This window comes from Mastacembelus armatus, chromosome 11 (genome assembly GCF_900324485.2).
Source record: "Mastacembelus armatus chromosome 11, fMasArm1.2, whole genome shotgun sequence".
In the NCBI taxonomy this organism is placed as follows: Eukaryota; Metazoa; Chordata; class Actinopteri; order Synbranchiformes; family Mastacembelidae; genus Mastacembelus; species Mastacembelus armatus.
In genome coordinates this window covers 6,222,622-6,293,485 of record NC_046643.1, presented here as the reverse complement: position 1 = coordinate 6,293,485, position 70,864 = coordinate 6,222,622, and the positions used below count along the sequence as shown (strand labels likewise).

At 40.5% G+C, this 70,864-nt stretch overlaps 6 protein-coding genes across 11 annotated transcripts in view; 2 read left to right on the top strand and 4 right to left on the bottom strand.

Annotated features, from left to right (window-relative positions):
* Nucleotides 1-10,993: 10,993 nt before the first annotated feature.
* On the bottom strand, nucleotides 10,994-12,423 carry LOC113126589 (uncharacterized). Its single transcript, XM_026300683.2, has one exon. The coding sequence runs from the start codon at nucleotides 11,988-11,990 to the stop codon at nucleotides 11,028-11,030; it is 963 nt and encodes a 320-aa protein (XP_026156468.1). The 5' UTR covers nucleotides 11,991-12,423; the 3' UTR covers nucleotides 10,994-11,027.
* Nucleotides 12,424-26,102: 13,679 nt separating this feature from the next.
* Nucleotides 26,103-31,307, bottom strand: e2f3 (E2F transcription factor 3). The gene is made up of 7 exons (XM_026299439.1): nucleotides 30,983-31,307; nucleotides 29,813-29,909; nucleotides 28,648-28,888; nucleotides 28,196-28,327; nucleotides 27,905-28,019; nucleotides 27,491-27,677; nucleotides 26,103-27,296 (listed from the first exon to the last, which is right to left on the bottom strand). The coding sequence occupies exons 1-7, from the start codon at nucleotides 31,160-31,162 to the stop codon at nucleotides 27,007-27,009; spliced, it is 1,242 nt and encodes a 413-aa protein (XP_026155224.1). The 5' UTR covers nucleotides 31,163-31,307; the 3' UTR covers nucleotides 26,103-27,006.
* Nucleotides 31,308-31,773: 466 nt separating this feature from the next.
* On the bottom strand, nucleotides 31,774-34,382 carry srfbp1 (serum response factor binding protein 1). Its single transcript, XM_026299547.2, has 3 exons — nucleotides 34,284-34,382; nucleotides 33,404-33,841; nucleotides 31,774-33,289 (listed from the first exon to the last, which is right to left on the bottom strand). Exons 2-3 carry the CDS (start codon nucleotides 33,818-33,820, stop codon nucleotides 32,102-32,104), a joined length of 1,605 nt encoding a protein of 534 aa, XP_026155332.1. The 5' UTR covers nucleotides 33,821-33,841; nucleotides 34,284-34,382; the 3' UTR covers nucleotides 31,774-32,101.
* A 39-nt stretch (nucleotides 34,383-34,421) lies between these two features.
* On the top strand, nucleotides 34,422-44,802 carry maco1a (macoilin 1a). Of its 2 annotated transcripts, none has more exons than XM_026300855.1 (11): nucleotides 34,422-34,665; nucleotides 35,694-35,835; nucleotides 36,173-36,299; nucleotides 36,466-36,589; nucleotides 36,680-36,858; nucleotides 38,193-38,736; nucleotides 39,029-39,187; nucleotides 39,704-39,886; nucleotides 40,075-40,195; nucleotides 41,520-41,694; nucleotides 42,687-44,802. In XM_026300855.1, exons 1-11 carry the CDS (start codon nucleotides 34,586-34,588, stop codon nucleotides 42,887-42,889), a joined length of 2,037 nt encoding a protein of 678 aa, XP_026156640.1. In that variant the 5' UTR covers nucleotides 34,422-34,585; the 3' UTR covers nucleotides 42,890-44,802. The 2 variants fall into 2 exon arrangements, with proteins under 2 accessions (XP_026156640.1, XP_026156639.1); XM_026300854.1 differs by having other exon boundaries at nucleotides 38,993-39,187.
* Nucleotides 44,803-45,997: 1,195 nt separating this feature from the next.
* On the top strand, nucleotides 45,998-59,222 carry ldlrap1a (low density lipoprotein receptor adaptor protein 1a). Of its 5 annotated transcripts, XM_026301207.1 has the most exons (10): nucleotides 45,998-46,147; nucleotides 51,721-51,863; nucleotides 52,306-52,418; nucleotides 52,592-52,706; nucleotides 54,592-54,664; nucleotides 54,857-54,952; nucleotides 55,650-55,756; nucleotides 56,085-56,119; nucleotides 56,353-56,384; nucleotides 58,308-59,222. In XM_026301207.1, the coding sequence occupies exons 1-10, from the start codon at nucleotides 46,063-46,065 to the stop codon at nucleotides 58,352-58,354; spliced, it is 846 nt and encodes a 281-aa protein (XP_026156992.1). In that variant the 5' UTR covers nucleotides 45,998-46,062; the 3' UTR covers nucleotides 58,355-59,222. The 5 variants fall into 5 exon arrangements, with proteins under 5 accessions (XP_026156992.1, XP_026156991.1, XP_026156990.1 ...); XM_026301206.1 differs by lacking the exon at nucleotides 56,353-56,384 and having other exon boundaries at nucleotides 55,653-55,756; XM_026301205.1 differs by lacking the exon at nucleotides 56,353-56,384.
* An 8,882-nt stretch (nucleotides 59,223-68,104) lies between these two features.
* Nucleotides 68,105-70,864, bottom strand: part of fndc5b (fibronectin type III domain containing 5b) — a 14,765-nt gene continuing 12,005 nt past the window's right edge. The window contains exon 6 of the mRNA XM_026300411.1: nucleotides 68,105-70,864. This exon is cut by the window's right edge and continues 71 nt beyond it. The gene's annotated coding sequence lies outside the window, so the exon portion shown is untranslated.

The following is a 70,864-nucleotide window of genomic DNA, read 5'->3' as shown; positions in this document are numbered from 1 at the left end:
GCATCAGATATAATGAGTGCGTTACAGGCAGCATTCATGTCTCTGTTGATACAAACTTCCAATGCTTTCTCTCACTTTGTCTTCTCCCTCCTTTGTCTGGGCTCACTGTGCAATGCGCCTCCACCAAAGCGGCTGAGAATGGCTATTGTTTGGCAAGGCATACAAACGAACTGCTGCTCAGCAGCCTTCTCACAAGGCTAACTCTCTTTAGCTCTTTTTTGCTCAAAGACAAGGAGAAGAGGTGAGAGATAGTGTGAGGCCTTGGGTGAGGAAATAGTGAACATGAAGTTTTAAGAAATCTGTGTTCTGAAAGGCGCATGTTCCTAAAAGTTTCTATGAACAATAATATCCCCAGTATGTTTGAAGTACGCTTCAGGCCACTTCACATTTTACCATGTTTCTATTGCTGCCCGTCACTTTACACCCACTGACTCTTAATAACTAAGTGAAAACATGTTTTTAGAAATTTTTGCAAATGTATTGAAAATTAAAAAGTATTCAGAACTTCAGACACTATGTTGGGCAGTCTGCTCATCTCCTGACTAATACCATACCTGTGGTGAAGCATTGTGGTGGCAGCATCATGCTCTGATAGTGCTTTTCTACAATAGGGACAGATATAGGCTATATCATACAGTATATCTGCATAATGACAGAATCACATATGCAGGACACATAATCTATAATCTAGGATACTAAACATGTAATGATTCTGAGTTGGAGATGAGCTATTGAAACAACATGTGGACCAACTGAAAATTAATATAATAATTATATGATTCACTTTTAAATGTATTTTATGTTATATTTGAATAATTTAAGAGATATGAAGACATTACACTATCAAGTATTTCACAAGAAAAAAACAAACACAGACAACCTCATTTATCTTACCACCCCTTTTGCTTGTGGACTATTGCCTTACAGCAGGAGACACACTGCCTACCAACACATCTAAGACTAAAGTCTACACTTGGTTTTAAAATGTGACTTGAGTGATTGGCTCACAAGTGGACAGCTGAGACACATCACTACTCAAACCTGTCTATAAGCATGTAATGTGTCCAGCATACCACTGAGGTATGGAGGAAGAATTTTAGGGTACCTACCTGTAATTTTCTGTAATGTCCTTCCTGGGGAAGCATCATGACATCCTTTACATTAAAGTACATGTGGTCAAATGTGCCCCAGCAAGTGTTTGAGTGATTGATCACAAACTGGTAGTCATTTTCACTTGGTGATCGTTTACATTTCTATTTTGAGCTGTCCACTTGTGATCAGATCTTCCGAGATACATTTTCAAACCAAATGTAAACACAGTCCAAGGCTCAGTACTTACGGTATATACATATAAATATGTTAAGGTGCATTTGTTACATGCCAAGCCAAACTATTTTTAACTTTTCTGTTTTCCTAGTTATAGCAGATAATCAAAAACACAAAAAATCTGTCAGACTTTTAGCTATTTGTATTCTGCAGCATGATAAAGAGAAGCTTATGTGTTGTGACACACAAGCAGCAACATCTTGGGTAACAGTAACAGAGGTTATCAGAAATGTGGTCTTTTAAGAAACAGTTGTGTTAACAAAGCCATTGTTGGGAACTAATGCAGTGAAATGCAGGTGTTTATAATAAAGCACAGATCTTGAAAATAATTTTTTACAGACTTTGATGTTTCTGAATTTTAGGTGGGTGATGACTTTGCCATGTGGCATCTTGGAGTGATGAATGTGTTGAAAGATCAGACTAAAATAAGGAGAAAAGTGAGGGAGTGAGAGAGATGACAGAAGTCGTCCATTAAGCGAGCAGAGCAGTCCTGGTGTGAATATTGCATTTCCATGTTTACTGCAATTACAGGCTTGTTCACTGATTCACCTCCTACAGAGGTTAAAAACGGAAGAGACACACACTCCTGTGGGATGATGAGAATATCGTCTGCCCAGTCATGGATGTGAGATAAGAACACACACATTCACACAGCTCAAGTTTAATACTGCTGCTGTCTCGTAGTGATCCCAGTCTGTGTCTGTGTATTGCAGGGAGCTAAAAAGTCAAGTGTCATCTGGAAACACTGTCTCAAAGACAAAGGAAACATTACAGCTTGAGAGCTTCTGTGAAAAATCTTCTCCCTGAATCAAGTGGCATTATCTTGATAGTAGCAATAGATTAAACAGATTCAGCCTTTTCAGCTACGAAAACAGAATTTCAGATTCCAGCTCAGTGTCATCTGTGTCTCAGCAGATCCAGCTGACAGTCTAGCAAGGCTGACTCCTACACAAACATGCCGTGCAGGACTGCAAAACATACAGAATTAACATTTGTATTGCCATTGAAAAGGGAAGAAAAAAAGTTAGACGTGGACACGCAAGATCCAACTTAAAGCACTGTGCCACAGGAGACTACAAGGGTCAAAGGTCTGTCAGATGACAGCTGGAAAAAATAACCTCTCTGTTGCTGCTAATCTCATCTAATGATGTGCCTGAAGGCTGACATCTATTATTCCAGGGTTACTGTCATTACAATGCTCTATTTCCTCTTACTGTTACTGCTGTGTGACAGAATGGATGTTTCATGCCAATAGATCTCTGTAAATGCATCTGTTTCCCCATATCTGCTCACAGTATTTCTCATTTCTACTGCTAACAAAAAGTGACTTCAGATTCCATAGAAACAGAAAGACTCTATGATATAATTAGACCTGAGTAGTTCAACACGCTTATCTTCATTTGAAAGTTGCTGCATACAGTATTTAGTCTAGATTAACATCAAGGGTGCATGGCTCTCCAACTTTAGATTGACCTATTTGAAGAGCTGGGGATGTCAAATGTGTACCATCATTTCAGATTAGCACTCCAAATCATTTTTATGCAGTAGCTTTCATGTAATTATCCTTTTAATTATCTCTGACCTTGTGTTCATGGCTGTTTCCGCAGTATTATAAGTCTTACCTTGGTGTTGCAGACCTTTCGCTGTTGCTTTCTCAGCGTACTGTTCACCCTCTTGAAAACATACTGCAGCTATTACATGTGTTATGTAATCACAGGTTAGTTTTGTTATCACTGTTATGTCTTGCGGCATTATAGCTGTGTCTTAGCAGGATTTTGGACCAACAAGCAGATTGGCTTCATTATCTTTTGGCACAGATTCTGGAGCAAGAATGTCCTCCTAAGTAAAACGACAGCATCAGCTGCTTTAGCAAATGCCCTATAACAACAAATGTTTAGGCTTAGGTGACTAAGACCTCTAGCAGCCATAAGAATTATGACTCTTATCTGTTGTGACTAAAGGATTAAGTAGTGTGATGTAGCTACACAGCCACAAAGGCCACAGAGAGAGGAGATGGCACTGGTTGTATATGTCAACAAAATGTCAGATTGTGGCTGCACTCCATTTGGTCATGGAGGTGTGCCGTTTGCTCCCCTTCAAGGGTGGGGGAAAACCGATAAAGTGAAGAGTAGCCACTGATAAACAGCAGCAGATGTTAAAGGTGATGTGATAAACTTAAATGTAATCATTTTACAGCTTGTAAACCACAGAAAACACAGGACCTTCTCACAGGAGATCATAGTACACATGACCGTTCCACAGCCTTAACCACATTTATTGTGGTAACAGTGACAATAAAGGTCAGTTAAGGTTATTCTAGCTTTAACCAAGTTGTGATTCCAGCTCTCCCATGACTGTGCATTTTCCAGGATAAGTGGTAGATCATGGATGGATGTAAGTGTGGAAGTTGTGTTTGTGTGTTTGTCCTGACAGTTCCATAACCATGTGTTTATAATTGTTAGCATCTGGTGACCGTGCAGCTGGAAGGGTGCTATGGGTTGTTTTCTTAGGCAATCCATGTTTATTGTTGATTAGGCTGGATTCTGTCTCTTTTGTGTACGAAGCTTTGGGTTGGAAACCCTGCCTGAATAGCACAATCCATCTCTCTGTCAGTTGGATTTTGGCGGACAACTCATAGGAAAAGTGCAATTTTCTTCCTCCTTATCAATAGTCAGTGTTTCTTTCTTTTAACCATGACTATGATCATTGCGTACCTGAAAACTTAAAGAGATTTTAATTTTAACAATGACAATGAAGATTCTCTAATCTTAAATTATTTTAATCCAAACCTTGAACTTTCCCCAGCCAAGTGAGGGAAGTTTTGTTTTGTTTTGTTTTGGACATTCATGAATTCATACTCATAAAGAAGCATCTGTATCCATTATGGCTGATTACCAGGACAAACACATTTGAACATGCAGTTACACTTACTCCACATGCTCAAGTGAATGATGTCTGTCATCACATGTCAAAAGAGAAATGTTTGCATTTGAAGTAATTACCCCTTGAGTCTAAAAGCAGAATGTGAAGCAACAAACCCCTAATAGTTCAGTCACAACAACACAGGCGGATGTGGAAAGCTCTGACTAGGTCTTACTGTAAGATGGTTTGAGTTTGACATGACCAAAGCTGAAAAAACACTCTGCCACTGGGGGCAACAGACAGGGCTTGTGTTGCTGTGATGTAGCCTGAGTGTAACCTAAGGGTGGAAGTAATAAATTTCAATTACCCTCCTCATCTGCAACCAACTCGGTTTTCTTCTGGACTTGGAAGTTTTGTAGATTTGCTCCAAGGTACATTTTGACCAAAATATTTTTCTTTGCTACATTTCAAATTGTTTCCAGGCTCTTCATTCAGTAATGTCATTAACTAAAGAGTTGCAATCATACTGAGTCAATTTTGTTGATTCCAGTATTGGTTGTTTGGTTAATTTTGTGGATTTTACTGTGAATCAGCTACTTGAACAGAGTACTCTTACCTTGTGTTGTACAGGGAATACTGACCTTGTATTGCCAAGAGAAAGCTTTTCAGAGACAAAATTGCCAGGTTTGGAGATTGATAAAATGCAATTTTAAGTTTTAGTATGTCCTCAAATGATGGAAAAGCATGTAATCATAGAAGTAAAAACACTAAAAAAAAAACATCTATTAAAAAAATTCAGGTTTCCATGAGCCAACCAATGTTTATTTTGTGAAAAGAGAACATTTTTAAGGGTAAGTGCATAGATTTTTCATCAGTCTGTTTATAGGTCATGGGGAGTCATACTTCGTCTGTAAAGAAATGTATAAAACCCTTTGTGGCTTCAGAGGAAGCTGCATAAAATCCGATAAACTGCCTCAGGGGAGGTCACCTGAGTCATCATCCGTTGGGACTGAAGACCACAAGTTGGAAAATGAAAACTATCATATGGAGCCAATCCCAGCTGGACACTGGGCGAGAGGAAGGACAGCCTGGACAGATCGCCAGTCTATCACATATCTGACACACTGAGACGGATGACAAGTCACACTCACATTCACACCTACAGTCAATTTGAAGTCACCAGTTAACCTAACCTGCATGTGTTTGGACTGTGGGAGAAAAACCTGGGAAAAAAACCTATGCAGGCACAATGAAAACATGCAGACTCCATACAGAAAACTATGTTCTTACAAGGAGTGTATGGCAAAAAAAGTATATCTCTTGGATCGATTAGGATCCTTTTTTCAAACTTTGAATTGACTCCAACAAAGAGTGTAATATTAAACCAGTGGAGTGTTCTTACTTATATTAGTATATAAGTATATAAATATAAATTAAGTTTAAAGTATTATGAAGCCAGTATTATGACTTCAGTTTTAATCAACCAGTCATTCCACATCACTTCACTACAAGAGTTAGACTTTTTAGGATTTGTGCTGGTGCTCTTTCCACCCCTGTACACTGAATAACACTTGGATGGCTTCACCTTCACAGTGTGCTTCCAGTAAAGGAACTGGTGGTACCAGCCACTTTCCAGTCCACACACACACACACACAAACAGTGTCAAACCACAACACACTCACGTTGCCAGGAAGGGGTCAAATTAATGGCTGACTTTGCAGCTCTCTGGCAAATGCTCAAACACACAAATACGCACTTGCAGCCACACACATACACACACAATCATTTCCATTCCACTTCTCCCCTTTCTCCGCCCTTCCGCTCATTGCCACCCTCAGCTTTTTTTTTTCACCTCGTTCTCTCTCTAATTTGCATAATATACTCTCCTTCTGAAGCTCACAGTACACACACACACACACACACACACACACACACACACACACACACACACACACACACACACACACACACAGAACTGACAGATGGCACCACTGGCTTCAGTCGCAATGCAGAGCGGGAATGTGAGGGGAATGAAGGGAAGAGGAGAATGTTCTGGTAAAATAAAACACACACACATGCAATAATACCATAATTATCTTGGGCACTGGCCTTGGCACTAACCTGGGGAAAACCCTGATGTGCAAACTCACTGCACCCGGTGACCTACTGAAACCAGCAGGGGACGAGCACACTGTCACACACTCACACACGCCCATGTGCAGGTTTACTTATGCAAAGACATGAATGTGTACACAAAGTCAGTTGAGGAGAAAGGAAATGTTGTGCACATGGGCAAAATAAATTCATCCGCCTCTTCCGTGCTTCGTAATCAATCTCTTTCCTCTTCTCTCGTCATTCTTTCAATCGGGTTTTATTTGTTTGACAGGGTGGTGATGGTGGTTAGACTGTGTCTGTGCTGTCGGGCTGAGTTACCCTCGTAAAGCTCTGGACCTGATTATCCTGCGATGACTCATCCAGGAAGAGAGAGAGGTGAACTCAGTGCACAAGAACCCAACAACCAGGCCACTAGTTACAAACAAACAGAGAGTGAGAACCGGGCCTCGAAAGGTATCAAACATTGACATAGCTAAATGAGACAAATCGCACACAAGTTCTCTTCACAGCAGACACACATTTTAACACACAGATGTCTATCATTTAACCCGCTTCTTTTCAGCTTGTTTATCGGAGCTGCTCAAGATGGGCTCTCTGGCTATGAAGTGCCGCTGTTCCCAACGCGATTCTCACCAAACGGTACATGTCAGGTCATATAATTAACTTGCTAATCAGAAAGAGAGAGGAAAATAACAAAAACAACAGGCTGTCGCGGACAGATCTGCAGCCGGCAGGCTTTGTTGACACTGTGAAAGCTGCGGTCGTTGGGATAAAGTTGCATAACATCTCCTGCACTGCACGAAGGGGGGGATGACATTTAGGATCAGCCAGACAGGGGGTCCGAAGTGGTGACAACGACATGTTGACATCCACACACATACCTCTGCACAATCAAGCTGTCACACTTTTAAAACTTAGAAAATTAGTGGTTTAATATTATTACAGAATTCCCACTTTTACGTACATACTATATCCCATTCAATCTCCAAAACTTACATATCTTCTCAAACTTGCACTTCATCGAGGAAGCTATAACTTGAGTGGGCTTTGTGTACACTTCCTACACACGCAAGACACATTCACAGCATTCATAGCATATATGCTCACAAACATATGCAAACACCCACAAGAATATGAAAATGTTTTTAATAGTTCAAATTTCTCCTATTTAACTTTTAAGACCTGGAGCATTTACAAACTTCTGTACCATACCACAACTTTTTAACTATTGATACTTAATGAACTTTATGTTTCACTCAAAAACAATTTATTATAGGAGCACTCACACTTCTGGACAACTTATGTTCTACCATAATAATATGTGCTCTATTTGAGCTGGAGAGTTCAGAAGGCCTACAACTTATGCACACGAACAGACGCATACACACATGCATCTGTTGAGCCTGATTGAATGGGACCGGCCAGCGTTCTCGCAGCACTAACTGTCACCACAGTGAGAGGTCAAACAGAAACAGTAACACAGCTTATATAAGTCACAATAACAGGAGCAGCGGGAGAGAGGGCAAAAGCGTTTTGGGTGTGTGAGTGTGTGTGTGCATGTCTGAGAAGATAATTTTCTGTTGTTTTTCAAAACAATTTTCTCAACAATCACTGACATATGTAAATGACTGCACTAAGACAGTTGTGGCATTTCTTCCACAGGTGACAAGTTAGATTATCTTTTATCCTCAAAAGACTGAATTACTTGCTTTAAACATATGCAGCCTCCTTCCTGTAAATGTAACTAACACTGAGGTTTGAAAAACAGATGGGTAAGTGCTTCTGACTTGGCACAAGGGTTATCTGTGGAAATGGGTGTTTCAGTGACTGATCAGACAGTGTGAAGGACACTGCAGGAAATTGAGACTATGGATGGCATCCAAGAAGAAAACCAGTACTCTCAAAACAGCACAGGACTGCAAAATTAAAGTTTGCCAAAGACCATGAAAAGAGAAGAAAACTGGCAGCACATGCTTTGGTCAGGTGAAACCAAAATAAATTTGCTTGGATGAGATGTGTTCGGCATGATCTGGACAGGACTACCAAAGTGACTGCATAGTGCTGACCGTGAAGGTGGGAGTGTGCTGACATGGGGCTACATGATGAAGAAAAATGCAGGGGAGATCATATCTGCAGATGGATGGAGGTTGGTACCCAAATACTGAATGAAAAGCTGAGTCCCAGTTTCGAGAAGCTCAGCAGGAATGTTCAAACATGACAATGGTCCAAGTAGAATACCTCTAAAATATTCAAAAGTTAAAGTTAGAGCAACAAAACCCTCTCCAGCAAAGAGCAGCTGAAAAGAAACATTTGAGAAAAATGGTAAAACATCAGTACAGATCTGTATCACACTGGCTTCATCCATGCCCAGGAGGAATTAGTTGTGCAAAAATCAGCCTTTTTTGATGTGCTAAAGGTCCACAGGGACTTACACAGGTTGGATCCCAATAAATGTAAAGGTCATGAAAAGCTTGAGCCTTGATTTAAGAATCTTCATAAATCAACTGCAATCAAGTATTAATGTGTAAGAGAAAGAACAGGAGAAAGGACCCTTATCAGTAGCCATAAAATTACTGGTAATGTTTAAATTCTCATCTAAAAAAAAAAAAAAGACTGGGGGCTGCAGGCAAGGCCAAAGTAAAAACAAAATTCTGTTCTAGAAATTACAAGACTGATTCAGAGAAACTTCACAAGGAGTTCACAGGGAAGGAGAAGAGGGTGTCATGTCACATCACAAGGGGACAGAAGGCCAGCAAAAGGAGGCAGAGGAAGAGAGAAGGAGATCTTCTATAAGCAGAAGCTAAAGAGGTCAGACTTCTTGTTTCTGGGTCAGTGTGCATTAAACAAGCAGCCGCGCTGAGCCGTTATCCTCATCCCCATAGCGACACAGCAATGTGGGCAGGCTTCTACCAAGCCATGCAGACACTGCTCAGGGCATCAACACATGAAGTTGCCCTTTCTTCTAATCCACAGCATATAGGGACACATACATCTCCACCTCTAAGTATCTGGCGGCCAGGGGGTGGGCTGTGTGTACTGACTGGTATGAATGTTAACCTTAACCCTCATCACTAATGGCCCCAGGAACACCGCTGGAGGCATAAACACAGAGTTAACACATACAGAACATGGTATGGAACTTGAGACAAGTGTGATTTGCAAATCACTGAGCTGTCAGCCAGGCATACCATATGAATTAGTTTATGTTCATGTCACATTCCTAAGGTTATATACTCTGAGACATGTCTGGGAACTTAGCCATTCAGTCTGTGGTGCTAAAATTTAGCCCTACAGCTGGTGATGCTAGGCGCGTGACAACCATTCAAGGACAAATGACATGGCTCTGGCTCTTGCCAAAACATAATGACTTGACATAAAACAAACTGCTGTCAAAGGTTTAAAGGAGCTACCAAGAGAGGTTGAATTTTCATTACTTTTAGCCTCATTCAGTACTGATTCCTACAGGTTCCATGATGCATTTTTTGTTAGATCACCTCTGACTTGGTCTACTGCCATCTGTGTTTGGTCCACCTCAGCCTGGTAGTGTTGCAGTGAACAAAACATTCAAATAGCAGTTTGTCATTTTCAGTGACACTGCTTAAAAACAGTAACAGCATTTTACTGTCACTAATTAACATTAAACGTATTACAGACTTCATGAACGCCCAAAATCAAACCTGTCTGGTTCACGTGCTTTCAGCATGCTGAAGTCAGCCAAAGATCTTTTGTGTGTTTACTAACTTCACTGTACAACTTCAAGTTTTTTTGGAACTCAAACTAATCGAATAGGGCTGATGACGACAACTTTTAAGAGTTACGCTCATCTCATCTATTTAATATTGCATCAATAACTGAAGATCATAATTTTAATATTTTCTTAACACGGAATGAATACTTTTCAGATTTAGTGAGTGCTATTGTTGGAGTGCGTCAGATACATATAGTATTTAATCACACTGTCTTTCAGTGCAATGAATTTGTCTGTCAATAAAGGCTAGTGGGCAGGGCCAGCTATGTGATTGGCCGCTCGTTCGGTATCAATTACTATTCCTTGTTAACCGCTCATCTTGGACCTAACAGCTAATGCTAAATGTTAGCTGGGTAACAAATGAGTGAGTAAGATCAGACAGCATCAACAATGAAATGATACATGAAACGATACATACAGTGTGTTCTCTCCCAGAATGGGGGTATTCTGTCCTCGCTAGTGTGGTGCGTCGCTCCTAGCTTCTAACTTGACAGATAGCTAACAGTTTCTCCAATGAACACCAATGAAGCGTCTCTTGCGTTTTATGACGTTTACTGGAAACACACTGTGAAACTGCAACACAAACAAACATACGTGTTACAAACAACGTTTGCATTAAAAACACGAATTGCTCAGCAGCTAACAATAGCTAGCGCTTAGCACGCTACTAACGTAACATCGAAGATAACACACACATGCTAGCGCGATTAGCGTCCGAATATTTGCCCTGATAGTAAACAGAAACAAAACAATTAAGGCGCTCCCTAAAGCACATCTAACATATAACAAACATCATACTTACAGACTTTTGCACTTTAGGGACCAAAGAAACAAACTGAAAATGATGGCCTGCCACATAACCAAACTCCGTACTCTCTACTGCCCTTTCAAACTACAGGAAGAAAGAAGGGACAAACCAAACTCAAACTCTTCATGCGGAGCAGCACACTCCCCGCCTGGTATAATATTATACCACTATGTCCCTTTAACCAATAACACAACCTCTGTGATGGGCCTTGAGTACACTTTAGGAGAGTCTCCCTTGACCACTCGCACTTCCACCTTTCGTACTCTGTTGTCTCGTCCTGGAAATGTATTCACAATCACTCCAGTAGGCCATTCATTTCGTTTTGTCTGACTGTCCTTTAAAAGCACGACATCTCCAACTTCCAAGTTTGGTTGAACTTCTCTCCACTTTCTTCTTGATTGTAGCGTAGCAAGATACTCCTGTCGCCACTTTTTCCAAAATGAATTGGCAAGGCATTGCACCTGCTTCCACTGTTTTCTGTGAAGATCTTTGGGATCGAATTCTCCCGGAGGTGCAGGCACTAGGTCCATTTTCTGCGTGAGAAGTGTGCTAGGAGAGAGCACATCTGGCTCATCTGGGTCCGAAGACACAGGAACCAATGGTCGGCCGTTCATTATGGCAACAACTTCTGCCATAAGTGTAATGAGGACTTCATGGGTCAGACTAGGTGTATGTAGCTTGAGCAACATGGCATCTAGAATACGACGAGCTACACCTATCATTCTCTCCCACGCACCCCCCATGTGGGAAGAGTGGGGAGGATTGAACTTCCACGTGCAGCCTTCATTTCGGAGATAAGACTGCAACTCAGGCGCCTCAGTGTTCATCTGTAGCTCCTTGCAAGCTCCAACGAAGTTTGTTCCGCGGTCTGACCGAAACAATTTGGCTGGTCCCCTGATGGCAGTAAATCTCCGAAGAGCATTAATAAAGCTTGATGCTGAGAGAGAGTCCAGCACTTCAATATGTACTGCTCTCGTGCCTAAACAGGTGAACATGATAGCCCAGCGTTTACTTTCCACGGCCCCACTTCTTGTACGACGGATGCAGATGTTCCATGGTCCGAACACATCCAATCCGACATGTGTGAAAGGAGGAGCTTGGGTAAGACGATCGACAGGCAGGTCTGCCATTTTCTGCTGCTGTGTTTTCCCTCTTAGTCTACGACAAGTTATGCACTTATGTATGATACTCGAGACTAATCTCTTTCCTCCAAGGATCCACAGTCCAGCAGATCGTACAGCACCTTCTGTGATGTGTCTGCCTTGATGTGCCACCTGCTCATGGTAGAACCGGACCAATAAAGTAGCTATGTGATGATTCTTTGGTATGACTATAGGATGTCTCTCTTCCCTGGGGACTTCTGCATAAGACACGCGTCCCCCTACCCTCACTAAACCTTCTGTGTCTATGAAGACATTTAGATTTCTTAGGGAACTTTGTTTAGACACTTCCTCTCCTTGAGAGAGATTTCTGATCTCTTCCTTGAATGCTTCCTCTTGCACAGTCTGAATGATCACTATCTTTGCCTGTATCAGATTATTTATTTTTTTTGCATTCCTTTCAGGAATTTTCCGTGACGATCTAAGTGTTTGGATGAGTCTGGCTATAGCATGGGTAAGGATCTTCCAACTGGAAAAGCGTTCAAACCTGTGTGAGCCAAGCAGCGTTGTAACAGCTGTGGTAAGCGTTCAAACCTGTGTGAGCCAAGCAGCGTTGTAACAGCTGTGGTAGTGAATGTTGCAACCACTGGACACAGATCAACATCGGATGATGGCTGAACAAGTTCAAAGGACTCAGGTTGACCTGGAGCCTCTCCATCACCCTTCAGCAAGAAGTCTGGACCTTTCAACCAGGTAGTGTTGCTCAGCAGTGAAGCTGGAACTGGCCGTGTACCATGATCAGCGGGGTTTAGTTCTGTGTTAACAAAATACCACTGTTTTGGGTGCGTTGACTTTCTGATGCGTTCCACTCTATTGGCAACGTATACATAGAATCTCCGACTAGTATTGTTGATGTAACCCAAAACAACTTTACTGTCCGTGTAGAATTTCACCTCATGGATCTCAACATCGAGCTCTTCCATCAACGTGTCGGCCAACTCAACCGCTAGTACCGCCGCACACAGTTCGAGGCGAGGAACGGTATGAGGTTGACGTGGAGCTAATTTGGATTTCCCCATGCAAAATCCTACGTGAATGTGCCCACTATTATCGAAGACTCTGAGGTAGGCTACAGCAGAGATTGCTGAGGTAGAGGCATCCGCAAAGATACACAGCTCCCTTAGCTTGGAGGAATGCAAGGAAGTGTTCACATACTGTCTAGGGATCTGAAGCTTCTCTAGATCCACTAACGAGTCCTTCCATGATCTCCACTGAGCTTCTCTTTCTGAAGGCAATGGAGTGTCCCAGTCTAGGTTGTCTGAACACAGCTCTCTGAGCAATGCTTTGCCTTGCATTGTAATGGGCGCTACAAATCCCAATGGATCGTACAAACTGTTAACAGTTGAAAGAACTCCTCTCCTTGTGAATGGTTTTACTTCTTTAGAAACAATGAAGGTGAAATTGTCATTTTCCAAGTTCCAATTGAGTCCCAAACTCCGTTGCAGTGGCAAGGGTTCTGCACCAAGGTCCAGATCTTTGAGCTCCTTAGCACGTTCCTCAGAAGGAAACGCTTCCATTACTGTGGGACTGTTGGAAGCTATTTTGTGGAGACGGATGTTTGAGTCTGCTAACATTTGTTTTGTTTCTTTCAGGATGCTGATGGCTTTGGTGTCGGTGGGAAAACTGGAAAGACCATCATCGACATAAAAGTTCTTAAATACAAATTGTTTTGCTTCTTTACTATATTCGTCTTGACCTGCGAAGACAGCTCTTCTCAAGCCGTATATGGCGATAGCGGGAGAGGGGCTATTGCCAAACACATGTACAGTCATACGGTATTCTCTGATGGGTTTGTTAGGATCACTGTCTTCAAACCACAGGAAACGCAGAAAGTCTCGGTGGTCTTCTCGAACAACAAAGCAATAGAACATCTGTTCTATGTCTGCTGAAACAGCGACTTGTTCCCTGCGGAAACGAAGGAGAACTCCCAGAAGGGAATTGTTCAAATCAGGGCCAGTCAGCAGGACGTTGTTGAGGGAGATGCCATCATGCCTAGCACTGGAATCAAATACAACACGTATCTGACCTGGTTTATGTGGATGGTAAACGCCAAAGCTTGGTAAGTACCAACATTCTTGGCCTATGTCGAGTGGTGGTGCTGGTTCAGCATGACCTGATTCAAACATCTTCCTCATGAAGGCAAAAAAGTGTTCCTTCATGTCCGGCCTTTTATCGAACATTCGACACAATGCTGTTAAGACTCTTGACTGCTTGACCACGGTTGTTGGGGAGTCTACTCCTTGTTGTTTTGAAAGGCAAGGGGGCTACCCAACTGTTTGTCTCATCTATGAAGACTTCTTTATCCATTATTTCCAAGAAGGCCTTGTCGTCTATTGACATGGCGGGCCTTTCGTCATATGCTGTTCTGCAGAACAGGTCTTTCGTGATACAGTCAGTTTCATCTAAATCGATCATATCAGTAAGGTTTGGAGGACCATTGTTGCATGCCACTGTGTTGGTCCTGTCTTTTACATAGAAACTGTTGTTGCAGGGATTGAAAAGAGAAGTGCGGCCATTATTCAGCACACAGGTCCGATAAACACTGATGTTGGATGGCAAATGGGCTCCTCCTAAGCAGGCGTCTCCTATTATGACCCAACCAAGATCGAGACGCTGCGCGTAAGGAGTGTTGTGTGGGCCATTTCTGTGTTCTCTGACTTTATGAACCCGTGCTATGTCTCGACCGAGAAGAATAAGGATGGCTGCATTTGGGTTTAGAGCTGGTATTTTGTCAGCTATCTTCCTGAGGTGAGGATAGTGCTTTGCCACCTCTGGTGTAGGTATTTCCGACCTGTCGTCTGGGAGCATATCACACTCTATCAGTGTGGGAAGAGGAATAGTGACCTGACCATCTAACGACTCCACAACGAAACCATCAGCTCGTCGTCCTGCTGTTTGCTTAATGCCTGAGCATGTTTTTAGGGTATAAGCTGCAGCATGTGTCTTGACGTTGAAGAGTTCAAAGAAGACTTATTGCTTTGCTCATCAAAAACAACGTAGATCATGATGGCTTTGTCTCTCTGTTTAGATGGATAAACTTTGACTAAACAGATTTTGGAACAGGATCTTGATTTGTTCATAGTCCCACATACCTCTATGCATTTTGATATGACAGCTGGAGGGGCATCATTTATTTGCTCCCCGCCCTGAACTTCTGGGGTTGCCAAGTCCTCCGATTTCCACGGAGGTGGCCCTGGGTGTAATGCAGCAATGTGCTTATTGCTGTTACATTCTCTGCATAGTACATTCACATCACAGTCTTTAGCTTTGTGGTTAGTTGAAGAGCAGCATTTATAGCAAATGTTCTTTTCTTTTAGAAAGGCTTTCCTCCCATCCAGTGATTTATTTCTAAAAGCACGACATTTCTTCAGTGGATGTGGCTTGTCGTGCAGTGGACACTGTTTCTCCGGATCGATGATCCCTTTGTCTGAGGAGCTATAGCTGCCGAATGAATCCGCAGAAATTTCAGTTTTTCTGACGGATACTGGCGCTCTGAGATTAGGCTTGATAAGTTTCTCCATCTTGGATTCACTTGGACCACCAGTAAGAAGTGATGCGAAACTTGGATCGTTCAGAGTTTTGGCGTGGCTGCACACAAACTTTACAAAGAAGGAGAAGGGTGGGTAACCTGTGTGATGCTCCTCTTTGTATCGTGATGCCACTGAGATCCACTTGTCATGTAGATGGTATGGGAGTTTATGAACGATCGGAGTGATGCCTCGAGATGTGTCTAGATACTTAAGACCAGGTAAGAATCCATCTGTGCAGGCTGAGTCCAGCTCCAATAAGAGGTCTCCTAGCTCTCTCAGCTTATGATTTTCTCTGTTTCTAATTTTTGGAAAATCGTCTAATTTCTTTAAGAGTGCATTTTCGATTGCTTCAGTAGACCCGTAGCAGTCTTGTAGCCTTTGCCACACCATACTAACACCTGTTGTTGCATCGTGAATGTGAACCGCTCTTATTCTTTTTGCTTGTTCAGAGGATTTCGGCCCTAGCCATTTGCACAAAAGATCGAGTTCCTCTCTTGGTGTTAAATTCAGGCCTTCAGTGGTATTAAGAAAGGATGCCTTCCAAGCCCAATAATTCTCTGGTTTATCATCAAACGTCAGCAGCCCAGAGCTTACCAGTTCTCTGCGTATTAGATATTTAGCCAGGTCTGTTGTAGCAGATGAACTAGAATCATTTACTCTGAGACTTGGTTGTGGAGGTGACTGGCTGGTGTCGTAAGGCTGAGCTCTGTAGCTAAAGGTGGGTCGACTTGAGTGATGCTGATGTCCATGTAGCTGGCGCGGCCTGGATAAACTTTGGGTGCAACCATGCTCGGGAGAGCTAGTAGAGTAGTGATTTGGAGAATGCCAGACTGGTAGCTCACTGAACTCGTATTCACTGATCTCTCTCGACTCTATGCCTTTCTTTCCCATATGAGATACAGCTGTCTCACCATTGTCAATTCGTGGCTGGTGCGCTGGTGCTATTATGGGTTCTACTGACGTAGAGTCAACTGTTGTTTGTTTGTTGTTGATTGCTATTGGTTCACAGTGTGCGTTCTCCTTTTCCTCGTTTTGAGGACACACGTTCTCTATTTCAGTCTCAGCAGCTGCCTCCAGTACCTCCGCTTCAGCGATGGCTGCTGCAGCTGCTCCTTCCAGCCTTAATGCATGTAAGTTGGCAGCAAGTTCAGTTTTCTTCCTAGCAGCTTCAGCTGCAACCTTTTGTTGCTCCTCTTCAATATAGGCCTGTGCTTTTATCATGTCTGCTTCTCTCTGAGCAAACGATGCTTGTGTCCGTGCGGCCTCTGCCTTTGCCCGTGCTTTCGTTGCTATAACACTAGCTGAAGAACGCTGACTGGAACGTGAGATGCTGGAGCATTGCGACTGTGTTTCCAGCATTTCATCCATATCATCCATCCTGAATGTCATATGCTATTTCCTGTTCAGTTAGCTCTTCTTGGGCTGCCCGTGGGCGTGTAAGTCTTTTCACTATTCTGTCCTCGCTAGTGTGGTGCGTCGCTCCTAGCTTCTAACTTGACAGATAGCTAACAGTTTCTCCAATGAACACCAATGAAGCGTCTCTTGCGTTTTATGACGTTTACTGGAAACACACTGTGAAACTGCAACACAAACAAACATACGTGTTACAAACAACGTTTGCATTAAAAACACGAATTGCTCAGCAGCTAACAATAGCTAGCGCTTAGCACGCTACTAACGTAACATCGAAGATAACACACACATGTTAGCGCGATTAGCGTCCGAATATTTGCCCTGATAGTAAACAGAAACAAAACAATTAAGGCGCTCCCTAAAGCACATCTAACATATAACAAACATCATACTTACAGACTTTTGCACTTTAGGGACCAAAGAAACAAACTGAAAATGATGGCCTGCCACATAACCAAACTCCGTACTCTCTACTGCCCTTTCAAACTACAGGAAGAAAGAAGGGACAAACCAAACTCAAACTCTTCATGCGGAGCAGCACAGGGGGGATATATACGGTACATACATGTATATACGACTGCATATACTTGTATGACTTATAGTCCAGAAAATACAATAATACAGGGGATATTTTATATTCATTACTGCTCAATTAATAATCCAAAATTTTAATGGCAAAACAAACTTAACATTCATTTGCCATCAGTGATAAAGTGTGACCAGTTCCTTCAACTGCAACTACTTCAAAATTAAAGCATACCTTTTTCACCTCATCCATAAAGTTAACGCTGGGTGAAAAGCCAAAATACAGTAGGTTTTGAAGAAAGGAGAAATAATATTTCAAGGGCAAATAATAGACCCAACTGAAGTGAAAGCAGCCATTAGACAAAAGAGACAAGAGAGAGCAAGAGAAAAGGCAAATATCTTTCCAATTATCAGCTCTGGAGCATGTTCTTAAGAGCAAGCTGAAAGGACAGGTTATTAAGCTTTAATGCATCACAGCATAGGAACCATTCAAGGCCTTCTGCCTCATTAGACCTACCACCAGCCTCACAGTGTGCGTATATGCGTGTGCGCTCATGCAAGTACATGTTCACGGTTAAGCACCTCACACACTTCTAAACACTTAAACACTGGTAATGAGAGTGTGAGCGCTGGCTAGTTCGCTTACAGAGGGAATAATTGCAGATTTAGCCAACATGGGTATTTTCATTCCCCTCTATATGTGGGATTAGAGAAAATACAGAAAACAGGAGTCACATTTTCCTAATAAAACCACTCAACAGGAGAGAAAATGCTTTTGGAACCATGCCCAAAGAGTTTATACAATATGTATGAAAGCATTTGATAAATCCTTGAGGAAAAACAGAAAAAAGATTTAATCACATTTTTTGTGGATATAACATTCTTTTCATTAAACACAGAGTGGAGGTCACACTTATAGAAAAACACTATAGTGCAACAATTCATCATTCATTATGGGCCTGATTTCTGACTTCCACTCCTCACCTTATTATTATTATTATTTTCAGAGCAAACAAACAACATGATGAAATTTCTGTAGATAATATATTGCCCTGGTTGTTGTCTGTGAATTACTGTGAAGTGTAGGATGATTCCACAAACAAAACCTGAACTGATTCTCCTTATTGAAATCCACCAGATAATAATGGAGGGTATCCATAAATCTGCCATGACCTTTATAAATAAAATGATCATAAAAATGAAAGGATGGAAGTGGAGAGCACAGAAAGGATGAGGACAGAGGAGTTTCTCTGGAAAGGGAGACAGTGATCAACCTGGGAGGATGCAGAACTTAAATGATTTGGCCCACAAGTGAAGCTACTTGGTGTGCAGGGACTTTTACTCAGCCAGGCACCACCATATGAACACATTAGCAGGACAAAACACTGTGTACCATCCAATCTGAGTCCCTAGGATCAATAAAGAAGTATTGGCTATGCTGCTTCTGCTCAGTCAGCCACTAACTCTCCTTCTGTCCATTCCTGCATCTAGTGATCATTGGCATGTGTGCACACAGTGGCCCTGAGTCTGATGAGGGTGATTTTCTGTAGATGGGATGATTAATGTGCCTGCTCTAAGATGCTGAGTGAGATTGATGCTGCCCACTATCCCCTCCATGCCTAATCTTTCATCCTTACAGTAAATATGACACAATGTCCATATGCACACGAAAACAGGCTGATTAGAAACAGCTTGCAAGCTCTCGTCCCTTTTAATGATTACATCCAAAGGCACTTTCTGTCAAACGGCTGTTTCCCTTAATGAAATTAGCTGATCGCACTATCTGCCTCCTTGGAGCGCAAGGTAAGGCGTTTCCATGGGGGTCACTCAGCTAAGTAACCCTCGTTAAGCAGCTACAATGCAAATAAGATGCAAATGTGGCTAAAATGGAACACTGGTTAATTTGGCCTCCTGACATTGCAAACAGTCACAGGGGGATCCAATGCAAATCACATGCAAATGACAACTGACGGCCTTTGTCTCTATTGGCAAAAGGGTAGGTGCCTGCGGGTTCAGGTTCACGTCTGCTTTTGTCTATGCAAATATTTGATGTATCCAAGTGGAACTAAAGAAAGCAAATACCCACTGGAGAGAGGGTTGGAGTGGTAGAGAAAGTTCACACATTATACACCCACACCGCACAGTCCGGCAGGCGACAGGAAAAACACAACCTCTAACCAAAGAACAAGAGGAAAGCAGACATTATATTCCAACCGCTCCACATTTACCAAAGCCAGGACCCAGCTGTGTGTTATCCAGCAAACCGTGCATTATATATACACTTCTGAGATCCACCCTTACAGTGTAAAGCCCACATATAAATGCAGCAATCTGGCCATAGCTGTATTAACACCTGACAGAAAGGGCATGTAAAGTAAAAGACTTTTGTACAGAGGTCAAACCTTCGTACAGACAATCCCAGAAGACAACGTGACAGAGGAAAATCATTCTCGGTAATGCTCAGTCCATACACCAACCTATAGTATAGATTCCTGCAGACAGGAGCAGTTAATTTATCCTCCTTCTCCAGCCTCTATCAACCATCCACCCAAATGGAAAGTAGCTTGTGGCAGCCTCTATAAAACACATTTTTAAAGATGAACTACCACTTTTCTCCTTTTTGTGTACATTCTCCTGCACTTGTAGTTAGAACACTAGAGGAAAAAAAAAAAAAACTTAATTTGAAGGTCTGTTTCCAATTCCAAGAGCTTCCTTCTTCACGTCCTCATTCTAACAGCAATACATACAACAAATCAACAGGCCGTCCCGATCCAAAGGTACACATTCTGATGCACCTATCTGAACATGGAGGACATAGTGTATCTGTTGCAGTTTTCTGTATACCAGAGCTCAATGGACATTGGTCAGTTGTGTCTTTGGGCCACAGTATAACCTGCAGTAAAGCTATAGTAAACTGTTCATCCCAATAGCCCATGGGCTCTGAAAGCCACCTACCTGAGGTGCTACAGCTAAAGAGTCATCTAAAGGTGAAATTAGATCGTTTGTACTGTACTGAACTTTGCCATTATTAAAACCTCCAATTGCTGACCTTAACTATTGCTACAAAGTGAGAGTAATGAGATAGGTTTTGAGAAAATAATGAATAAAAAATGAAACATTATTTTGTGGTTCTTCCAGAAACAGAGTTGTTGGAGAGTTGTTGAGTCCAAAATACAGGATGCTATTTTACCCTTTTAGCTGTGTTGCACCATCAACCTTCATTCAGCCTCCTGTCAGAGGATAACCTGCTTCACAAAAGAGGAATGGGTTATAAATAAGCATCCAAAGCAATATGATTCTTTATTATTTTATTCTCATTATTAATATGGTTTAATTAAATAAATTAGAACAGGCCACAGATTTCCACTAAAATATACCTTATACAATACTCAGATACAGACATGCCTGCAGGTGCTTTCTGCGTGTACTGCATGGTCATCTGTTGGTCTCTATGTATCTGGAAGGGCGCTTAATGAGACTGCATGGCAAATAAGTACACCTGTGTCTTTGGTATACTCCGCGCTCCATGAGTTATGGGTGATGAATCAAACTACTCCTGTCCTGCCCTCTGACTATTCTTTTCATTCATAAACCCAAAATATTGTAAAGGCAGCCGATTGGCTGGGACGGTGCTACGCAAAAAGACGGCTTGCCCTGGGTAGCCAATGAGAGATGAGTAGTATGCTCTCTCTCCTGCTTTCATGTTCCCTCTTTAACCCTCTCTCATTTTTGTTCTTTCTCTCCCTCTCCCTGCCTCAATGCATTACAGCAACCACAACAACAGCCTGGCTGAAGAGACTACAATGCAGAAACAAGTGTTGTATTTCGGGGAGATGGGAGAGCTGGACAAGAATATCAACTTACCCTTGGAGAATATATCGCTCTTGCCCCGAGTACCTTCTAAACCCCCTGAGGGTCCAAGTATTAAGTGGCGACTTAGGCCTACCTTTCCTTTTATGCCCAGATGGCTGGGCATTTTGTTCAGTACCTCAAAACCTCCAACCGATATGTCACTTACTAGTATGTGACAGGAAAAAGCACTCTAAAAATAAAACTTCATTGACTGATCAGTAGATTGACAGCCATATTGACTGGTCTTTAAGTGAGCCCGCTTTAGACGGGAGTGGGCTGACGTCAGGCTCAACTCAATGTGACTAAAAATTCTTTTTTTTTTTCCATGTGTGAAACTTGGCACAGAGAGGACAAAAACAACAGAAACACACACAAATCAATAAAAGCAGTGATCCAGTGACTCTATGAACTCAGTGTGTGCCACTGTTTGTGGGGAACTGGGTTGACAGGGTTCATGTGGGCTTGTAAGGTACAACACTGCCATCTATAGACACGTCTGGATGCTGCACGTTGTCGATGGATTACATCATCATGTTGAGGGCACTGATGTGTTTTTCTAAGATGCTGAGACTCAGACAAAGAGAAGCAGGGGCAGAGATAGTTGGATGGCATACTGGACCATTAGAGAAGGAAGTGTCAATGAAGTGTATGTTTGTATACATGAAAAGGCATATCAGTGAGTTCACATCAACAGATATTGTCACATTTACATGACTTCAAATGGATAATTCTAACTGCCATATTTTGTGTCTCTATGGTTGTGTACATGTACTGAATTTTTATTACAAATAATACAAATATTTGTATTATTATTTGTAAGATCAAGGATATTATCCTTTTGACAAGCAGCCCGACACCCTAGCTGATTTTGTTTAGATCTATGTACATGACCTCTAGGAATGGTTAACAGGTCAATGCAGTCACTATGTATCAAACCTTTTCCCCGTTAAACTTTTGTTCTTGCTCTGTTTTCAGTTGCGGATAAAATGAAGACAGACTAACTTTTTTGTTTAACTTGTTTTGTCTTTAGAAAAGCATTTTTTTACCTAATAGGTTGACCTCAATTTCTAATTAACAAACTATAATACCTGAAAACTTCGCCAGAATCCATATCTGAAAATCAGTATGGGCATTTGTAGCAACTTTACTTCAATAAGAGCACCACAAGTCAGCATATATCTGTCTTGTGAGATTATGGTGAAAAACTGTAGACATACACAAGGTGATGTTTTGTAGCTTGACGTTCCCTGAGTGAGGTGGGACAGCTTTCAAAAACCTTCCCCACTAATTTATTTTTATAACTTCACAAGTATGTTTGACTTGACAGCCAAACAGGTTAGGTGCTATAACAATAACCAATTCACAGAATGAGATGGGTAACACTTTGTCACATAGTTTCAAAACATCACAACCTTATTGAATGAAAGATTCTGTGTGATCATACTGCCTCCTAGTGTTTCCACATACATACTGTAAGGAAGAGGGTAAAACTAATTTAGAGTGTTATCAGAAAATGGGATTTTTACTGATATAGTACAGCATAGTGAACTGGTTGGCCACCAAATACAGAACAGAACATGATGTTCTTTTCATGTAGCAGGCCAGTTACAGAGGAAACCTCAAGCTGCTACATCTTGGCATGTAGTGTAGGATCTAAAGAGAAAGCAGCACATATTGGCACTGCAACACTGCAAGCTGTAATATCCGGTCAACGACTTACATCATCTTTGCAATTGCAACTGGTAGACTGCCAATGAATATGACTACCACAGTAAAATACATTAATCAAGTAGTGCAATCAAAAGAACAATGATACCATAAATGCCATGAACCAAAAAAATTAGATATTATTATAGTTAATTCACTTGCATATGTACTATTCAAAAACAGCTAGGTAGAGAAGCACTTTCTTTACTGCTTGCCAGATTAAGAAAAAGATTTCAGATTTCCTAATTTTATGGGCACTTGTCAAGATTTAACTTGAATGTTTCACAAGAAAAAGGAATTTCACAAACTTGTATGATAACCACAGCTACTTAAATCAGTGCTAGATCTTTGTTACAAAAACACATTTTCTTCAAACATTTTTACACGATTCAGCACTTTAAATGTTAAATAATACAGTTTAATGCAGAAGGTATCTGTATCTTAGAGAGATGAGGTGACCAGTGAAACACTATTTCGATCTTGTAGCATGATCAAATGCAACATTAATACTGCAGTGTGAGAGTACTAGAAAATCTGTGAGGAATAATGCAGAAAGAAGCTAACCCTGCAACTCTGAACATAAATATACCAATATTTTGAGGAATGGGACTGACTTTATGGTTGCCATTAAAGTTTGTCATGTAGCCATTAAAATTGCTATTATATGTAATTATGACAAATGACAGGTTCCAGCAGATCCCCAAGACTCTAAAAAGGAATAAGTGGGTAGAGATAATGGATGGATGGTAAATGATCAATTAGCTTTAAAATATGGTGCAGAGTAAGTGAAATAACCACTAGGAATGAAGAAAAAATATAGGTGAATATGTATCAGCCCATAAGGGCATCTAGGTTTTCAGCTTTATACACCAGAATTGAGAATTTGAGTTACATAATTGCCAGTTACTCCTCAAGGTCTTCTAACTACAAAAAGGTGCATAATGAACCAATTTGCTGTGCAGTACTATTGACCAGTCAAAAGTTTGAGAACATCCCAATTTTTGAAATTCAAGCAGTTTATGTCCAGTGAATAACCTGAAATGGCAATGGAGGTAAGTATTAAAATGTCATAGGTGAAAAAGGTTTAGGTTAATGTACATTTCAGAATTATAATTTTTTGTTTTTTTTTTCAGGGACAAAGTAATAGGTCAACAACATACAGCTGTTCTACAGCAATGACGGTATATTATAACAGTTCCTTCCTATGGGTGTTCCAACTTTTGACTACCTTGTGTCTGTATAAAAGTGGTGCTGGAACAGACAGGTGTGTTACCACACCACTTAAGAAATATTTGGACAGTACTGTTTTCTTGCAAGTAGTATATTACTTTCATAATGGTGAGAAAAAAGGCCATTTACAAGGGAAGACAGACAGACCATTAAAACCTTTGAGAGTGTAGGTCTGCAAAGAAAGCCAATGTGTCAGTGAGTACAGTTTCCTACACCATCAGAAAACACGTGTAAACTGGAGGAAAATGACAGGAAGAGGTCTGGCAGACCCAAAGCCACATCATCTAAGTTTTCAGACTTAAACCCATGAAGCTGGTTTGGGATGAACTGGACGGAAGGGTGAAAGCAAAGCAACTTACAAGTGCAATACATTTGTGGGAACATCTGCAACAGTGGGAAGAACTTTCTGAATAATACTTAATATCCATTGTAGAGAGAATACCACAAGTCTGTCTAGCAGTTACACAGCTGTGTTCACAAATTTAAATACCCCCTGCTTGGTACAATATGAAAAATATTGACCATTTTTGCAAAATGTAACTGAACCTGTGTCTGCCTTTGTAAAATTAACTGCAATTACTAAAGATACTATCTGACCGCTTTCCCTAAAAAGAGAAGTTTTCTGCATGATTATTTAGCTTTTACAAATGGCCAGTATTTCAGGGTCCAATTGCTTATTTGTTCTATGCTTAATTTTCACAATAGACCTACACTTGGATATTAAACTCTAAATTTGAATGAAAACTGGAAAAATTGAGGTGTTCTCAACTTTTGACGGGTAGTGTAAGTAGTTGTGAGGAAAAATCCTACTAGAACTTGGAAAATCCATAATAGGATGGTCTGAAGAGCAGATTTAAAAACACCACTGCTATCAGTTTCAAGAATGCTCAACATTGCTGTGTGTTTCCACAGTAGCCTTATTTCTCAACTCCTCACACATTCCCATTCTTCAGACATACTGTCTTATTTGGGAGTAAAAGCATGCAATAATTTGATTGGCTTAGAGGATGAAGCCAGGAAATGTTTGGCATTTTTGACTTAAAGGGTAAAGTATGTCTAACAACCTTGTTATTTCAGACAGTTTGATCATTTCAACAGTCTCTCTACTATACTATTAAAGAGTGTGGTATTACTTAAGAGAGCATTTGATTTTATTCACTGGTAAGAGTTGAGCAGGAGGCACACAGTGGTACAGTTCGTCACTCCATTCATTCATTCTGTCTTTGTATAGAAAGATTTTTTAGCTAAGTAGTGCCTGAAGTGGTTCAGTGTGACAGACCTTAAAACAGCTACCGTACAAGGGTGAAGACAGGCTGCATCAGTACCTGAGGAAGTTACTTGCTGAGATGTTTGGCAAATTCAGAGCTCTAAGAGTTTTCATTGATTATCCAGATGTTTTCCAACAATCTGCTGGACAAAACCCTGATATCAACTCAGAAAGTCAGAGGTAGCAGGTCACACTTTGGAAACACCATAAATATTGTGAGTTAATCAATCTTTAATACATAAAAATGCAAGTCTAACAGAGGTTACTCAAGCCCTGAGAAAACTATTAAAAGAAAAAATAAACAGACAGGTATAATTTGACTTGTGTAGTTGATAGGAATGCAATAGTCCAATACCTCAATATATGAATTAGGTATAAGTTATGACTTGACCCATTAAACAGTTTTCCTTGTCATTGTAATCACATTAAAGATCAATATATCCAGGGCCAGTTACAGTATTTTGACGTGCATAGTTGCTGAAGTAGCAATAAAGGCATTGCTAAAGCTTGTCTGGGCCTCATGTCACCTTATAAAATGATTCCACTGAGTTCCATGTAGTAATTTATACAGCTTTAATATGGGAAAACCTTGAGGATCACTGGTATCAGATTAGTACTCTGCATCTGTTGGTACCCTGAACTTTGTTATGCTAAATGACGAGTGGATCAGTTTATCTCAAACAGCAGTGGAAATAAAATACATAGGTTATCTCTAGATCATCAGCACAAGATGATGAGGGACCAACCCTCCAACAAAAAAACACAGAATGTGAGGCTGTATAAGAATGTCTGAATGACTTAAAAGCCAGGACACAGAACTAGCAAAAAACCAAACATCATACTGCTGCAGTTTGCACAAACATAATCTGCAGGTGTACATTTTGCCAGAAGTCCAACAGGAACAGTAAAATCTTAGTGGTGACTTTAACGGAGAAACATCAGTACTTTGTAATGCTAAACAGGTGTCTATAACGTCAGATAGTGGTGTGAAGGCTCCTTTGTGCTCACACTACAGACTACAGTGGATCCATGACAGCTTTTGAGACCATCACTGCAGGATTAACATTGTTGGGTCAAATGTAAGTTCTTTGTTGGGACAGGGTTGAAGTTTGAGATAGGATATCCAGATATGTAAACAGATTAAAGCTCTGAAATAAAATGTTTTGTCTGACAACATTCATATCAGCAAACATCCAAAAGACTGAAGAAACCCTTAGAAGATCACACTTCCTCCATAGAAAATATGCTCATTAACAATACCCCTCCAATGTAACACTTTTGGGTTACAGCCTCCTTCACATATCCAAGTCTCCATAAATCCCAGTCACATCATACAGGATAGCAAATGCAAATATAAAAACTTTCAAATAAGCTAACTGTTCCTTTGTTGTATCTCCTCAATATCCGGTTTGTGTGAAAATATCCATATAATTCAGACTTACTGATTTTCCAAAACAGTTGTTTAGAGGAGGGGCATATCCAGTGGCAAATGGTCCATATCAAGAGAGCCGAAAAGGTCAGTGATGCCCTCATTGTCAGTTAAGTTCAGAAGATACTCCTCCCCATCGAGAGAGAAGGCCAGAGTGGGAGATAGAGTGACAAACCTCTGTTGATCTTCAGAGGGGGGTTGGAGGGAGGTGAGGGTTGTGGGCATGGGGGAGACAGGGCTTACAGTGACTGCTGGTGAGTGATGTGTCAGCTCTGAGAGCGTGTTGGAAATATTATTGATTCCATAAATATGGTTAGCATCATCTGGAAAATAACAGTAATGTAAATAAGGAGACATGGGGGAAGGAAAAGTTCGAGCAATGAAGGTTAAAAAACCCAAAGTAAAATTGGGCAAAAGCTTATGGGCAGATACCACCTCCGATGTAGCAACAAAGTAACCCTTTCGCAAGAACAACTTGTTTGAGACCGACCATCAGATCCTTAATTACAAGCCTCACCTTTGGAAGACACCTGGATGAAGGATGTGTAAGGCAAGAGCTGGGTGGAGTTGTTCCCATTGGCGGAAGAGGTTAAGTGGCTAGCATTGGCTACAGAGGCATCTGTGGCTTCCATGGGGATAGGGTCATCAGAACAGAGAAACACCTCGATGGGCCCTTGGGTGCTGCTTAGGTAGACCTGGAAGCACTAAGCAATGGGAAAGAAAACATTGGTAGTTTCTGAATATGAGCTGACAGCAGATACAGGAAACTATGTCTTGAGAGGATGTAACAGAAAGAATTTAATTTTAGTCAACATTGCAACATCAATTAACCACTATGTATGAATTGATTGAGGTTTCAAGTCATTAAGTTTCATGAGCGAAAACATTACAAAAAATTATGCTTTTAACAAAAAAAAAAACAGAAATGTACCTCCTCTGGATGTGGTACCTCCAATTTTGTCTCTGCGGGAGCTTTGATGACGATCACAGTCTGTTCTTTTAAACTAGGAATCCTTTGGACATCCTCATATGTCAAATAGGCAAATGTTATCCACCAGGTCAAGGAAAATAATTTGTGAACACAAGGGGGATACACCCAATAACCTACTGTTTAGTTGTTCTACTTCCCAAACCAATCTGGTTAAAATATTAAAAAAAAAAAAAACAGAAAAGTGACTTCCAGCAACCCAGAGTAAAATGAAGCTTTACAAACAAAGGATATCTCTGACTCTGATGGTCCTCACACATCTGGTGAACCTGCTGCGTACAGCTTTGGATCAGCTCATCCAGTTTTAACTCCTCCTGTATGAGAGCCTGCACGTCTTGATCTTTTTGTATTATCACTTCACCGCCCCTGTGCACACACATTCAAGTAGCAATAGTGGATTACCCCACAACAGATGTCAGATTTTACTGTTCATTGTGAGGAAACCTAAAACTAAAATAGTATTATATAATCAAAAAATCAAGTTTGTTACTTAGACGCTGAAACAAAGTGCAAAATAGCCACTGATAACTGTTAAAAAATATATACTGTATAGGCTGGACAAAATTTAACCATAATATTGTCCTCTAAAACACAATGATAAACATGAACAGTCATACTGTGCATAAATTCATGGTACAGTAATTTATTTTCCAGAATACACACAGACTACACCCAATCATACTTACACCCATTCAACAAAGTTTTTGGACTTCTTTTTGATGAGCTTGACCCCCTCCAGGACATTGGTAACATCATAGACACGCCTCTTGGGAGCATTGAGAATCTGAGTGACTACGTTCAGGTCCAACACCCTGTCAGCAGAGCCTAGCAGCAGCTCCGCAAACCTCTGTGTCAAAAGACCCAGTGAGGTGTCATAGCGCGACCTCTCAAACAGGGGCTTGTATGCTATGGGACTGGGAGCAGGAGCTGGAAAAACAAATGAAGACTGAGAATTTCTTAATTTGTGACCTTTAAACTCTATTATCATCTTTTTACAGTAAGGATGTACTCGCACTACCATGCCCTGCATGGGCATATTTGACCCCTGAAGTCAAGCTCGTTAGACTAGTATGAGTACTCCGTTCTCACTCAGCCATGCCCTGGCCCACTTGAAGAGGTGGTCCTGGGCATGGTTCAGACAGGAATGGTATGCACAGTGTGATCATTGACCATGCCCAGGCACAGAACATCAACACTGTGCTATGCCAAACATGCTCTGGTTCGGATCGTTTCAAGTGCAGTGTGAGTACAGGCCAGCAGGGGAGTGGGAAGAAGGAGCAATCGTGCTTGGGCATGATACAAGGCAGTCGTGGCCTAATGGATAGAGAGACTTGTAACCTAAAAATTGCCAGTGCTCTCTCCACCTTCAATACCACGACTGAGGTGAGACCCTTGAGCAAGGCACCGAACCCCCAACTGCAATGGCTGCCAACTGCTCCAGGTGTGTGTTCACAGTGTGTGTGTGTTCACAGCTGTGTGTGTGTGCGTGTCCATGTGTGTCCGTGTTCGCTGCTGTGTGTGGTGCACTTAGGCGGGTTAAATGCAGAGGGGAATTTCCCAGTTTGGAATGAATAAAGTAGTTCTTAATCTTAACTATGCCTGGTGTGAGTAGACCCTGAAGTATAAGACACCAGCAAACACTGCTTATAGCTTTGCAGGTTTTCGCCATTAACATGACTTCATTTTATTTCTTTAAACACCACTGGAACAATGAACAATGCATGCAGAAGTGATTACTTAGTTGCACATTTAAGACAGTAAAAACTGTAGACGCACTAGTAGTTTTATCTTGCCCCAGGACAGGCTCATTTGTCTGTTGAAAATCCTAAACTTTACAGTAGAAAGTCTTACCCTTCCCTGCTCCTCTTTCCTTCTTGACTTTGGCCATCCTGCTACCATCCTGAGAATCCGGTGGATCACTGGCTTCCAGCTCCAGCCTTCTCTTTGCCTGAGAGAAAGACATTTGCACAGCTTGTTAGAAAGCAGTATGCACATAAAAGTCTTATTATGAAATGCAGAACTTTAGTTTGCAATTACTTAAATGAATCCTATGGTTCACACATGGGCAGCCATTTTGGTCAATAACATAGGATAGACCTATCCTAAATCCATTGTATTCACTTGTGAATTAAGTTGCATGTAATTAGAAATAATGAGTGTATTTGCATTCAGCATTAAGTTCAGTTACTATTAAACTTGTGATTATCTGAGGGTTGGGACAGAGGCTAGCTTCCCTCAGCAGTGTGTTTAGCTAGTTAGATCAACATAGCCCCATCCCCCATAGGCCCAAACAGTAGTTGCTTCTGGCAACAGTGAACACATTACCTTACATTTTCATTCAGCTCCTTACCTGTGTATTCCCACAGAAACCAACTGTTAAAGTGTGCTGTGCAGCCCTAGACCAAAGTCTGTAAAAGTATGTTCCGGCAATACGCAATAAGATGCCCAGGGTAAAACGCGTAACGTTACCGGAGGTACACAAATATACACGAAGCGTCACAAGCCAGCCTTCAATATAAGAGCGCGCAATTAAGACACATTTCCAGTCTACCGAAACATAGACCTCAGTACTACACAGTGAGCTATACTGACCGCTGTGTAGCATTTAATGTTATGTTTCCATCAAATGTCATTTATTAACCTTCCATTGCATCAAAGTTATGATTAACTATCTACATAACCCGAGTATATCACTTTAATTCCCATTGTTTACATTACGCAGCGTGCCTTTATTTTGAAGACACATGTGTAGCTTCCGTTATGACTGTGGGTGACCTTTGGGTGCCTGACGCAGATGACTAAAGCTATGTTTGGAGTAGTTAATTTATAGCGTTAATGTCACTGAGCCCGCATGTATTCGGGTGAGGATTTGTGTGAATTAACAGAAACAGGTTAACATTAACGTTAAACTAACAAATCACGGACAGTCGTTTATTTTGGGTAGCAGCCACTTGTTATAACAAACGCTATGTTGGCAACGTTACTATTATCAAATAGCCTAAACATTTCGTATAATGTTACCTGGGCTCGGAGCTTGGGTATCTGCCTTGTCCCGGTTGTTGAGAGTGCAGGAGGTGTGTCGTTTTTGAAACCATGAGGCGGGTAGGAGAACTGGACTTTCATAGTGTTGCCCGGGCAGGACGAAGGACCGACGGTCCCCATGGTCGAGCTATTCTCGGAACACCTCGCGTTAATATCCATAGAACCCGCTGGTAACGAGGGAACCACTTTTCTCAGTTTTCCCCGTCTGGTGTCTACATTTTTCTATACATATACAAATTATGTCGACCCACATCCTTCTCTACATGCTGGAATTTATCTTCAATACCGTAAGTACGAAACTCAGATTCCCCGGGAGTTTTAAACTAAATTTGCATGTCATCGACTATTGGTCATAATTCCGCGAACGCCGCACTGCGTGCGTGTGACGCAGCGACAACCATCCAATGGCCACGCAACTCAGCGATGAAGTGGAGTATTTTTCTTATATCTCTCTCTAATAACCTCGTATGTAACTAACTTACACGCCTTTCTGGAAATAAAGATTAAATCGCAAAAGACAGTGCATACAGTACGGGTAGATATAAATCTTATATGCTGGCATAAATATAACATGGAAAATAGAAAATAGAGAATTTGGTTTGCTTCTCTTCCTGACATGTATATTTACGTGTCACAATATATAGATTTCATACAATGTTACCTGGCCATAATTACCAGAATCATAAGAACACATTAGCTATGACACAATAGTGAGACTGTGTTAGGAAAAGACCTGTGTATGGGTTAAAAAAAAAAGCAACTCAAACAGGTTTCCCAAATCCACATGTATACATTTTAACTATTCAACACAATCTTACAAAATTATACCTTAAACAGGTAAACCTAAAACACAGAAATGTTACAAGCCTATGTGATATGTTTCACATTGAATGGACCCATGTTTTGGAAAACATATTTATCTTGACATTTCATACAAAAATATTAAGTTACTGTCTTTCTCCAGCCAAAGAAATGAAACTGCAGATCAAACCTTTTAAAAACTGTCACAGTATAGCACAAGTGAGTTTTACATGAGTGTGCCAAATAACACAAATCATCCAGTAATTGGCACGCAAGTAAATAACGTGTGGTTGAGTCTCAGTCATCATCAAACTTGATCTTCTTCCCTTGGAAGGCCAAAATTTGTCCTTGCTGCTCCTTCCTTTTCCTACTGGCCTCCCAAGATGGATGCAGTGCCTGTTCTGGTGCCTGATGGGAAAACACACCTTTACCCCTGTTGTCCTGGAGTCTCATAACATCACCTCTGCCCCGTCCTCTACCTTTACCAACAGAGGTAAAGCCCTTCTCCTCTGACTCAGGGCAGGGCTTGCTGTAGCTGGACGCTGAACTTCTTTCTGTTCCTTTAGTCTGCTTTTGAAACTTAGACTGTTCATTAAAATCTCTATTGCCACTGACACCCTGCAGTTTCCATTGGCCCCTGAATTTATCCCCACTTCTCCCACTGCCTGCACCTCCACCCCCACTCCCACCCCAAGTGTGCTTAGACCCAGAAAGGGAAGAACAGAAAACAGACTGAAATGATGTCGCTTTAGACTTGTGTGTATTCTCACTTCTCTCCTTCTCTTCTATACTTTTCTGCTTATTTTTCTTCTTGAATTTGCTCACTTTTCCTACAAAGAAGTCATCATCCTCGCTCTCCTCTGACTGGGAGGACTTCTTATGAAAACGCTCCTCTGTGCTGTCATCAAAGTACTGTTTCTCTTCATCATCTGATGACTCCAACTCACTCTCTCCACTATCAGTTGTTTTCTGGAGCACTGCAGGTAAAGGCCTCAAATTGGGTTTCTTTTCTCTCTCTTTACTTTGAGGTTTATCTTTCACATTGTCCTTTACTTCCTCACTTTCTGACACTGGTTTTTCACTCTTGGACACTGGCATATCTTTTTCTTGAACAGCAGTACTAGCTGAGTGAGTTGCCTTTTTAACGTCTTTAAGGATATCATCTCCTTCCGTATTTTCTGCCACCTCCGTATGCTTCACTTTGTTTTCCTCCTTTTCTTTCTCATGCTTTCTTTCTTCCCTTTGTTCTGGTGACTGTGAAGTCACCTTTCCAGCTTGATTTTGCACTTTTTCCTTCCCTCCTTCCTTTCCACCCTTGATCCGCTCCTCTTTGAATGCCTTCACAGCAGCTTTGATGTCTTTGATCTTTTTGTTGAACTGAGGGTGGGTGGCAATACGTGCTATGGCCCGGTCAGAAATTGTGGACTTGGGATTTTTACACATTTGTTCAAAGTTGAGATTCTTCTGGAGGGCTGTCTTGGTCACCTGGAAATGGGAAAATCAATTATCCGATTAGACATTTCATTTGATTTTGTCTTGGAAATAATGCAGAATATTGTAGTCCAAAATAGCCTAAACAGAAGCTATTATGAAGCCTACCAGGTCTGGTGAGAGGGCTTTCATAGCGTGGATTTCCTCCCGCAGTCTGGCAGCTCTCCTTTGATTCTTCTCAATATCTGTCTCTTTCCCCTTCTTCTTTTTCAGTGCACCAATGTGACGTGTCAGCTTTCTGATGGTCAAAGCCCTCACTCGCTTTACCTCCTTCCTCATCTTCACCACCTCGTTGTTGAGGTTCAGGTCATTAGCCTGCTGTTTCTCCTTTGATTTAACAGGAAATGAAATATTTTTCTCAGTAGTATCTGGGGCCTGTGGTATGGTTTCTTTTTCTTCAACATCTTCATGTTCCTCTTCTTCCTCAGTTCCTTCCTCATCATCATCCTCTCCTTCTTCCTCTGCTGTTTCAATCTCTTCTTCGACCTCCTGTTTTTCCTCTGCTGGAGACACCATTTTCTCCATTTTGTCCGGGGTGTATATTACCTGTTGAAAAAAAAATACATTTTGATTGGTAAAAACAGGAAACAACTATAGCTTTAAAATAAAATAATACAAGAAAAATTGACAAATGAGTCAGACGCATCTATACTGTTTTTCAAACTTATTAGCACAGAATGCAAAAGTACATGCAATCCTTTTCCCATTAATTTCAGACTATCCAAACCTACAACACGCATTCATCGAGATGTTGTGACTTTTGAATGTTATGTCTAATCTACAAGCCTCACATAAAAAAACATTAGTGCAGGGTTAAAATGTTAAATTTCCGACCGACACTGCCAAAACAAACGTGGTTAAGCATGGCTAAGTTTGTCCACGTAACATTATGTATAAATAGGTTTATTTTACGTGCCAGTGACGTTAACATAAAACTGCAGCGCATAAAGTCCAATAATATCTCCATAAACGTCTTTATAACACTTACCACTGGGAAATTAATATTAGCAATTTATAAAAGAGAGAAGCCTAAACGTCTCGACTACTAGGCAGCAGCCATGTTTCGCACGCTTCAGGTGGCGTCGTGACGTCAGACGTCAGCTAGGGGACGCAGCGTGTCGTGAAAAGGGGAGGGCCTTCCGTGGACTGTTTTTATTTATTTCTTTGTTTCATGTGCATAAAACAACAACAATGGTGGATAATTGAAGAAGTGTGAATATTAGGATGAGCGAATGACATTTCCAGTTGCAGTTACCAGACCGATATCACAAGTGAATCAACAGGGGGAGGATGAAGCGGCGCAATGCGGACTGCAGCAAACTCCGACGGCCGTTAAAACGGAACCGAATCACCGAGGGTATATATAGCAGGTACAAAGGGGCTGGAGGGACGTTATTGTATAACAATGGCGCCTCTCTGTGTATGTCAAGGCAGGGCTGCCAGACTCTGGTACAGCCATATGTCAGCATGCTTTGGTTTTGAGCTACATGAACAGCTAAACCAACATGCCCGCATATTTTCACAATTATGGGCCTAACGTTACTTGTGTGGTATCTCATACATGATTTGTCGCTAGCTACGGAGTAAAATTCAAATTCAGGCTGAATTCAAATAAAAGGTGGCGGTGAGGCTCTGTGGACATTCAGTACAGATTATATGACAGTCACTTCAATTGGAATGTTTTTGCCTGAAAAAAAGAAAATATTGTTAACTTGTGAGGAAAATCATGTTGGAGGTTGAGATGACAGCAGCAGAGTCAGAAGCGCTCGTTTTGAAGCCCGGGGTGACGCTGATGGCGGGTCTCTCACCTGTGCTTTGTCTGGCAGAGGTCTAAATTTAACTCGTCAATGAAACAATAACCACCAGGGCAGTCGGGTCTAACTGGACCATGGAGAACGAACATATTATTGGAAGAGACGAGATATTAAAAAAGCCTATTTTTTCCTATCGATTGATTGATAAAAAGCGAGAAGAGGGAAACCAGCGGTGCTTTTAATAACATGTCCAGACATGACACTGTAAACATAGGGTCTCAGCACCGCACTACCTTTCTCTCTCACACACACTTGTCTGGCTGTTTCTCAACCAATATGATCAGTTTCAGTATCTTTGACACACATTATTAGAGTGGGGATTGTCTAGATTTGTGTTTGTTCTCTGTTGATCTGGGGTTTATCTGCCTTCAAACTGTGTGTGAACTTGAATGTGTGAAAGTCACACTGAAAATTTCCTTATAGATATTATGCTATTTATTGCATAAAAGAAATGTTCAAGTGCTTTTCATTATCTCATCTAAATCTGTGATAAGTGTTGTCTATTAACTCCTCTTTGTCTCCTTTTGTGACTCTGTTTAACAGTTTTCTCTACTATTTCTTTTCTGTCATGTGTTCTCTCATAGCACATTCCTGTACCTGAAGTTCCTGGTCGTGTGGATGTTGGTTCTGCTGGCCGACTTTGTGTTGGAGTTCAGGTTTGAGTACCTGTGGCCCTTCTGGCTTTTCATTCGAAGTGTCTACGATTCCTTCAGATATCAGGGACTGGTAAGAGCTTGTTTGTTTGAGGATGGAGGTTGTCTCGGACCCAATTTGATAAACAGTAAAGATTAAATGCCATGTCTCTCTCTAATCTACATAGAAAATACATAATGAAAACCTACAAACTGTACAACGATGCAGCAAAGAAAGGACAAATATAAGCTTTGAGACTAATGTACATGTAAACCCTGGATAATTGTGGTAGTGGTAGATGGAAAAACAACAAGACAAGGTTTTGAGTGTGTGTTATAGTGCAGGTTAATAAGTCAGTGTGAAATAGACAACGGTATTTCTCAGTTGCAATGGCATATTTAATTGTCTGTCTTCTTCCTCCTATACTTAGGCGTTCTCTGTCTTCTTCGTATGTGTGGCATTTACATCAGACATCATCTGCCTCCTCTTCATCCCCGTCCAATGGCTGTTTTTTGCTGCCAGCACCTACGTATGGGTCCAGTATGTCTGGCACACAGGTTAGTCCAAGTTTTATGGGGATTTGTTTTAATCTCTTCCAGCCAAATGGCTACTTTCACCTCAAAGACACAGTGCACAAGAAAGTCATAGCTGCCAAATTTCTTCAGTGCTAGACCAGAGGGCAGATATTTTTTTCTGTTTTCCTCATATCTTACTTTCACACAGAGAGGGGAGTGTGTCTACCCACTGTATCACTGTGGATCCTGTTTGTGTACATTGAAGCTGCCATACGGTTCAAAGATCTGAAGAACTTTCACGTAGACCTTTGTCGACCCTTTGCTGCTCACTGGTAAACATCATTTATTGTCATGCACCATATTTTTTTTGCATTGTATATGAGTGTGCCTTTATTTTGCCAGTGTCTCTCTTCACCTTCCAGTATCGGTTATCCAGTGGTGACTCTGGGCTTCGGCTTTAAGAGCTATGTCAGCTACAAGATGCGACTGAGGAAACAGAAGGAAGTACAAAAGGAGAATGAATTCTATATGCAGCTTCTACAGCAGGCTTTACCGCCAGAGCAACAGATGCTGCAGAGACAAGAGAGGGAGGCAGAGGAGGGTAAGACACATGCACTTCAACACATAAGAAATGCAAAACTCTTTACAACACTGAAGTGAACATTACAAATAGTCTGTAGTCCCTGAGGGAAATAGTTACAGCAAAAAGGAAAGAACAAAAATAATAATGACAGAAATGGTGCAGCAAAACTAATGATACTCATGGACAGGAAACAAGGACAGCAAGGGTGTCTACTGGCAGTATTACAGGATGTAAATATTACTAGAAGAAGTACATATAAATGTGCATTTAATAGGTTAATTGGACACATTTACTCACATTGTGTTTTCTGATATTGTCCAATACATGCAGCAGTTGTTGCACTACATCTTATATCATAGCTAAGTAAAAAATATGGAATCATTTTTAAGGGTGCCTTTACACCTGTCATTTGATTCAGTTGATCCAGACCAGATTGAAATATATACATATATATGTTGTGATGTTCTAGCTCTGATCCACTTTGTGTTCTCACTCGGTTTTTACAAATGAAGTACAGGCTATAAACATTATGTCATATTGACTGGCAAGTTACTTAAAGATCAGACAGTTTTGTCATCCTGCATCATCATTACAGGATGTCATGCTGCAATTTATCACCTGGGCTTGTTTATGTCTGGCAATGAGCACATAAAGATATAACTCTTTATGAAAATTATTAGTCAAGACAAGGGGTGGGCATTGTTGTGTCATAAATTGTAACAAACCAGCCGTTCACAAGTTCACAGAATCCATGCTGATGTCTTCCATTAGCTAATTTGCACGATAGTGCCAAATACATCAACATACGATTTAAAAAAAAAAAAAAAGATTTTGCGTAAAAAAATACAGAAATGATCAATTTATTTTTAGAATTGTTTCTGATTCATTTTATGTTGATGGAATAATGGCTATGGTTTAACTCCTCATTTTCTGATGTGTCAGGTGAAAAACGTGCATTCATGAGGTGACACTTGTTACCATGGTTATGGGATTGAATAAATGTATACAAAATTAAATTATATGTACATAAATATTGATGAAGGTAATTTTCTTGACAGTTTAGTTAGCAGTTAGATTTAATTATAGTTTAGCATTTGAATTTGTGCTAAAATCACATATCTACTCTTACAATGTGATTGTTTTTCTGTTTTTGTAGTTCATCAAAAGACAGAAAGTATGCCTGCTGGCATGAGGCTGTTAATGCGTCTTCGTGGAGATTTCCTGTGTTTTCTATCACAAAGACCATTATTTATTCTCTATTTATGATCAAACATGTTTACGGTTCACTTTACAGTTTACACTTCTGTGTTTTCACATGCCTTCTAATGCCTCCTGCATTCATTTCCTTTTAGCTGCTTTAGCTAAAGGGGTCTCAGAGGTAGAACCCCCAGTAATATCCCAAAACGGAGCACCTCCTGGAAAGAAAAGCACCTCAGTCCCATTACCAGAGCTGGAATACCGGGAAAAAGGGAAGGACAGTACAACAAAGGAGAGAGAGGGTAAAAAACAAAACACAATTGGAATCAATAACAACAGTATTATACACACGCTGGACTCAAAACTGCAAGAGACAGAGTATATTGAGAACTACATTGGGGCAAAGAGACTGAATAATGACCTGGCAGGTGAAAACACACACACAGATAGCAACACACACTCTGCCTCGAAAGAGGAAATCGGGGGGCCAGGGAAGAACTACAAAAATGTCAGCGGAGGTGGGGGCAACATTTCCAACTCATCTCCACGGAATCACAGTTCTACCAATGGCAGCGTCCCACCAGGTTCCTCAACCAGTAAGAATGAAAAGAAGCAGAAGGGGGCAGGGAAGGGTCAGAAAGACCCTGTGGAGAACTGCATCCCCAACAACCAACTGGGCAAACCAGATGCTTTAGTACGGTAAGAAAAACACCATTACACTGTTTCATATAAACTATTACCTGTTTATCGTGATGGAGTTGGTGCATGTGACTGTTGCATCCAACAACTGCTTTGGGTTTCTGTTTTGCATAAATGCCATTTTATTGTGGGATACTAGTACAACTTAGCAAAGTGTTCCCATCATAACGGTCTCTATTCAAAACCGTACAATTATATTTAAGCTGAGCAGGACACATTTGCCAGTGTTGTAGATTTTCTCTAAGATTTCCTCTAGGTCGTATGATGGCCCTCTCATATTCTTTTGTGAAAGACTGGAGCAGGATGTGAAGCGCCTGAAGGCAGATCTTCAGGCCAACAGGCAGTTGGAGTCAGAGCTGAGGGGGCAGCTTTCCTCTCTGAGCGGCCAGGACCGCAGCCTTCGCTCTGAATTGGGCCAGCTGCGCCAGGACAATGAGCTGCTACAGAACAAGTGGGTACATATACAGTCTACGTTGGATACTCCCATAAGCCCTGACAACATTGTCCTTTAGTCAATATGAAATTGTGATGTTGTGATTGTGATATATATCAGCCACAACATGGGAGTCAGGTGCTGGCTTTTGGATATTTTAACATAGATGTCAGAGGCCCAAATGCTGAATAATATTCCTCATGACCCTTCTGTGTGAAATCAGAGAAGTTACTGTTTAGAAAAAGACAAGTTAAATCATACTGTATATGTAATTAATGTACACATATTGTAGTTATATCCTATGTAAAGGAGACTAGTTGTTACTAGTTTGCAGGTATTTGGTCATAATCCAGTAGTAATGGAAAAGTTACCTTTTGACCTGATGAAGGTGCTAAAGTAATATGGCAAAAATGCAACAAATTAAAAAATCAGTCTTGTCTAAAAAAAAACAATCCAGATACTCGATTATTCCATTTTTATTAGTGGTCACTGTATAAATCAACCCGATTGACTGTTTTCTTCCTCATACTTTAGGCTCCACAGTGCTATCCAGGCCAAGCAGAAGGATAAGCAGACCATATCCCAGCTGGAGAAAAGGCTAAAGGCTGAGCAGGAGGCTCACGCCCTGGCTGAGAAACAGCTGGCTGAGGAGAGAAAGAGGAAGAAGATGGAGGAAGCGACTGCAGCCAGAGCTGTAGCTTTAGCTGCTGCCACCAGGTACATATTAGACAGTTATTTGGAATTGCAGCAAACAATGGAACAACTTAAATTAGAAGAAGGAAATCAATGAATGTAACCAAATGAAATAAAAGTTAATTTTGTTCTTTTTTAACTAGTCTCTTGCTTCTTTGACCTTTTTATGTTTTTCACTATCAAGTGTGCTGTTTTTCTCTTCTATCTAACAGAGTAGAGTCCACTGATTCTCTGCGTGGTCGTATTAGAGAGCTGGAGACAGAGTGCAAGAAGCTCAGCATGGACACGAAACTTAAAGAGGAGCAGATTAGGGATCTGGAGGGCAAGTGTCAGGTAAGACAATTGATGGTATATAGGGTTGGACCTATACAGTGTGACGTCACCCATACCATTACGCACCATGAGAATGAAGCCAATTCAGTAGCCATTTTCAGCCGCGATAGACATCGCCATGTTGCTTTTTGTGGAGCCAGAAGTAGATACTTGGACAATAAGGCAGTGTCTAGAGAATGTTCCCAAGGTGACCACTGAGCCAATCAGCAGCGAGTTTGTTGAATGCACACGCCCCCTGGAAAGAGCAGCAAAAGCTCTGACTGCAATCTGATCTGGCCTTAGCCATAAGGGTTAGCTTAAGGCTCAATATCAATATCTGTTATGCACAATTAATTCTTTATGTTAAATGGCGGGCGAAAGAGATTTTTCTATCCTGTTCTTAAATGTCAAAGCGGCAAATCCATTCCTACCACAGGGGAAAGGGAGAGGTAGGTAGCCTAAAGCCATAATGCACATGGGTAAAGCAACCTGTCATTCAAACCTGTCAATCAGTTCCACATGGGGATGGAACGAGGTGACATCGATTAAAGGAGGCACCTGATTGGTCAGTTATTTACCTTAATATCTTGTGTTACAGACCAAATCTTGACTTAAAAAAATAGGAATATTGAAAGGGTGTTAAAACAAAGATGACAAAGCCACAATGATTACTGTGGCAACAATAGTAACTTGGTAACTGGTGCTAATTTCCCAATGGAAGTCATTGGGAGCCAGGGCTTGTTGGAGCCAGTGGCTACTTTCCTATATGGCAGGGGTCTCAAACTCCAGTCCTCAAGGGTAACTGTCCTGCTTCTTTTCCAACTATCTCTGCCCTTGCAACTTCTGATTAGCTGAACACACCTGATCCAGGTAATCAGCAGTGGGTAGAGCAGGGATAGTTGGAAAAGAAGCAGGACAGTGGCCCTTGAGGACTGGAGTTAGAGACCCCTACTATATGGATTAAAAACCAGAGGTGGGCATACTATGTCCACCCCCTCTACAGTCATTGGGTAAGACTGAAGAGCAAATGTAAATGCCAGAAAAGACTGTAGAAAATACATTATTTCAATGCTGTGAATGTATTTGGCAATATGTTCTTCTCTGCAGTTAATTAGGTGCTACAATATTTGAATTTCTGAGTGATCTAGTAATGTGATCTAAAATGATATGCCAGTTTAAGTTATTTATGTGTGCCTTCTAGCTGCATTAACAGTAAAAGCATAGGTTCAGTTCAGTTGACTATCATAACATTTTTTAGTGTAAAATACATGTTATTTTTTGTACCATAACCATCTATATTTAATTTCAACATTTGGACGTCTCTTTCCACGCCTGTCACATATAGGAGCTGCGGAAGTATAAAGAGAATGAGAAGGACACAGAGGTGTTGATGTCAGCGCTGTCAGCCATGCAGGAGAAGACCCAGCACCTGGAGAACAGCCTGAGTGCTGAGACCAGGATCAAACTAGATCTTTTTTCTGCCCTGGGGGATGCCAAGAGGCAGCTGGAGATAGCTCAAGGTAGAGGCTGACTGTAGGGATGCACTGATGCAATCATGTTATGAAAGTGACTAAAAAAAAAAACACACTAAACCCTAAAAGCAGCCATTTCCAGCCTAATCCCTCTGGGTTACAATTTCTGACCTTGTACTGTAACTTAATGCCTAAACATAATTACTGCATTTCGTCTTCTGGAAATAGAATCGGTAAACCATAGCCATCACCACAACACCACAAAGCCCCATTTAAACAGTGTTTCTGACCACGTGACATTTTGCCAGAGACATCACGTCTTTTCTTGGCCGGCATGGACCATTCTGGCTGCTTTCCATTCCATTGCCCCATGTAATCAGATCCAAAATGAAAGCCCTCCATATATAATGTGTAGACTGTGATGACTGTCTAGCAATCAACTAATGCTACATTAGCAGGTTAGCTAAGATCAGCCTCATTAGCTTTTAAAAGAGTGGCTTACTGTGCAGTAATTCACAGACCACTACTGGGCTTTCATCACGGGCACCTTATGGGAGCATGACATATATAATACAGTGTAAATTTGTCTAGGTTTTACCACAGTGTTTATACAGTTATAGGTTTAACATTGCTAGGTGTGATTCTAGGCAATTTTGCAAATCAGTAACCAGTTCTACTTTATTACAATATTTTTATATGATTTTTGCCTTGATGTGAAGTGATTTGACAGAAAGTTCTTTAATGAAATTTGTCAATAGATTTTCCACAGAATCTATTATTTTCCTGATAAACATCCATCTTAAATTACAAAATGATATATACAACGATAGAGGACTTTATCTATATCACCCACCACTATAGCCTCAAGGTAGTAAAAGCTCAATTTGGAGTAGCCACTCTACTGGAAAGTCATAAGTCAGGGTCAACTAGAGAACAGCATTTGTAAAGCTGGCCCGGATTCAGTTTGCAAGCACATTTCAGAACAAATGTCCCTCTACTCTGCTCCTAATGATTGTCTTCGTTGGCTCCATCTCATCCAGGTCAGATCCACCAGAGGGAGCAGGAGATCGCAGAGCTGAAGCAAAAGATAGCCGAGGTGATGGCGGTTATGCCCAGCCTGTCCTACTCATCGGACGGCAGCAACCTCAGCCCTGTCACCCCGCACTACTCCTCCAAGTTTATGGACAATAGTCCCTCCTCCTTGGATCCTAATGCCTCAGTCTACCAGCCTCTAAAAAAGTGACTGGCATCCACACTCTGTCACGACAGGAGCTTTTCTCTTGCTTTATTTTAGGGAAGTTTTGTTTTGTTTTGTTTTTGAGTTTACCAAGCCCTGACAGTTTTGCAGTCTAATGTACCACACACAGACACACTGTGCACAAAACCCCTCCATACATCAGTGTTTTTTTTTTTTTTTGGTTCTGTTATGAGAACTATTATTTTGATTATTGAGAGGGTTGTGTACAATAGGATTTTTTTTTTATTTTGGGATTTAGCCATTAGACAGTGTGATCTGCTAAAAGAAGGAGGAGAAAGGAACACAAAATCTGTTGGCCAAATGTTTACCGATGAGCCATTGTGCATCGCTTCATGTCAGTCTTCTTTTGGTGTACAGTATAAACCCCCCAGAATTAATTTTGTTTATACAGGCAACTGACACCCAGACTTTTAATTTAAACAACTGGCTTTTGTGGTGGTTTATATTAGGGCAGAGGACATGTTTTCAGTTCAGATGTGAATTAGAAACTCACCTGTAAAGTAAAGCCCTGTGAGAGATAAATGAATGTAAAACTATTCATGTTTTGATATAACAGTTAAATCAGTGATTGTTTTGTAATGTTTCTGTTCCATTTTGACAATGTACATTTCTTCTAAAATTGTGATATTTAAAAGATAAACATTTGCTGTGTTCCTCAAATGTTCCAGTAGAGCATAACTCTTGTAATGCTGGAACAATGGATTCTCCAGGATTATCAGTAAGTGGATGAAGCAGATGTAGTTTTGTCCTAAAATGTGTTACTGCTGGATTCGACCTGGCACTGCCAAAATGTTACATTAACATTCACCTGTTTGCTGCAGACACCTCTCCTCTCCCACTGGACCAAATTAGACCCTGTTAGGCCATATTGTTCACTGGATTTAATGATGTCGAGGTAACTGGTCGTTACCATTCTTTGCAGATTTTACAGTGCCTTGCAGTTTCTCTTTTAAGGTGCAGAAACCACATACTTTGCAATCCTGGGATCTAAAAGCATCAAAGCCGTCTTTTTCTCTGTCTCGCTCTCGCCTGGTTTTCCTTTTCAGAAGATAAAGATTTCTCACAACCAGGTCATTACGAAGCAGTATTCAAAGGCTAAAACAATTAAGTGTCACATCAGACACATTCAGTCTTTTTGCAGCTAACTCACAATGTTACAGACGTAAAGGGAAAACATACCACGAACATGGTACGTGTCTTTTCATAGTGACGCAGTCTTGGTCAGCCAAACAACATCAACCAACCTGATTGTCTGTTCACATGCCCTAGAGTTGGCTTTTTTTTTTTACAACAATGTAAATTAACTTACTGAGGAATGTTTTCTTTATTTCATTTCAGTTTTTAAGTGCCAAGTGTTGATGTTCAGTTTCCATCTATATTTTGATCGATGTAGCTAGCATAATGTTTGCAGAAGAGTGCTGTTATTGTTTTTTTCATCATTCAAACATATTTGGATGGTGGTGTGGTCAGGTGGTCAGTTGAACTGATTCTGTTATTCACACTTACATTTATTTGTTACTGAATTTTAATTGAGTGGCACCTCCTTGATATTTCCCATCAGCTTCAGTTGATTTCCTATGTTTTTACTGGGAAGGATTCTGTATTGTGTTGGGGAAAGGTTCCCTCTGAACCATTTGACCATGTCGTGCTGTCATGTTGCCTACCTGAAAAACAGTATTTGTTGTGGACCGTCCTGGCATTGTGAATTGAGTTCTCAAGTTGCTTTTACAAGTTTGTGTAGAAGGAAAAGAAAGTTTTTAAAAAAGTGCTTTGTTTTATCTTTTCATTGTTCCACCATGTTTGTTTTCTTTACTGAAAGTGATGGTTGCTGTTTTACACTTTTCATTTGGACCATCACTATTAAAGAAAGTCTAGCTGGTGGCAATACAAGCTGTCTAGTCTGTGTGCGTGTTCTGATCTTTTTTCCTGCATTTGCAGGAGTCAAACATTTTTACCGAAAACTGACAATGGGATTGTGACAATGTGGTAAATGGAATTCAAAACAAATACTTTTGTTTGATTTATTTTACTATAGAAGTGCAGGATACTATATTGAAATGCATGCCAAACTGATAATTCCTAATGATTCATAGAAGCTACTTAGAGAGTATGTAGTGCATGCATGTTTGCAAAGAAGCTTTTCAGTTGTAATTGGTTCATATGAACATTTTTATGCATTTCAATGTAGCTAACAGGTCATACAAATTTCAACCATTGTGTTTGTCTCCTCCTGGGCCTGTAAGCCACCTACAATTATTTTGTTCACTTTGTGGCTGTGCCAGTAAAATCAAAAAGAAATGTGGTTGCCCTGTGGTTTGATGCTGCCTTCAAGTTCTCCCTGTCAATATTCTTAGTAACAAACACAAGGACCAAATCAGTTGTGTCTGGGTATACAGAACAACTAAATAACCCTTATGTGAACATACTGATGCCAAACAACTGCTTTGACATATAGACCATGTAGGTCATTGAATTGTAGAGTAGAGTTATAAATGCTAAGGGTTAGGGTTAGACAAGTAGTCCTTATGGTTAAGGGTTGGTGTGAGTCTCCAAGAAATAAATGTAAGCCAGTGTAGAGCCCCATGAAAACTGAAAACAAATGTGTTTGTCACAGTGGCCTGACACAAATGTTCGTTAAATATTTTCAGCTGTTTGGCAGCTCAGTTCCAGAGTTAACACAGTACAGACACGGTTTCCTAAGTCGTAAAAGCATTAGTCGGTGATAGCCAACACTTGGATAGACATCACCACTTAATAGACACGTCTCAGCGACTTTACCTCTAATGAAATAAAACAACAAAATGTTATGAACAAGCAGTGACACTTCTTGATATGAGGTTGATAACTACCAACCTACTGTAACGTGGGTTTGTACAGATTGACTTATTGTTTTCTGCGCGATATTTTGAAACAAAATGTCACACTTTTATTTGCGGCCTAATCTGACACCTAACACAAACGGTATCTAATATCCCATATGACTCAAATGCAGCATTACTTTCCGTCGGAGTCGTTCACGTGCTCTGAGCTGGTAAATAGCGGTATTTCTGAGTGCACTGGAAGGCAGCGCAAGTCCATCCTCCCCATCATCAGTCTGGTCAACAACGTTTCTGCTGGAGGACTCAGCAGCAGACCGCTCTCTACTTTGTAACACCGACATGGATGCCCTCAGGTCGGCGGGGAGAGCTATTATCCGGAGCCCGAGTGTGGCGAAACAGTCCTGGACTGCCGGCAGACACAGAAGTAAGAAATACTAGTAGTTTGGAGACAAACAAGTAGAAATGAAGAGTTTTTGTCACCGGTAGCTGCATATTCCAGTTTCACAGTGACGAAGTTGACTTTTGCTTACCGCTGTGTCCGTTTTACCTTAATTACCAAAATCAGGGACAGTCACTAAATCATTTGGCAGCTAGCGCTACGAAAGTGTAGTTTTATTATTACTATCGTGGAAGATACCAAAAATTACTATGTTTCCAATAGTGGCCATATAATGTCAGTGAAGTCTTTTAACTTATACGGTCTGAGTTTGTTTGGCAACGTGCAGCACATCTACCTTTCCCACATGTTTGGTTGTTGTTTTTAAGGTTAAATATGTTTGTGTTACCTGTGCAGTTTGCCAAAGTCACAATGCGGTCTACCCCTTCTTAGGAATTTTCCGGAAATAAATGTTATTTTGAAACTAAAGCAGAAAACTGCCCTAAATTAGCCAAGAAACTTTTGCTCCGACTCTCGTTTGCCTTTTTTCTTCTGCTGTTTTAAGAAGAGATTTTATCGCCTCGTTGGTTTACTCACTTCAGCGGTATTTCAGATTTGCAGATAATCCTTGTGCTGTAACCCCTGCCTTTCTGTCCCCTCTACCACCGGTAGTACAAAGGTCAGGGTCAACACCAGACCTTACAGTGAAAGGCTCTTCAGCAGGTCAGTAGCCTGTCCACTCTCCAACATTAACATGAATCTCCTTTAAGGCCTCTCTGGTGCCCATTGTTGCACTCAAGGACCACTCTGTGAGCTAAATCTCACTTGATCCTGGCTGTCGAGTTCTGGGGGTAATGCCTGTGCGTCTTAGAGAGCATAAAAGCTCTGCTGCCTGTAACCAAGAGGCCACAGCAGGAATGCTGCGTGTGAGTCAGTGCCCTGGTCCTGTTGGCTCAATTTCAGGCTGGTCTTTTTCAAATTCCATCAGAAAGGTCACTATAAAGCATATAGGGTTATTAGAAAATGCACAGAGAGCTACAAGGCCCCCCTGTTACTACATGTAACTTTAATAGCTCACTTGTGTAAAATTGCATTGCTACAGAAATTTGGACCTTGAGATCTACTGACATGATCCTTGAATCCTTCTGTTTTATCTTCCCAAGACATTTCTGTACTTATCAGTGACTGTGGTTACATAGACCAAAATGAGTGTAATTCATGACTGGTAAATAAAATTGATAACATTTAACAGGATGTTCTGTTCCACAGTAAACAATCAGAAAGTACAAACTTGGAGGTTTTCTCAGACTATACTACTGCTCTGTATGTTGGCAGTCACTATACATACTGAAGTTATGGTTTTGCAGGTGTCTTAAAACACATATTTTGGTGATGCATTTTTCCCAGCTGACGTTTGCATGAGCAGTTTTGGCTTTAATTGAGCTCTGACTCTGATTAGTTAAAAGCAGCTTGCAAAGACTGCTAGTGACCCACTTGTTGTAGAAGTGGTGCGTTGTTGTATAGTTTTCTCTAGGCTGCAGGGCACACATTCCTCACCAGAGCTGACCCATATCGCCCATGCAGGACTCCCAGGTCTGACTCTGACCTACAGGACCAAGTCAGGATCAGCAGACTTTTCAGTCTTTTCAGGAACTGGTTGGGGATATTAGGTGAACAGAGCGTGCTGTCACAACAGATCTACCAGATTTGACACAGATGTTGCCATAAGTGGGTCTCTATAGATTTAGTCACTTTTCTTTAAATATCTGTATACTGTGATTTTGCATCAAAAGGACAAACCTGTTCAGACGCATTGGGATTGCCCCATTTTAAAATAGCAGTGGCCTCCCCATGTAGCAATCACTTTTCTGCTCTTACTGCCCCAGCCTGGTCAGCCTAGACAATCTACAGCAGCCAATGTCAGGAACCAGCCACATGGTACTTGTCTGTGGAAAAGAGACTTTTTCCAGGGGCCTCCTCATAAGGAAGCACTTGACTATGCCAGCAATCGGTGATGCTCTGTAAGGCAGGTCACTGCCAGGATGGTAACATTTCAGTGTCCCTGTGATGTGGCAGTTATCACACCAAAGCACAGCATTTGCTTTTAGCTGTTTCTCTGTCTTAGTGAGGAGTCTGCTTATGAGCAAGGCTTTTCCCCTTTTTGTTTCCAGTTTTATTTTGTGCCATTGTTGTCATCTTTTTCTAACCACACTAGCTTGTAATGATAATTACAAAGGAGAACTGACTTCATTCAACTCCCTGAGAGAGAGGCATGTTTTTATGGCTCTAATTATGGAGTTGAACTCGACTTTAGGAGCGTTTGAAGGCTCACGCCTGACATTTCCTGTGTGGCTTCTGTCCAGAAAGAAATAGCATTTTGACTGTGACAACAGTGAGATCAGTATACTTTTACAACAGGAAGCATGTGATGTGATTGAAACTTAGCTGGTCAGAGCATTTTAAACTTGTTTCGTTATTGGAAGTAAGCAAAGCCCACCAGTCAAACTGAGAGACAGCCAGGCTCACACTAAGAGTACAGGTACAGGATGGTGTGTATGTATTATTGTTTGGTGCCTTAACCTATTGTATGTCAGTGCAGGATGTGTCTGCTTTATTATTTTGAAGGTTCCATCAGGTTCTTAGACAGGTCCATTTAAAGTTAATACACAGACTCTGTGTGACACTAGCCACGTTTGTGTTCAGGTTACAGCTAGTTGGCAGAAGTGACAGACCAGATGATCTTCTGCTGTGTTTGTAATTTATAAGGGAATAAATCTTCAACTTCGGTCTCATTTGTTTGTGTAAATTTAGGTAGCCCTTAGAATGTTGTTTAACCTTGTAGCTTATCAAAAAAAGTCAAACTCACCTGAGTGAAAGACACTTTTTGTTGAACAACTCAATTTCTCCAGTGTCAAGTGATTTGTGTTGCAGTACTAAGTCTTCATGTTAGTCTCCTTGTTTGAATTATGTGGATATTTGGTCCATCTGCTGTATGGGTTAATAAGTGAACTAAATACTTCTGAAATGGCATCGGCAGGATTTCCAGGCCAGCCAGTGCTATCTCTTACTGTTTGTGTTTTATCTTTTGCTGCCTCAGCAGAAACTGTGACATCAACTCAATCAATATGAATTATGTGAATGTTGATTTCGACTCTGTGTCGATGCAGCTAAGTGAAGAAATGTTAAATGGTGGCAGAGTTTGGGATGGGAAAAGAAAGGTATTTGGCAGAGAGTCCTAGAGTGGTCCTAAGTTGTAGGACCACAGTTGGTGGTTTCCACAGTAATCCAGTGTTTGGTGTAGACACACAAATTAGCCAGGACGTGATCTGCCTGTCAGTTGGGACCTTGCTTTCTTGCACTTGGATACATGAAATGGATATTTTTCTACTAGTTTTAGATTTGATAGATGAAAAACAAATTGTACAACAGGGTACTGACTTAGATTTCTTTAAATTTTTGTCTTTCCTGCTGTCATCTCCACACTTCTACTTATCCTGCCATTACAAGACATCTATTTTTTTACACCCCATAACTAATCTATTAAAACTAACAGATGATGAGGTCAGTTTATATTTCCAGCAGAGTCGCATCATGGTTTTGTTTAGTCTCAGTGCAAACATCCCACCACAGCCGCTGAGCTGTGCCTGGTACATTGTTTTGTTTGTTTTGTTTTGTTTTGCTCAGGATGGGCAAAACTAAAAAGTGTTTGCCACTTTCACTAGTAATATGATATTGTTGATTCAGTGCTGTCCTCCAGGATGATGGTTTTGTCCTGACCAGTGATCTGGAGTAACGGTGGTCAGGACAAAACATAATATGAGAGGATTAAAACTAAACATTTTGTGAAAATGACCACGAAATAAAATGAGAATGAAACCTTCTTCAACATTAAAGAGCTGTTAAAATAATGAAGTTCATTTTCAAAGGAGCTGTTTCAGAAGGTTTGACAATGAAAAGGTGTTTTGTTTTTTGTTTTTTTGTCTTGTGTTTTGGATATGGTGAAAGTAAAAATAATAGCAGTAATTATCAGATGTTATCACAAAATATTGGTTTCTCTGTTAAAAAAAACATGTATAGTTTTAATTTTTGTTTTGTTTTGTTTTGTTTATGTGGTATAAAGTGGTGGCGGGAGATTTCAGCTCAATAATGTTGGTACCCATCATTTTTCACAATATAATGTGCTCTGCCAAATCACCAATTACAGCCATAATAAAAGCTATTAGGCAATCTTTACAATCCGAGCCTCTAACATCACTACAGCATATTTTCACCCCCTGGTTTTATTCTTCATTGCATTCATTTGTAAATGTACGTCTTTCAGTGTCAGACTGAAAGACGTAAATTTGCCAGTGACTGGCATGGTAAAGTGGTGCGTTTTTGGGATGCTCAGCTGTGGAAAGCCATGGTTCTAGCTTTTAATTTGTCCAGTACATACAGTTATAAGCTATATGAGCTTTACTTAGTGCTAATTAGTACATTTTAGCATTTTTCCATGATATAGAGTTACTACTGAGTGTGAGGGGATCTTTTGGGCACCCTTGATTTGAGAAGTAAGTCTTATTCATTTTTCCCATTACTGACTAACAGCTGTGTTAAGAAATATATGGAGCTACCAGCATGGCTGCACACTCTTTTACATCGTAAAATTATTCCCAACATAGTTTTATAATGTTTTTGATGCAGTGGTGTGAATACTATTTAATTTCACAGAAATCTTGAGGTGCTTTGGCTTTAAAGTTATTGTATTTCCATATGATGACTTCCAGCTGTCAAAAGAATCTTTGAGCAGTTTCGGTCCAACAGTGTCTCCATCAACAGTTTAAAATCCTGCTTGTCGACCTTACTTGACACAGTCCTCCCTTCGTTTATAGCGTGTGTGCACATGAACATGTGGTATGTGCTACATCCAAGAGGAGGTCAATGCTTGGAGGATGAATTTCTAGGGAATAGAGATGTTCGTCTGCCCTTGCCTTTTCTTATCCTTCTCTTCTTTTATTCTCTGAGGAAATCTCTGTAAACACAACCAGAGGGTCAGAGCCAGTTGGCACTACACAAACCCTGATAAGCTGTTCTTTCAGCAGTTACACTTTTGACACTCTTCATTGTTTTTAGTAATTTAAAACACAAAAGAGACAGAAATGCAATTTTCCAAACGTTCCGTGGCCTAGTTTGGGAGAAATACTTTCGGAAACCAAACTTTCCTCTTATCACAGTATGTCAGAGTTCATGTGTATTTACTCCTAAATTTTTGCCTTTTCATTGTCAAGTTCTATAAGTTGTTTTTGAGTCAAAATATTTACTTAACACTGACAGTACCTCTGACCTACATATAATGTTTTGCCTTTGCACTTCACGGACAGCTCAGATGAAATGGTTTGACTTTTAGTTCATCGTGGGCTGTTTACATTTTCTCTGATTTGCGTATATCTGGAACTCTTTGAATGTTCTCACGGCTGTTATTTATTTTGCAACATGAAATGGGGACATAAGTGCATAAGTGAAGCTGTAAGCAGCAAGCATGGTGTTTTTATCTCAGTGAATGGGTACAACAGGAATGTGATTACTGTTGATAAATTTGACACTTTTCAGTGGAAATGTTTTTTTTTTTTTCCCCTCTGTAGAGCTTCCAGAGAACTGGACTGACACAAGAGAGACCATCTTAGAAGGCATGACCTTTAACCTTCGCCATCTCGGCATGACACTAGTGGACCAGCCCAAGGGAGAGGACCTATCAGCTGCTGCCGTAAAGAGGATTATGGCCACGGTGAGAGCTGACGGAACAATGACAATGATTTTAGAGTACTAGTGATTAGTTTTTGTAAATTCTGGTTCCAAATGCTTTAAAAAGCTGCTGTATGTGTTTCCATAGTTCAGCATTATAAAGCTGGAACTCATTGTTAGGAGTTATCATGTGTCCTCTCATAGATAGAAAAGATGGTGTAGGTTTTACACATTGTATTCATTCATATGGACTGGTGATCGTGAAGACCCAAGACTCATTCATCAATTTCCTTAATGTTATTTCCACTGTCAACAATGCCAGAAACTACATTTTAAAGGACCCACAAGTCAGCAAGTCAGTAGCCTATAGAATAACTATAGCAGCTATATAAAGGCTCTGTAGCTACACTATAAACTCTTAATGCAGAATTATAAATCACTTTATATGCTGTTGAACAAACATCTACAATTGTCCCCTCTAACAGGCTAAAGCCGGTGGAAAGAAGCCTCAGAAGGTTTCTCTGAAGGTTTCCCCTCAGGGAATAGTCCTGTACGACAGCTTGAATAATAAACTCCTGGAAAACGTCTCCATATACAGGTTTGTGCAGAGCAGCATAGCTTTTGCGCAGAAGGTGCATTTAACTGTGTTGTTGTACTTAGGAAGCTGGTACCACTGAGGATTCCAGTCAGTGAGAGAATTGCTCTGTAGCTGGTCTGGCACGTGGCTCAGCTCAACCACTGTTTGTCTAACCTGTGACCTCTGGCACGCAGAATATCCTACTGCACAGTGGACAAACTGCATGATAAAGTGTTTGCTTATATCGCTCAAAACACCCTCAATGGGACTCTGGAGTGCCACGCCTACCTCTGCTCCAAGAGGAAAGTGGTGAGTTGTCTGACTACAGTTTCAGGATGTTTAATGTTTAAAATGAACACAAATAAACAGCTATTGTGAAGATTTTCAAATTCAGCCCACACCAGCTTGTTATGAAGTTTATTTACTGCACATTTCCTTGTGGTTTCTCTGGGTTTAAACCTGTAAATATAGTTGTGGGAATAATCTAACCTTCTTTTAGTTTTAGCTGCTTAACTTACACACTGGAATATTAGTCGCTTTTAGCAAAAAAAACAGCCTTGTTGAACTATAAGTCACTTTGGTGTAATTTGCAATTCTAATTATACCAGCTATAATTTAAATTAGCCTATAAAGAACATAGACTAGACATAACAACAAGCAGAAGTGCATTATGGAATTTGTTCATCTGTGTCAATTAATGTTAAAAGACTGCGCTGAGGTCAGTGAGAAGATGAAGCAGCATGTCCTCCACCTCTCTCAGGTCTCCTGAATGCCAGCACTCTCTAAACTTTTTCAGCTGCTTTCGTTACTACGTGCAGCTTGACACATATATGCATACTCTCGTGTGTGTGTGTGTGTGTGTGTGTGTGTGTGTGTGTGTGTGTGTGTGTGTGTGTGTGTGTGTGTGTGTGTATATATATATATATATATATATATATATACACATATATACACCCATTCACAGCTATGCATGTATGTGTGTGCTTGAGTATGTATATAGCACCACAGCTGTAGCTGCTAGTCGCTGCTACATCATGGCACTGCAGTGATGACGAGCAGATCTATTCCTAAAGATGCAGATGGGCACAAATATGAAGAGTGTACATACAGTCTTCTTGATTAAATTGATTTGCCTCCAAGTCAGTGTTTTTTTTTCTTCCAAGGTTTATTAAGATGCTTTGAGATGTTACCGGAAATTTCAGATTGCTTGATGGCTTTACCCAATGCCCTGGTTCAGTCCTGTCTACTAGTATTCATGGCCTATGGAAAAGTGGACATTAGGGCAGAGATAGCCTTATAATTCTAGAGGCTCTCTATAGATATATATATATATATATATATATATATATATATATATATATATATATATTTTTTAGGTTGATTTTATGTCACCAAAGACGAGGAAACGTTTTCTCCACATAAAGCGGTTTTTGCACATATGGGCTGAGGTGTTTGGCCAGAAAATATTCCATTTATACCATAGCTGCACTCATATGCAGTGTCTCTTCTCTGTCCTTCGTCTCATTTTTTTTTTTCAAGAAGAAATCCTAGAGGTTGAACTCCACAAGCTGTCCATCAACTTCCTGTGTCTTCCTGTGTTGAAAAACAAAACAGAGGGGCACTTTTCCTCTCATGTTACCTGCTTCCACAATCGTTTTTTTCTGCAAGGATAACATAATACCCTACTTCTTTAATACTTTACCGTCTTGTCACAGATATAGTGCTAATGACCTCTTGCTGCCCTCCAATTTAACAACTCTGATTATGACTGTTGCAAAAAATGTACATTTGTTCTGCTGTATGTTAGATATATCTGCTCTCTGCTTAAAATAAATTATCCGTTTCTGCACTACAAAAGCAGAACAAAGTTGAGGAAAATGAAAATGGAACAGTTTTTCTGTTTTAACCAACTTTTTACATTAGAAGAGAACTTTTACATTACCATTAAAACAGTATGAACAGTTCTAATCCAGTGATGAACATGTATGTAAAATGTATTTAGGCATGATCTACAAGTATACTGAGAATCATGCCATCATTTTTTATCTAGTCTGCTTAACTGATGGTATTACTGGGGATGTTGAACAGTAATGCACTCCTTTTGCAGCCATGATCAGTTACAATGTGTTTTTTTTTTTTTTTGTTGTTGTTTTGGTTTTTTTGGGTTTTTTTTTTTTTTTTTTTTCCCCTCTAGGCTCAGGCAGTGGCTTTGACAGTAGCCCAGGCTTTCACAGTCGCCTTTGAACTCTGGCAAGTGGCCAGAGAAGGTAGGAACCACATACTTTTCACCCTTTATGTCATGGACATGACAAACTGTCTGTGGAGTAGCTGTTTTCAGTGTCTTGAGACTTCCTGTATTTGTACTGAATCAGCCGTAATGCTCCAAGGACGTCAATATCTGTTGTATAGTTAAACAGGTCTTGACCTGCTTATGTTATGTCTGCACATCTCTTATCTAGAAAAGGGGAAGAGAGTGAAGTCTGGTTCAGCTGGAGAAGCCAGCAGTAGTTCCCAGTCAGAAAGATCTAACAGCATGGGGAGCCTGAAAGGGACAGGTAAAAACAAAACTGAGAGTCTCCAGAAAAGCTAGTGGTGCTGTGCTTAGTAACCTTCCTCATGAAAAAACATACAGGCCATATTTACATTGTTTTATATATCTGTTTTTCCACACTGCAGGTTTGACTTGTGTTCTTTTAATAATACCAACTTGATGTTCCCTCTTTCCTGCAATTTGTTTGGCACCCAGCTAAGATCATTATTTCCACCCGCTATTAATGCCTAATGTTCACCTAATGGTTGTGGATAGAAATGCTACTTGGAGTTTCTGGGTGAGGAAAAGATATTCGCTAGAGATTCTATACTTGCGTTGGAGGACTTCAACGCTCACATGTGAAATGATAGAGAAACCTGGAGTGTGATGACTGGGAAGAACCACCTGCCTGAACTGAACCTCAGTGGTGCTTTATTATTGGACTGGGGTGCTAGTCATAGATTGGCCATAACGAACACCATGTTCGAGTATCTTGGTTAATAGTGTACATAAATGGCAACAGAATAAATCCAGGCCTAGGGTCAGAGATTAGCTCTCTGGTCATGTTTTGGAAGTTCAGTGAAGAGAGGTGCAGTCGTACTGGAGAAAAGACCGTCTGGATTACCTGTAGCTTGCTTTAGGCTTTTGCTACTCAACTTTTACCATAGATTATTTATGCATAAAAAAAATAACAGATTGTTACTCCCTGTCCTCCCAACTAGAAGTTGCCATAGACAACCTACTGGGCTTTGAGGCCAGTGGAAATGTTGTAGAGCAGGACCAGCTAGATAACCACAGGTCCTCTGAGACCAATAATAATCCAGCATGGGTAAGATCTCTCTGCTTTTATGTTGCAGCTTCAACAATATATGATAATAGTAATTCTGTCATATTTCACAAGTCTGCTTTAAAGCAAAATCCTAATATTCATTCAAGGTAGAAGAGTTTATGTATTTTTTTTTTTTTTAAAGTACTAGTATTGATATCCTTAGTCAGATTTAACATTGCGTGTTTCAGCTCATGTTTTTAGTGGTTATTTCTAGGCTACATGTAATTAAATTAGAAGTCTATATATGATTGTCAGATGCTTGAGTGCAGCCAGCATTACAACCCTTAATTTTCTTTTCCATATTAAGACAAGTTACTTTTTCTTCCAGGAACTAGAAGATGGCTTGGATGAAGCCTTTTCCAGGTGAGATAAAACTGAAGAGTTTTAGTTGGTTGGTCTCTGCAGCTTCTTTCTCACAAAATGCCTCATTGCCAAAACTGTAGTTCTTCTAGTACTGCTTAGCTGTGCAATGTCACTTTTATAGAAAACAAAGGAATTAAGGGATAATCTCAGGAGGAATACAGTTAATGACATGTAGGTTGGTTGACAGATGAGTTTTAAACTGTCCTCAATCTACTGTGTGTTTGTGTCTCCAGCTGTGCTCTGGATAGCTATGGTTCATTTCCAGGTAACGTTGAATGCCATTTTATCAACCTGTTACAAGTTTTACTTAGTGTAGTAGTCCTAATTACTAACCTAACCTTAATCCATTTTCATTCAGTCTCCACCAAACCCAACAAGAGGACTGCTTACAGGGCAGTCATGTTAGTCAGTAGTGGGGAAATAGCTTTTAGTGTCTGTCAGTTGCATTCAGAAAAAAACTAAACCAAACTATTGAATTTTATTCAAAGTGAAAAATACCAGTGTCCTCATCAGCAAAATTTGTTTAGGATTTTTTCCAAACAGGCCGCAGCAGTAGGAATAATGTGATTTCACATCACGTAGAGGGCTTTGTTGTGCAGTTATTGTGTTTGTGGACTCTGGTTTAAAAGTGGAGCAGTGGGTCACTTGAACTTGCTGGCAGGTCACAGCATTTCTCCTACAGTGCATATGAACCCAGTGTCTTGATGTAATCCTGCTGACCAGCACCTAGATTTTGTTTACATTGTTTTCCCAGAGACAAAAGGCTGTTTGCAGCCAAATGAAATGGCTGACATTAGAACAGAGTGAGGTTTAAGTTATATAAATGGGTCTGGCAGGCAGAGATGCTGTAGGGGCAGAATTCAAAATCATTACATAATCCAAAAGGGTGGAACTAAGAAGAAACGGCTATTGTAGGTGAACAGGGTTAAGAGAAAGAAAAGGCCTAGTACTGTGTACTGTTGCATTCAAATAGAAACTTTATTAGAGGTCGACCGATCTATCGGCAGAGCCGATTATTTGCACATTTTAATTAATCGGCATGGGCCGATTTCACTGCAAATTTGGCTGATTTATAGGCAGGCACATCTGCGACCAGTTAAGCGTTGTTGTGGAACACGTAAAGACGTGTTGCTACAAGCGGGTTGTCACCACCGGTGTTTAGCGAGCTGAAAAGCGTCCAAAAACAGTAAGAAAGTACTTATCTTTCGTTTTTAATTTAGCCTTATACCGACACAACATGGGCACGATGCTCCCACCAAAAAATACACTTTTAATGAGGAAAGTTAATGAGCACGTTTTACCCTGAAGTTTTGTCTGAACTGCGCGTTTCTACTTTCACATGCAAATGACTTGTTGCACATATTTGTTTACGCATATTCTTAGACTATGGCCCTTTGAGTTATAGTAGGGTCTGTCAACAAACATAAGGATCATGACAGGTACCCTGCAACTTATTATGATTGTGATGTGCATGGAATAATGTAATTATAGAAAAAGAGAGTTTAAAATGACAAATCTTGTGTGTGTGTGTGTGTGTGTGTGTGTGTGTATGTATGTATGTATGTATGTGTGTATATATATATATATATATATATATATATATATATATATATATATATATATATATATATAAAAATTATAGTCTGATGGCTGAAAAAAAAATTAACCCAGTATGGCAGTATTTCACTCAGCCAACATCAGGGAAGGCCAAGTGCAATATCTGCCAGAAGCTGCTGAGCATGGGAGCAGAAAAAGCAAGGACAAAAAATACTACAAGCATAACAATAATACACTTTTATACCTTGTGAGATGAAGGGGGAAAATTAAAATCTGCATCATATATCGGCTATCGGCTGCCCTGATTTCTAAATATCGGTATTGGTTAGAGAAAACTCATATCGGTCGACCACTACTTGAGATATTGTATATGTACGTTTTTCTTTCTTTGTTTTATTTACAATGTGTCCTAATGACAGCAGCACAAAAATGTATCAGAGTGAGAATAGAATGCACAATTTACACAGGACTTAAGGTTAAAAATAGTGGCCATGCTGAAAAAGTCCAAGTATTGAGTGATGTATTCACAAAATACAGTAACAGCAGTTTGTTTGATATTATTAAAAGTGGAGCAAGCTCTCTTTGAGTTTTCTTCTCTTCATCCATTCCTCTTTTTCTGCTGTCTCCTCAGACTGGCAGTGTCACGTACTAACCCCCAGGTCCTGGACACTGGGGTGACGCCCCAAGACTGGCACACTGAACCTGAACCACTGGACAGCAACAATGGAAACACCCCATGCGGTCTCAGCCCGTTCAGGGATGATATCTTTGGCTTCTGACCACCACAACATAGCAAACAGAGATTGGCAACTAAGAGGAGGAGGGGGCCTTTATGTCTTCCAATAAATTAACATGGCGTCACTGTATTAAAGACAAGGCTACAGCAGGTTGATAAGGGAGGAGGCCTCTTCATTTTGTCGTTGCTCTCGTGACATGGACAATTTCTTAGGTTCAGCGCTAAAGCACATGGGCTGCTGCCTTTCCACACCAAAGCAATAATATCTTCCTTTTAGGTTACCACATCTCCTGTTAAAGCACTGTAAATTTATGTCAGCATTTAATGTCATTTGTTTAACTTACATTTCTCCATAGTTATGTCATTATAATTCATGTTTTCTATATGTGTTTAGTTATAATTCAGTTTTCTAATTTTTTTTTTTTTTTTGGATGAAGAGGAGAGTAGGATTTAATCAAGACTGATGTACAGACTATATCAATAGGCCTTAACTGCAGGACAATCAGCTATGCTGCATCTTTTGTTAAGAAAAATGAATGGTTGCACAGGTGCAGTATCAGTGGATTCAGTTCATGTGAGGATTTGGCTTCCCCTCCCCCCTCGGATGTAAACTAAAGATAGTTTTATTTCTGTAATATCTTGTATTTATGTCATATCTGCCAGTGGCTCACTCAAGACATGTTGTTATAGGCACTTTATTTTCTATGCAGTTTAACAGCGTTCTCATGAATGAAGCTCAGATACGTTCATATTCACTGTGGCTATTTCAATGTGCACTATAATATACCAGCATTGTTTAGAATTAAAATATATTCATGAATATATTCAGGAAATTGGTATGTATTTCTTTAATAGTTTCAAACTTCACTCTTAACAGTTTCAACACAAGATCTGATTAGAAGCTCTTTGTCGTTATCGCAAAGGTCAAGAATAAACTTTGAAACCTATTTTATTATATTTTATTTTGTAGGAGTTCAGCATTTGTTGTTGCTGCACGGATCTTCCCAGACCCAGACCAAGGGCTGTTTGATGTATTTGTTGGGATTTGCATTGCTTTCCCAGTAGGTGTCCTTATCACTACACCCTGTCAGTACCATTGCAGTGTTACTGCATCAATTTGTGCTCATTTTCAACTCACCCTAGGTTTATGATCTCTGAATGGACATGGGCAACTTGTGGCAAAGGTTAATGTTTAAGCTGACTCCTTTTCACTTTTAGTTTTCCTCTTTGGTGGAAATATCATACTGCATGCACACTGACTATACTGTGTAGCTGTTGGGAGATTAAGCTGCAGTTTGTTTGCACCAACAGCAGGGGGCAGCCCTGTACTATCAAATGAAGTACTGATACTACAATAGAGATCTGAGCATCTTTAATGATGGTAACATTATCAGCTTTGGATGAAGACTGAGCTTTGTACTCTTTATTAGCAAACCAAGATGTTATAACATGTCTAATTATTGCTAGTAAGCTTCTTCTGAGTGGCATTGTAGATCAATCAAGGCAATTTTATCTCAGAAATAGATTAGGATAAGGATTAAAAAAAACAAAGGATGCTTTGTGTTGATTGCTCTATAAACCAACAGAGAAAGGACACAGTGGTCTTCTGCATGTCTGGCTTCCTCATCACAGCTGCCCCAGTGACACGTTCCTTGCCACGTTCTGTATTCGGCCCATGTGTGTGAACATGACGCTGGAGGACTCAAAGTCACAGTCTCCCTGCCTTTCTCTCCCTAACAGTCTCCGGCTCAGTGAAGCAGGGGCTTTTTTACAATTCGTCCCGACAAGCTAACTTAACCAACTGCATTATTTAACAGTCTTTCCTCAAAGGGTGCTCCAACTTTCTGTCTCACTCTGTGTAAGTTTGATGAAAGCACACACATGCAATTCTACTCTGTCAAAAAGGGAATGGCTATTGTAGGCACATACATACTTAAATAATAAGGGCTAAAGAGTCAAAGCTTTGGGCATCAAGGTCAAGTGATAAAAGCAGCATTATGGGATTCATTTCCAGTAGTTTGACAGTCCTGTTTTAAATTATGGGGGTTTTTTTTGTTGTTTTTTTTTTTTTTTTTGTATTTATTTTTTATCAACACAACACAGTGACGTTTTAGTGTCAGCCCAGCACCACACCAGTGAAAGGCTATGAAAAAGAAGCACTTACCTGAAAATCTGCAATTTCTGCATGTTTTCATCTGGCTTGTTGAAAGTCTGCAATAAACATCAGTGCATTTCATTTTTAAAATACACTAATAACTAATCCCAAAAGAAATTCCACCATATCACTCCTTCTCCCCTTGCAGAAGTAAAGAAACACAAAATGGAAATTTGAAATCTCAATGAAGGGATGGTTCAACATTTTAGGGAGGATGCTTTCTTGCTCACATGATTTAATGTTATATGCAGAGAATATTAGCTGAATTGCACAAATTTGCAGAGATACAAATATTTTTTTATCATGCCGTTGTATGTTCTGTGTTTATTAGGCATGAATAACCAATCATGTATTTCTGAAACGTGTCTAGTGTTCTGCCTGCACACACCTTAAAGCTCAGTTTGTTTAATTCAAAAGAAATACTGACATGTAAAAAACAAGTTGTGTTTTAACAGCCAAGAAAGTGTTCAACACATAATCCCCAGTAAAGTTACAGTACTGGCCTGAAGTGTGCAGACAAACTCTAAATGTAACCTGATCAACACACACCTGTTTTTAAAATGCTATTTTAACACTTCTGTGTACACCCTGGTAACCAGTTAGCTTTAGAGATACCATTCAGATGTGTTTTTTCACTCTAGGCAAAGCAAAGTTAGCTCTTTCTGCCTGTTTCCAGTCAGCATGCTAGGCGGAATAGCCTATTTTTTCTTTCCATTATATGTCAAATGTTAGGTGGCGGTCAACATCATTTTGGCCATTCAAAATGTATATATAGTGGTTATGTTATACATACAACAACTCAACAACTTCACTGGTGTATGCTCAGTGTTTAGCTGAGACAGCACTGCAGCAAAACTGGCTCAGCATCGAATAAACATTTAAGTAAACTAATCCATAGCTTTAGCTTCACGGAAGATTAATCTACAGTGGCTGTAATCGATGTAATTCTTAATTTACATATCTAATAAATTTTGTGCATAATGTGACCTGCCAGCAGTAATCTATTGGAGCAGTTGGATGGAGAAATTGTGACATTAATTTTGCATTGTTCCTCCATCTGGATATTTAGATAACAGCACGGAGTGCAGAGGGAGAGAGAAGCAGAGATCAAGGGCACTATGAAGAGCTACGTTTAAACTCCTATTGATGCAGAAGAATGACTGCGTGTCCCACTATGTGCTGTGTGCCTCTCGTCTTCATTTCTGAAGTCTTCCTGGCATCCAAGGCTAGAACTAGAGTGTTTGCTTCATTAGGATCCATCAACCTCCACTGACAACCTACTGAGTCATCATCTGCCACTACTGTTTACCCCATTCATTATAAAGTAAATATCCCTTTTTTTTTTTTTGACACAGCACCATTAGATTATGTGTGTATATGAGCATAAGTGTGTGAACACCTGCAGCTGAACGCACTTTAGACCCCCAGTCTAATTTATGTTTTTGGTTCTTCAGGATGCCCAGGATAGGTGGGAATGGGTGGGTGAGTCTGTGTGTGTGTGTATATGGGTGTGTCTTAGAGGTTGTTATATTGATGCATGGTGGCTGTTGATCCAGCCTCATAAACAAGCCTTGAGTTTGAAGGCCTGAGCCACATCCAATGCAGTCTAACCTTGTCACACTCCATATGCTGGAGGCCAACTTTGGCCACCCACACCCTTCATTTGCATTCAGAGACCCACGCTTTATCAAACATTCCAATCTATGTGTAGGCTGATTTGTTGGGCCAATTTAAGTCACTGATTAGAATCAGGTAAAGGCCAACACCAAGTGTGATCTGATCTATTTGATGCCATCTGCTTGTATGTTTATTGTGAAAAGGTCGGTAATCTTAATTTAAGGTTCACTGAAGTCACGAAGTTCCTCACAGCCTTAACTCACTGCAAATGTTTTAACCATAATAAGATGTTTTAATATTTAATGCTTAAAGTTAATTTGATATTTATGCATCATTTAGGGTTGCAGCTAACATTTATTTTCACAACTAAATTATCTGTCAGTTGTTTTTATATTTTGTCCTATAGTAGAATAGTGTTCTCAGGACTACTAACCCAGTTAAAGCAGCCAAATGCCCCAGGTCTCCACACCTGTTTGTCCATTTTATTTTGTGCAAATTGGTTTGAAAATCATGATGTCAGCTCAAAGGAAAAAAAGCCTTGTGGTAATGAATCTTGCAGCAGACTGTTGTTAAAACTGAGTAAAGGGACAGTATCCTTATTAGACTGCTGTTTTAGCATGTTTATGTTCAGAATCAATCAATGAAATGATGCTATGTGCGTGTGTGTGTGTGTGTGTGTGTGTGTTTTGGACAATACAAGCTAGATCCTACTGCTCCCAGTCTTTATGCAAAACTAAACTAATACCTGGCTTTTTATATATACAAGTAGGATACCTGGGGCAAAGTGGTGCTCTAACATAAACAGGGACACCTGACAAACCATTATGAAACTGCCGTGTGTAATCTGCTTTAAGGTGGCCTGACACAGACACACACCAGAAAGTGAGCAAGAGAAACAGTGGTTTGTGGGGGCTGGCAGCTCAATTTGTCCCTGGGCAACTCTGGGGGGTTAATCTACCTGTGCCAATATGATTGGTTTGTCTGGCCAACAGTCCCAAAACCCAACTATTTTATATTTACTGAGGTCCAGAGTTCATTCTGGGAAAAGCATTTGAGAAAACACTTTAGTACCATGTCCATTTAATAAAAATAATAATAGTTTCACCATTTCCTCATGATGACACTATTGTAAAAACATTTATGATCAACAAGTAATCCTTTCAGCACTGACAACAATAATTGTATTATTCTAATTGTAATTTTTCATTTGTGGCATTTTGATACAGTATCAGAGCATAACAAACAGTATATCGCAGACAAAATACATAGTAAACATAAATGAGGCATTGAAAATATTTTATTTCTTTTTTGTGTTAATACATAATTAGACATTTATATTTTCATAGAAATAGTATATATGTATACCATGGATGTGAACAATAGCAGAGTCATGCTAGCCCTCATGAACAGGTTTTATCCCATAGACATCAAAATGGTTCAACACAGACATGATTGTACATATAACACTGACTCCATTATTCTGCTGTAAATCCATGCTTCGACGTAAAGCACAAATATATGCCATAAGTAAACGGCCCCATTCCTTACTATGTGCGGGACCTTAGGGTGATTATTCGGGGTTCTCAATAGTCACTCAATAGTACAGACAAACCAATGGTAATGAATGAGACAAGTCTGAATAAATGGTAGCCTTCCATTGGCTCATGAAGACTAGGTAACCAGGAGTTTGGTTTAAGGCTGGGGTTTCTGGGAAGCTCATGGTGTTTTGGAACAAACTGCACTATTGGATTATTTATTACATTAAGTAAATTGTATTGTTTTATCAGTTGTGAGGCCTTAAAACATTCATACAAACGTATTAAGTTGGTGGGACTGTGAGAATGAGCAAGCACCTGTTTAAAACAAATCCAAATGTGTCAGTTCATTAAAAGCCCAAAAATGATGTTTAAACTTCCTGTGGCAAACTTTGTTTTTTCTACCAGCAGCTGCATAGAGACCATATGGATCAATGATGAGTCATTTTATTTGTTTTACTCTTCCTCATTCTGGTTTCCAAATACTATATTTCCGTGTATGTTTTTCATATTTGCACCAGTGATGAACCCTAAAGTTCAAATTTAGACTTTGTCATCCAGTTGACAATCTGTTAATGTTCACACATATTATGCTGGACTAAACTTGTAGCCTTGACACTGTTCAGCCAGTGTAATTATTGTAATGATCTTCTCTCCCTCTGTGTATGCCAGTCTTGATTTAATTCCCTCTGATTCTCTGACTCATCTTACCTCCCCCCTCATGTTGTCTGCCTGTCTGTCTATAGGCCTCTCTCCCAGAGTTGGGCTCCATATTTGCACGTCTCACTGGCTGTTCACCTTGAGCAGGTGTTACATTGCCTCCTGCATCCTCAGATAGACAGAGCTGTCTGGGCCAGACCTGCCTTCTGCTGCTTCCCCCAGTGTGTCCATCTGGACCACAGCCAACTGGAGAATGAACTTGGTGAATGAGTGAGTGTCTAAATATATGTGTGTGTGCTTAGACCAATGTAGAAAAATTAGTACTACAGGTTCAATAGAATTACAATTACAAATCACATAGTTTTATCACCTACTATATCAGATTAATGTTCATGATGATGTTTACCCCGATATACTCAATTTAATGAGAAATTCAGACAAGCTTCTTATGCGTGTGGTAACATGGTGGTATTGTGGCAAGAACGTCAACGTTTCCTCAAAATAGTCATTTCTGTAAGGTGACTTACAGAACTTCAGCCATTTTCCTGTCAGTTGTTCATAGCCAGCTACAGTATCTCACCGAAGTGAGTACACCCCTCACATTAAAGTCTAAACCGCTGGCAACAAGAGTACACCCCTAAATGAAAATGTCCAAATTGGGCCCAATTAGCCATTCTCCCTCCCCGATGTCATGTGAATCGTCATGTGACTCATCTCACGTGTCAATGGGGAGCAGGTGTGTTAAATTTGGTGTTATTGCTCTCAGTCTCTCATACTGGTCACTGGAAGTTCAATATGGCACCTCAATAGTTCCTCTTAGAAAAACTCTCAGAGGATGTGAAAAAAAGAATTGTTGCTCAACATAACGATGGCCTCGGCTATAAGAAGATTGCCAAGACCCAGAAACTGAGCTGCAGCACGGTGGCCAAGACCATACAGCGGTTTAACAGGACAGGTTCCACTCAGAACAGGCCTCGCCATGGTCGACCAAAGAAGTTGAGTACACGTGCTCAGCGTCATATCCAGAGGTTGTCTTTGGGAAATAGACGTATGAGTGCTGCCAGCATTGCTGCAGAGGTTCAAGGGCTGGGAGGTCAGCCTGTCAGTGCTCAGACCATACGCTGCACACTGCATCAAATTGGTCTGCATGGCTGTCGTCCCAGAAGGAAGCCTCTTCTAAAGATGATGCACAAGAAAGCCCGCAAACAGTTTGCTGAAGACAAGCAGACTAAGGACATGGATTACTGGAACTGTGTCCTGTGGTCTGATGAGACCAAGATAAACTTATTTGGTTCAGATGGTGACAAGTGTGTCTGGCGACAACCAGGTGAGGAGTACAAAGGCAAGTGTGTCTCGCCTACAGTCAAGCATGGTGGTGGGAGTGTCATGGTCTTTGGCTGCATGAGTGCTGCCTGTACTGGGGAGCTACAGTTCACTGAGGGAACCATGAATGCCAACATGTACTGTGACATACTGAAGCAGAGCATGATCCCCTCCCTTTGGAGACTGGGCCACAGGGCAGTATTCCAGCATGATAACGACCCCAAACACACCTCCAAGATGACCACTGCCTTGCTGAAGAAGCTGAGGGTAAAGGTGATGGACTGGCCAAGCATGTCTCCAGACCTAAACCCTACTGAGCATCTGTGGGGCATCTTCAAACAGAAGGTGGAGGAGCACAAGGTCTCTAACATCCACCAGCTCTGTGATGTCATCATGAAGGAGTGGAAGAGGATTCCAGTGTCAACCTGTGAAGCTCTGGTGAGCTCCATGCCCAAGAGGGTAATGGCAGTGCTGGAAAATAATGGTGCTCACACAGAATATTGACACTTTGGGCCCAATTTGGACATTTTCACTTAGGGGTGTACTCACTTTTGTTGCCAGCGGTTTAGACATTAATGGCTGTGTGTTGAGTTATTTTGAGGGGACAGCAAATTTACACTGTTATACAAGCTGTACACTCACTACTTTACATTGTAGCAAAGTGTCATTCCTTCAGTGTTGTCACATGAAAAGATATGATAAACTATTTACAAAAATGTGAGGGGTGTACTCACTTCTGTGAGATACTGTATGTTAATGACATCTACAATTGATGTAAATATGGCGATAACAGCTCTCATTTTCTAACAGTCTCTCCTGGAAGACGTTCATAATGTTACACTTGGCTGTTCATAAGAAAAGTGGCAAAAATAGTTGAAGAATGGAAATAAAGGAGAGCAGGAAAGAGAAGTATTAAACCCTGGCTCCTTCCTCACCTCCCTGCAGCCAGTTATGCAGTGAAGTGTTGTAAATGACAGATCACTGGTTTCTGGAAAGAAATGGACCCCGAAGCTATTCGACTATCTGGCCCTTAGAAAATAGAAGCATGTCATTTTAAATTACTGGCATAAATAATCCAGTTGAGTAATGGAAGGGAATGCACATATATTGGCCTTTTGTTGCCAATATCTGTGCAGTGAGTTGGTCCTTGTCCTCTTATCTTTATTGTGACACAAAGAGACTAAACAGATGACAGATGAGGAAACAGGAAGGGGGGAGATGGTTTAAAAATATTTCCAAATTTGCTGAGTCGAGTCCTTCTTGGGTTTTACCCAGTCTAACCCCCTCAGACACTACTGGTGACACATATCTGCAGGAAAAAAAACTTTCTAATGTCTGCTTTGTTGGATGTCCTTGTTCTTTATTTCTGCTGTGCTCTGCAGGGCTGGCCATGAAGCCCGACTTCTGTCATCACTTCTGAGGTACAACACTTTCTTTGGCTTTCTCAGAGTCAGATGGTTTCTCCTGTCTCTACAGTCAGTTTAAGACAACAGACCATTACAACACCCCAGTCGCTTATTCATTCCACACAGCCATTCTTTTAATCGCTCTTCTTTGTAGATACACTTGTTTTACATCCATTCTCATAGTCTGAGAGACTAGTGTGTGACTAAATTAAAAAGTACCCTAACAGCAGGGTAAATGTGACATTATTTCGGTAACACTGGCTGGAGTTGCAAGTGTGGAAACTTTCCGAAATTCAGTAAAAAGCAGGATGGAGCTGCTATTAGCCTAAACTTTCATAGCATCCAAGATCACCTTCCAAACACTTGGAAAATACTCTATGAGGTACTAGTTTTGTGCTGTAAAACCACAAAAATAATGTAATAATACACTCCTTAGTTGGAAACTAAGCTGCTTAAGTGGACACAACAATAGTTGCAGCTTATATTAGAGCAGATGACCGAACAGTTTAATCCATTTAATCCATTTTTGTAGTTTTGTGCCACTCACCAAACTCTTTAAATGCAGAGTGTAGCTCTAACCGCATTCAGATACTGTTTGTGTTTATTAATAGCTTTTAACATGCTTCCTATCACTCCCTTTCATGTGAGTTGTCCTCTCTCATTGATTCTTTCTTCGTATTTCACCCTACTTGTTTACCAGGTAAGGTGTCTATCTGGCCAGTCTGAGACTAAAAGGTGATAAATGGGCAGAGGAGAGGGGAATAGGCAGTGGGTTGGTGCCAAATGGGAGAGAGAGAGGAGAGCTGATGCGAAAAGGGATAAGGTGGCTAACTGGAGTCTGAGAGTGGATATAATGAGAAACAGGGGAGGTAGGTTGGAGAAGTGCGGATGAAAGTGGAGAAGGGAAGAAACAAGGAAAGGTGGAGTGATATATGAAAAAGAGAATTGTGACAAAGGGATAAAAAGTCATAAATGGGCGAAGGAAGGCGGATGAAGGTGGCTGGAGACAGAGGAGAAAGCTGATAAAGAAGGGAAAGGGTGAAAAATTGATGACAGGGTGAGGGTTTGGTGTGCTCACAGAATTGATGCTTGAGATGAGAAAGTAATGGCTGTCTCTCAGCACAGGGCAGTATTTAAATATGCAAGTCAGTATTTAAATCCGGCATGTGTATGTGTGTGTATGTGGTGCTGATTAGCAGTCATCTCAACCAGTGAGGCATTCAGACATTCACTCATTATCTCTAATATGGCTGCAACTCTGCTGAGTTCAGCTCTACAGTTTTTCTGTCTGACTTTTTAGTGAATTCAACTTGTGAGCGCTGGTATCCAGGGGCTGGGGTCCAATATAATTGTAATTATCTGGATACTGACTAACAGGAAGCCCTAAAGAGGATAATGAAGGCAGATGAGGGCGGCTGGAGATAGCTGGTAACTGAAGTTGGAGGTTAGGTGGATGCTAAGATTTCCCCTTTAATGACTGGATGTGTGTGTTTAAGAACTAGGGCTGCAAAAAAAAAAACAATGATTTTCCTATTCATTTGTTTTTGCTTTTAAGGAGTAGGCTGTGTGTATTCATTATGAGTCTTTGTGTCAACAAATCCTATTAAAAAACAACAACAACAACAAAAAAAGTGTGGTTCTGTCTCTCAGTACTTCCCCAGTTCCCTAGCCCCCGGTGTTATTGCTGAATAATTTCCTGGAAACAGCTGGACACTGCAGTTTGAAGCAAATGTTACTCAAACAAGAAGAGTGCAGTTGGTGGGCACTAGTAACAGCCACATGAATACACATTAGATGCTCTAGTGAGTATGCACTGTGCCAGACTTTGTATCTCACTGTAACTGTATGTGGGATTGTAATGCCCATGTTCGTCATAATCAATGTAAATGTCTATAGGGCTGAAAAGCACCTTGGGAGTTCTAGTTAACTTCTACTCTGAAATGTTATGTATGTTCGCACTCTTAAAACATCTACAGATCTTTTGAAAGTGCTGTTAATATTTTGATGATGCAGCTGGGTCAGTTTGGTGCCCAGCTGGGCCTAGAGATGCTCCAATTGTGAGTAACAGTGTCAGCATTGTTTATGAAGAAAATACATGGGACTTTTGCAGTGTCTCTTTAAAAATGGACCTAAAGTTGCATGAATACGATCCATGGGGTAGCATAATATAAAATAACAAAAGACAACCAAGGCTATCTCTTATTGTTCAATAAAATGCAGCCTAACTCTATTTCTATATAGTTTCCTAATTATTTTAAATGGTTGATAAAGATTAAATATTTTTTCAGAGGTGGCATAATTTGTTTTCAGCTTTAAACGATTAACCGTTTCCTCTATAAATTTTCAAAAACAAATATTCCCAAATGTATTCAGGGTTTGATTTGCACTGCAGGATAAGAGGTATATGTATATGACAATTCTGAAACTGGATCTATTAATTAAATGTCATAAATTCATTTTCTATCAATCAAACTTATTAGTTATGAAGTGAAAGGACACTGGCTACTTTAAACTCAGATCTACCCATAACTATCCAATATACTGTCATCTTAACAAGCATATATTGTCTGTGAATTGTGCATTATGGTTAACCATGAATTTGGGGCATTATATTTTGAAGGGCTTATTATACTGTCAGACTATTACATTGCATTGGTATATATTTCATTAGGAATGACGCCCTGCATAGCCTGTCTCCCTCCTTCCCTGCATGTCTTGCAGACCACAGAGAACATATGGTGCTAAATACGCAGTGCTGAATAATAAGCCTCGACATCAACTGAAAACAGTACTGTGCCAACCATTCTTTTAAAAAGTTTGACAGTGAAATCTGGATTTCAAACTTAGATGTTGGTGTAAATTTTTGATTTGGAGAGAGAGACCACTTTAATGAGACTTTGCCATCCTTGAACTTTGTCTGAAATATGGCTGTATTCGAACAGCGTCATCCAACTCGTATACGAAAAATACGGGTGCTGTAAAATACATGTCAGGTTTTATCCCCAAAATGACATGGGCAGTCAGGTTCCAGTGCAGAGAGGAGACAGAAAGACATTTAACTGATGACACAGCTGGAGGAAAAAGCAGGGGACAGGGCTCAATGTGCAATATTTCCAACCCAGTAACAAAATGATACCATACCCAAGATTGGGATTGCAAGGGCTCAAACAATCACAACAGGAGAAGCACCAAACTGCAATGTGCTTATTAGAGAGACACCAACAAAGAAAGACAGGAAGAGAGATGAGCAGCACAGGGCTGTAATAAAGACAGAAAGAAGGTAAAGACACATGGACAGATAGAAAAAGAGAAAGTCCTTGCTTGAAAAGACAGCTTAGCTTGTTTTGTTTTGTGCTCACTAATACCTGGGCCACAACGACCAGCTATTCTTGTGAGGCAGCCCACATTTCTACCATCTGTGACTAGTGATACAAACCTGACGTTGAAAACAAATCACTCAGATATTTTGATGATCCGCTCCGGGATTTGGTGCCACTGATGCAGACTCAACGTACCGTATGAATCAAGCAGCTCTTTTTGAGAAAGAATGACATTCCCTCTGGTGCTTTGAGCCATTGTAGGTCTTGTGTCTGTATCAGCTGTCCACACAAAGTCGGCTACAGTCTAGTTTGGTCACAACAAAAGTGAGTGTTGTTATATCCTCTTGTCTTTCCTGCGTGACTGTCTGCCGCCTTCGATTCTGCAGGTTTCTATTTGTGTTTGTTGTGTTTGAAGAGTGCTTAATCACGTAAATAG

Bases quoted from the DNA above. Each gene is read 5' to 3' on its own strand.
- ldlrap1a (XM_026301205.1), top strand. From the start codon at position 46,063: ATGGATGCCCTCAGGTCGGCGGGGAGAGCTATTATCCGGAGCCCGAGT. The intron at 52,707-54,591 runs GTGAGTTGTCTG...TTTCCCCTCTAG, and splicing joins TCTGCTCCAAGAGGAAAGTG to GCTCAGGCAGTGGCTTTGAC. The intron at 56,120-58,307 runs GTGAGATAAAAC...CTGTCTCCTCAG, and splicing joins TTGGATGAAGCCTTTTCCAG to ACTGGCAGTGTCACGTACTA.
- maco1a (XM_026300854.1), top strand. From the start codon at position 34,586: ATGAAGCGGCGCAATGCGGACTGCAGCAAACTCCGACGGCCGTTAAAA. The intron at 36,590-36,679 runs GTAAACATCATT...TTCACCTTCCAG, and splicing joins CGACCCTTTGCTGCTCACTG to TATCGGTTATCCAGTGGTGA. The intron at 39,188-39,703 runs GTGGGTACATAT...CTCATACTTTAG, and splicing joins AATGAGCTGCTACAGAACAA to GCTCCACAGTGCTATCCAGG.
- e2f3 (XM_026299439.1), bottom strand. From the start codon at position 31,162: ATGGATATTAACGCGAGGTGTTCCGAGAATAGCTCGACCATGGGGACC. The intron at 28,020-28,195 runs ATATCCTTTGTT...CTGGTGGATAAC, and splicing joins GAGGACCATCAGAGTCAGAG to ATTTGCCTATTTGACATATG. The intron at 27,678-27,904 runs GTACATTTCTGT...CCCATTGCTTAG, and splicing joins AGGTACCACATCCAGAGGAG to TGCTTCCAGGTCTACCTAAG.
- LOC113126589 (XM_026300683.2), bottom strand. From the start codon at position 11,990: ATGGCAGACCTGCCTGTCGATCGTCTTACCCAAGCTCCTCCTTTCACA.
- srfbp1 (XM_026299547.2), bottom strand. From the start codon at position 33,820: ATGGAGAAAATGGTGTCTCCAGCAGAGGAAAAACAGGAGGTCGAAGAA. The intron at 33,290-33,403 runs GTAGGCTTCATA...TCCCATTTCCAG, and splicing joins AAGCCCTCTCACCAGACCTG to GTGACCAAGACAGCCCTCCA.